This window comes from Argiope bruennichi, chromosome 8, assembly GCF_947563725.1.
Source record: "Argiope bruennichi chromosome 8, qqArgBrue1.1, whole genome shotgun sequence".
Taxonomy (NCBI): Eukaryota; Metazoa; Arthropoda; class Arachnida; order Araneae; family Araneidae; genus Argiope; species Argiope bruennichi.
In genome coordinates this window covers 127,735,328-127,796,212 of record NC_079158.1, presented here as the reverse complement: position 1 = coordinate 127,796,212, position 60,885 = coordinate 127,735,328, and the positions used below count along the sequence as shown (strand labels likewise).

Sequence of the window (60,885 nt, the reverse complement as noted above, 5' to 3'; positions counted from 1 at the left end):
TTGTTTTTGTCTGTATCAGTGTTCGCTGCTTACTTTTTTTTTTTTTTTTGACGCATGAAATTTGATTCTTTTTTTGTTTTAGTTGAATTATTTCTTTCTGCATTTTGATTTAATTAAGCGTTTACAAGTTGTTGTATCCTATATGAATAAGTTAACAATTGTATATATATACTTTATATTATAAGTCAATAATGTATTTGAAATAAAACATTTTCTATACCAATCATGGGGTTTATTTTGTTTTGACTCTTACTTAGGTTCTAAGAATTTCAAAAGCATGTTACAGCGGAATTTCTTTAATACACAGATCAAGATACTATTTAATTTTACAAAATCGAATAAAAATAATTTTACAAATCAAGTACCATCGAAATTTGTCTCAAAATATGATAAACTGCGTACTTTAGCCTTGCAATATGTTCTGAATACAATTTTTGCATGATTTCATAATTACTTTAATATTTTGTTATGCTTTTAAAGTCAATCGATATTAATTATCATTTTAGTAAATTATTATTACAGACAGAATCGTTTAATTTTAAAATGTATAATAGTTTTAAAAATTCTAAATACTAAATCATTGAAAGACATTTAATGATTATTAAAACACCAATTGCAACAAATTATAACTTTTATTATGACAATACTGCAAGCTGGATATTCATTAAATGTTCGAACCAACTTCCTCTCGGTGAACTACTTGCTAAAGAATGTTCATTAGTCTACTTCTATCCGTACATCCCCCGGTCTCACCTGCATTCAGTGATTGACCACTTAGTGGCTAGCGACCAATTGCCTCGAAAAGGATGTCAGTTTGGTGAATCGGTCAGTGTTATGGACGGACTTTGCTAAAGATAGCAGTCGGCCACAACAAATCCTGTCGATACTGCTACGTTCATTGGTGTCGGGGTGGTCGGCTGTATACAAGAAGTGCCACCTGTATCACTGAAGGTCCATTCAAATGGAAATGGACTGGAACCCACAAAGGAAACGGACTGACTGGATACCCAACAGAACAAACCGCCGAATCTGCAGCTACAAAATTCGGCACAAACATACAAAATCTCCGCAACAGACCGAAATCTTAATTAGATTTTTATAACCAATGCTTAATGATTTTAGCGCTTATTGTTCAGAAACCTTATTTTAAAACATTTTAAAATCGAAAAAAAAATATTTTTTTTCAGTGATGCCAAATTTATTTTTGTTTGATATTTTTCTCTTATATATAAAAATAAACTTTTAAAAATATTTGTAAATATATTTTACAAAAATATTTTTCATTGTTATAAGGAGATACAACTTGCTTTCATTGTAGCCAGAAATATTTCATCTTTGCCTTTCCTTCCTTGTTAGTAATTAAAATACGAAAATTTGGCTTTTTACAGCAGGCTAGGCAAATAAATTTGTCTTTTTAACTTTACGACATTACGATGATTCAGATAAGGTTTAACTTCAAAAAGTAGTAATGATGAATATTCTTTATTTCTTGTACATTTCTAAATATTACTGCTCTTGTTCAAAATGTAATTGGATGCATAAAATCGCTCTTTAAGTATAATTTTTGTTTATTATTATAGAGCACTAAAATTTTCGTTGGGTTAGTAAACAGGAATTATCTTAAGATATTACAAATATTGTGAAATATGCAAAAGACTCCCTTAGAAAAAGGATTTCAGTAAATATCTTTATGTTATACGTTTTGTTTCCAACTATATCCTGTTTTGATTCCACAGACATGTTACTGGATTTGTTGAAATTTAATCATTTCTTTTTTCATATTAATACTCAGATTGCAGGTAAAAAAAAAGCTCTATTATAGGTAGATTGTACTGGAAGAGAAATTTGAACAAGTGCATAGCATAATGCACAGAACAAGCGTAAATTTTTAAACTGGCATTAATAAAAATTAATGCCAGTCGATGTTTGAAATTTACAAATTCTTTACTTGGGATACAATTAAAACTGAATCACGATTAAAATATTTTTTTTGAAATATTTCTCATTCGATAATATCAGCAAATCAATTGGTGGCAAAAGGGTTGGTTTCTAACATGTAATATCTCACAAACAGTAATATCTAACATCTAAGGTATTAATATTGACATATTCACGGACAATTACAAAATGTGAGTCGAACTATAATAATATAGCAATTATAATATTGTTACAAACCTGTAATTTTGCTTCCCAGCACGAATAGTGTCATCATGAGAAATACCGTTTTACAGACATCTGTATTGGATGATGTCGGATACCGAGCCAGTGATCACAGAGATTGGCAACCATTTGGCGACAAAATGGATAATGTATTGTAATTGTATTTATGAATAGGATAAAATTGTATTTATGGACAGGATAAATAATTGACTACTCAAACCGTACTTCCATGAATGTGTTAATAAAAGAGAAAATTATATTATATAACTTTATTTTCATTGATTTCATTTCAGCAATTTTACATTTCATAGGGGCTATTTTTTTTAAATAAAAAGGAAAGTCAGTATATAAATGTATTAATCAGGAAAGATGTATTAAACTTACATTGAAGAAGTAAAAGCTTTTGTGTAAAAAAGGAAATGCTTCATCATTCGTAGTTGGAATAATGATTAAATTTAGAACGCCTAGTGTTTTGGGGGTTTTTTTTGTTGTTGTTGTTGTTTTTGTTTGTTTGAAATTTTGTTGTCATAATGGCATACATTAATTTTTCATGCGGGCAATTACATCTTTACTGGTTCCTCTCTAAGTGTTCGAGGTTGAAAATACAGGAAATAAATGGATAATAGTTTCTGATTCATATGATACCATTGGATATTTTGGTCTCCTGGCATACTTCTGGATAACTAACCGAACTGAAGGACGTTAAAGGTCAATTTTGAAAACATCATCCTATTTGCGATGTGTTTAACATGACTTTAATAGGGAATGCTGGTCTTCATGACTTGGATCGTGAGAAACCCCCGACGTTCAAATTAGAAACATCTCAATGCTTTTTTTTTCTTCCTAGTTTCCATAATGTTCCTTTTTCTCCCTGGCTTTCTTTAAATTCAGTTTGAATTTATTTTCCAGTCTCATTCTTTCTCTTTTATTCATCGTTATCTCTTATCAGTAAAACAAATAGACAGTAAGATTTCTCCGCAAATATTTTGATTGAATCTCTCTTTTTCTAAACCTGGGGAGTAGGAAAGTCACAGAGATGTACACTTTCACAATGGTAGCCCCTTGTATCGGACACCAGGCATTTTGGCAGTTCTGATATACCTAACTTCCATAAATGAGTAGTAACGATTTGAAGCCTTTTAATATATTTAACTTATGTATTTTGTAAATCAAAATTTTATAATTATACTTACATTACAAATATATTAAACTCTGGGATAATGAGAGACTGGTAACAGAATATTTCTAGACCCAATGACCCCAAAATCTGTTTTTGAAACAGATCAATGTGTAGATTATAAATTTACAGTCATCAAACTAATTTAAATTGGGTAGAGGTTCCCGAGTTGTGAGTGAAAAAAATCATGAATGTCTTCTTGTCTCATCTACTTTAATGCTTTGCTTTGAAGGGGTAATATATGAAGAATTGCTAATATGTAGGCTAAAAATGTTCTTTATCCTTATACTTTAAAAAAAAGTAACTTACAAAAACAAAACATGGCAACCTAATTACAAAAGGTTGCCAAGCCATCCCGCCTTACTACGTTCTGTTTGATTATGTTCGTGCTCATTTGGTGACTGTAATGAATGCGTCTGTAATCTATGCTTTATTTGAAAGACTCTTTTCGGCATTCATCATTCGGATATTTATTTCTCTATATCACACTGAAGTTTTCTTTTTCTCTAGATTGTTGAAGAGAAAAAAAAGTGGAATCAACCGTTTTATTTGAGATCCAAAATGATAAATCAACGTAATGAGAGTTACTACGTGAGCTTCTATTTGTGATACAGAAAATGCATTTTTTAGTTTTAATCAGGATGGGAATGGGAAAAGTGAGAACAAAACAAAATGACTATTGAATAAACAATGTGCTAAAGAAATTTCACTGAATTATACTTTTGTAATTAAGAGAAATATTTTTATCGCGCAAGTAGATATTATAGAATACTGTTTCAATATTTTTATAATATTATCACACATTGCGAATATTGAATATTATCCTAAAAATATTGCGTGGAATCTTTAATGACTACGTTTATGGTACATTTAAATATTCAACAAATAAGTATTAAAATGTATTAAATAATAGTATTGGATTGAAACTATTCAATGTAATGATAATAAGCTAATCAATTTAGTTCCATATTTCCATACAATTCTGAACAGACGTTGATGATTCATGTTAAATCTATTTTATTTATTTTCCTTAAAAATGCGAAAGCTTTTTTTTATTGACTATATTGCAAGGGATCCATTTTCGTACTCAATATTATAAAAGCATCTTACGGTGTAACTAAGTGAATGTAATGAAATACATAGGAACCTGATCAATTAACTTTGACAAATAGTTACTACTTACCTAACGTCTTATAATTCATAGAAATTGCATTATTTGGGAACTGAGCCAATAACATTTTTTAACATACCTGCCTGCAGCTCACCTCTGCCTAGGTGGCTACTTTGTTTGCCTAATCAGAAGTCCGCCACCGTAAGCAATGATTTCCATTCCGCCACTACTAAGCATTATTCCTTCTATTTCGCAAGATGTCTTCGCCTTCTGAGCTACGCTCATCACTATCTTGGCTTCAAAATGCACCTTCCATAACCGTCAGTAGAGTCCTCTATTCTAGATTCCCGTATGTTTAAACAATACAGTTCATTCCAGAGTATCCGGTCTAATGTGGTGGAAAGGCAGGCTAGATGACAAAAAAAGCCAGATAGGCCTGTGTTCTTTGAACTCATTTCTTTACCCACCAATACCAGAAAACAATTTTTTTATACAAAAACTCGCTGTTAAATTGCGTATTTTCTCATTGAGTACTAAGCCCACCATTTATCTCAAGCCACGCAGAATGTGAATTTACGAATACTGTACGAACTATATGCAGTTATAATCAGGAATATTGGCAAAAACTGTGGTCTGTTACACACTGACGAAACAATGAACAACGAGCAGAACGCTGCTCTTTTCCTATCTCAACTTGTATTGTTGAGCACGACATGTGGGAGAATCGAGCAGACGTTCGCTTCCAATGCTTTGGCAATGTTGCCAATGCAACGCTTTGCCTTTCTTATTTAATTACGATAAAAGAAAACTAGGCCGGATAGTATGGAAGCCGGATAGACGCGAACCGGATACTCGGGTGTGTACTGTATTATATATCTTGAAGACAGTTTACTAATACAGTAAAATATCTTGAATGCATTTTAGACCTTTGCCTGTTTACCAAAGGTATCTAAATGAATACGGATATACAATTTTTTATATACGAGTAAATGCTAAATTTTAAATCTCGCTTGTATTTTTCATTTTGCTCTTGACAAACAAATTCTTTGACGGATTTATTCCGAAATGAACACGCTCCTCCTGTTTGGGTGTAAATCTAATCTAAAATTCATCGACATAGTTCGTTGCAGTTCCGTATGCATACACCCATACACGAATAGACAAATCAATAGACAATCATTTCATTCAAAGGTTCATTTTCAAGTTTCAGATCTGCAATATAGAAAAGACAATTTTCTTGCAATGTCTAGTGAAATTTTAACTTCTATGGTATTTACAATGGAGCTGAGAGTATCCTTCTGGCGAATGGCTAGGTCAAAATAAATCCTTCCGAAGGGATTATTTTATTACTTCATGTTCCGAAAGACATTAGCCTCTTAACTGCTATCCAGCAAACACCATCGTTGTAATTTATGGGTGCATATGTGCGTCCGGCCCAGCGATCAGTTCAATGCTCAGCAATCGCCACTGCCGGCCGCTCATGCGAAGCGCTTTAAACTTAGAGCAATTAGCAATCAAAGGATAAAAGAGAAGTAAGCAAGTGATGTTTTTGTTGTTGTTGTTAATTGTATTTATGATTATCGATGAAGTACTTTTGGTTTCAGAATAGCGACACAAACATTTGGACAATTGTACTTCGACAAGGGGTGGTACGCAGAAAGATGAGCCATTATTATGTCTCCTAATTCCACTAAAATCTCCATTCGCCTTATTGGTAAATGTAAATATCTTGTTTTGTCTTTCCTCTCATCCCCCCTTTTTTTTATTTAATATACGCCTCCTGACATATGTGCAAGAGCACAGATGATTTACGAATCCAAGAATGAACATTATTCTGTTATTGATTGGTTGAGGGTGTTTTGTGGCAATCAAGCGAATGGACGTCCGCAACAAAACAAACGGAACAAAATGCTACATACAGATCTACAATTCTAATAATAAAATCTTTCATAGATTTTCATTTATCTTGCTTTCTGTATTTTTGAATTATCATATTTAAAAACATAATTTTTAAAAATTTTATTATTATTATTAAATGAAGTCTGAAAGTTGAAGATAATTCAAAATCTGCATTTGAAATTGTTCTGAATTTATATTACTTTCTTCTTGTATACCTACCTACAAGAAAAAAAATTAAAAATCGGTTACTCTAAATTATTTGATACTAGCAAAGAAATTTTCAGAAGTTTCCTTCTACAACAAAAAGGAGGTTTCTTTTTAAACTCTGTGCTTCTTTCAGTTGAAAGATTCTCGTTAAGAAACGTCATTCCAATTTGCTTCGTAAAATTTTTCTTATAATGAAAGTAAACCTGCCAATCTTCTGTTTCTACTGCATTGCAGGGCCGCGGTGGCCTTGTGGTAAAATCTCGGCGTCGGAACCGGAAGATTTCAAGTTAGAGACCCGATTTCACCGAAGAACCGGCATCTAAGCGAGTCTGGTGTACTTTAAATCCGTCGGGGCCAGACTTCCTCATTCTGGTATAGTGTGGAAGTTTAGGGTGGGAGATCTCAGCTCAATTGTCGTCCTTGTCATCTGACCGCGGTTCAAAATGACGAGGTTCATCCCAAAATGAACCTAGCGATGCTTTAAAACGGGACGTTAATATAACTAAACTAAATCTACTGCAATGTAGTAAAGTGAGTGATAGTAGAGTAATGGATCGTATCAATTTATCCTTAATTTTCGATTCATTGTGGCTATTGGAGAACGATGAGGGACGTAAAACTACCTGCAGTTGCATATTAAATGACATGCTCAATATAAAGCTCAACGTAACAAGTTTGACATGAAGCGAATAAACTTCACATTATTTTTTGAGATTTCTGAAATTCTTGAACCATGATAGAATTAAATCTTATTTTGCGATGTCATACGTGACATTTCTCGTAATTCGTAAAATGTGCTCTGGTAAAACTATTTTGGAAAACTACCATGTTATACGGGAATTATCTGTATTTCATATTTTGTTTCTAACCTTTTTTGTTGTATCATAATAAACTGATACAGAGTTTTTCAAAAATCCAGAAAATTATCTTCTCTTTTTGCTTATCAAAAAGATGAAAAAGAGATTCTTGTTTTTCACTATTTTTTGAAAGAAAAGGAACTCAACCAGAACAGGAATGCGTGGATGTGTCTTCAGTACCTTATCGTTTCTATAGAAATATCGATATAAAATAAAGAAGAAAATGACGGCTCTTAAATAAAGCCTGGAAAGTATTTGCTTTATCCGTGGACCCCGAACCGTTCATGATTTACGAGTTTAGTTGTTCTGAAAAATCTGTAATTTTTTTTTTTTTTTTTTTTTCTAAAAGCTTATTTTTAACAGTATCATTGAAGTGTTACGAATGTTGACACTTTAAAAAAGAAGTCCAATTGTTTTCACAGAGAAAACTGATGAAACCTTTTCTCAGGCGAAGTCGTCTTCATATAATAAACCAATTTACTTGCTACTACAAACAGGAGTATTTTTTTCACGACTTTTTCGTATAGTTTCACAAAATGGCATGTTTTGTGTTGGTCTTTCTCGTATATCGAAGAGCATCGAGTATTCAGTTTCGATCCGTGCACTTTCTCACTGATCGAGTTGATCTAAAATTTGAAACAAACCAGCAGTTTTGGCACCAAAACCACATACTAAATTTCACTCCTCTAACTTTTTTTACAATTTTTGTGAAGCATCGTGTTCGCATACATACAGACAGGCAATATATATATATTTCAAACATTTTATTGACAAATTTGGTCAAAATTTCAATACAAATCAACAAATTTGGTGTTATGATTACGTAAAAAATTCCATTCTTAAGTTACCGTGTTCATGTGAACAGGAACTGACTGACAAAATTTTAAAAACAGGATTTCCAAATTCAGAGAAGTATAAAAAGTAGAGATTCGAACGTACATTTCGATTTTTTTTTTTTTTTTTTTTTTTTTTGACAAATGTAGTACTTTGTGAAAATTCGAATGTAGGAAAGTAAGATATGTGTTTGGAAAGTCATATGTGGGTTTCTTGATATGACTGAAAGTGTTTTCACAGAAAAATACCGTTTTGAAAAGACGCATAATATAGTTCTCTACTGCAAATAAAGAGGATGAAATTCTTTCAGTCGCAACCAAAATCTGTAGCATAATTATTTCTTTGAACAAGAAAAAAAAAATCTTTTCTAACGAATATATTGAAAATTTTACAGTTTCTCAATGCAATCCTTAACATTGTGTGTAACCTGTGGACAAAAATGTGAAAGCCTGAGATTATTTGAGTCACCCATTCTGATGATGGTTAGAATACAGCGGTCTACGAGTTTAAAAATCCCTGCTACAATTGGATAGCAATTTCTATGAAGTAATTCCCTCAACTTTGAAATTAAATCATTCTGATATTTTGGTTAAGTGGCGTGATATCCAGAGAGATCCAATATTTCTCAACTACATCCAGCATTTCTTTTTTTCTCTTTTGAATGTTTAACATTGTTGTACTGTTTAGACTGCTGATTGCCTCACGACACTTTAATTGATATTATTAAACATTCTAAGATTTGGATGAGCACGCTTTATTGGTAGATTACGATTAGAACTAACATGCGGTATAAACTACACTTGCAGATTCCATTTTATGTCATGTCTGCAATTACGTTAACACTATTAAGTTTCCAGTCCTTTCACACAAAGTGATTTCGGTTTTCGTTGGAAAACAACAGTCTTTGCTAATGCAATGCTCAAGAATTAGGAGAAATCTCCAAACAGCAAAGAACGTAATAAACTATTTCAAAACCAGAAGACGGCTCAGAATATTTTTTTTCAGTGGGGATATAGTATTAGATATATTTATTAGAATTTTGAATTCAATTTATTCACAATAAAATGCGAAATTTTAAGTACATAAGTTTTAAATTTTGTAATTTTGTGCGTTTCGTCTGGATTGACCGAAATTGATAGAACGAATTTGGAAAAATTTACTTTTGCTAACTGTGAAATAATTTTTCCTTTATTTTTTTTACAAAAATATCTTCAAAAATTGCTATGCAGATGCCAGTCTGCACCTATTGACGAAAATTTGAACTTTTTTTCGATTTTTGAAGAGGGCTTTACTAGTATTACATGCTAGTGAAATTTTGCTTCGGTCGGAAACATCCTTTTGAATAGGCGAACTTTAACTATAACATCCCTGTATACAAAATAACTTACAACTTATTGTAGCAGTACAAAAATTCGACCTTAACATATTCATGAATCCCCACATTTAGGAACTGTCATTTCCGAAAAACAACTTTTTGAAAGTACGTCTATCTTTTTGCCTATGTGTATATGTATGCGACAACTTTACAATGACACAAGCTAAAGTGATGAAATATTGCATGCAGTTTCAACATCAAAATATTATATCTGATTCCAATTTTGAATAAAATCCGACAACATGAAGACCCATTTCTGTTTGTTCGTAGGCAAATACAATAACACAAAAAAAGTAATAACCAAGATTAATCCATTTTAACGTGCAGTCTTTACGTTAAAACTGTAGATATTCACCAAATTGTGGACAAATATCTAAAATTGCAGAGATGATTAGAGAGCTGATTATTTTATTTGTAATAACAAAGGAATCTGTCTACTTATGTATGGGAAATGACATTATTTCAAAAATAGTGCGATCTGCACGAGAAATTATATACTGAATCAATTTTAAACCACTTAGGTCTCTAGCAAGATGTTCTTTTCCAAAACACGTTAATCAATTCTCATCAAGGTAGAACGAAGCCAAAATGTTTTGCATAATCTTACATTCTTTGTGCTTCGATGAAGTTGATGTTTACTTTAGGTATAACCTTGTTAAATGATTGTTAGTTTCTGATTTAACGGTAATCTTTCTTCTGAAATATTAAAATGGCAGGAACCTTTTCATCGGCCAATCTGATAACACCCTATCAGTCACGTATGGAAGATAGTTGTATTTCCTTATTATGTAAAATTTGTCATCACGCTACTGGGAAACAAAAAGTGTTCCTTATCATCGGAAAAAATTATCCCGGCTGATAGCAATGTCCTTGTTTAGAAGATGGGCCATTGTTGTAAAGCATCGTATCTTTTACTTTTTTTTTTTTTTACATCTTTAAATGCATTTATCAACCAAATAGCACGGACGGTGGAAAACAAGGAAAGAAACAAATTTATAATAACAGTCTTTTAAAATGCATTTTTATTAATGAATTTAAAAAAAGAATTGTTAATTAATGAATAAAATTTTTTTATTTAATTTAAATTTAATAACTTAATTTTTACTTTAACTTTCCAAGTTATCATTTATTGATGAACGTAGAAATATAAATGCTGAAAAGCCTGTTAATTTCAATTTAATTACTTTCTAGTTTTTAATTAATAATTCATTAAAATAACTATCATGAGACCTTGATGTCAATGTTTGCTCTTATATGTTACCAGAAGATTCTACTTCTGTGGAATCACAATTTCACGAATCAGATCACTAAGAATTAAATTTTGAAAATATTAAAATAGTGTATTGCCATAGGTAACTTAATGCTCAAAATTGAAAAATCTAACAATTTTCATCAACAGATCAACATCAGGAAGTTAGTGTGAAATTGATTATAAAATTCAATTTATTTTTTACAAACAAAACACAAGTCAACTTATATAAAAAATATGTAATAACAAATGCATCTATAATTTTGATGTTCTCCAAGAACTGCCTGACTTTTACTGCACCACTCATTGACCTCTTTATGTTTGCGGCGAATGAATTATGCGCAGTTAGACCTCAACCACTGCAGAGAATTAAAAATTTTGAATCTTACACAGCCAACCCCCAAACCATGTCGATTTTTTTAATTTAAATTTACAGCGAAAGCTTCTTCTTTTCTTAGCATAGCAAGATTGAAACGGGAGGTAATAATAAAAAACGTCCCACATGCTTTTTTTTTTTGTACCTTTCTCTGACCCCATTGCGTTATCTTTGGAAGACAATTTCAGTTCATTAGAACTTCGGGATCCTTATCTTATTGTTTTACAATAAAAAAAAGAAAGCATGTTATACATTCAGTGATTTATCAGACCAGATCAAAATTTCTATGCTGTCTAAATGGATTATTTGCTTTCACTGAATAGAATAATTAAGCAGAAAAGCGTTGCTAAGCATTAGCAACAATCCATCCTCAATTTGAAAAATTAACTGTCTTGTGTTAATACTTGAACGCATCCGTATCTTTAACTGCAACATGGCTGTTACTTTGGTTTTAATCCCAAAACTTTTAATAGTCAAAAACAAATCTTTCCTTATCTTAAATCATTTTATAATAAACCTGGTGAAAACTGCTATTTCTCTCAGCCAGATCCTTGATTTTAGAAAGGCAGACTATAGCAATAAACGAAAAAGTTCCAAAACATATTTTGAATACAATTCAACGCATTTTGCTGCACTGCAAGAATTTCATTAATCGAAATTGTTCGAATTTTCATGTCGAACAAAATGAGATATATCAAAATAAAATTAATCTTAAATTAAATGATCTAAGAAGAGAAACTGAGAGAAAACAAAACCTTCCAACAATTGGCCAGCTAATAAATAGATTATTGCATTATAGCTGTTCACAAACGTCTGCTATTTTAAACTGCAAACGTTTTAAGCAAAGAAAGAGGTGAAAAGAAGAATCCCTTGTCGACAGTTCATTTTGCGATCCTTTGGTTCGTACACTTCGATTCTCTTAAGATATCTGTGAGTAATTGACATAACATATTTTGGTCTTCAAGTTAGTGTAAGCTCAACATAATGGAGAAACATCATATAACTTCGTTATCACTTGGCAGTCCGTGAAAGAACAGTACTTCATAAAATTTAAATACAGAATTCAAAGAAAGAAGCTACTGATTAACCTGTATATATGGTTTTCCAACAAAATAATTCCAACATGTTCTCTTGCAGCAAATAATAAAGGGAAAAAACTGGAAGCATTTACTCCCTGATTTTTCCCCTTATACTTCCAAGTAAGCATCTCATTCATAACGCCAGGCCAAAAATCGTTTTGCCTGTCATTCAGCCTTCGACTGACATCTTTGAAATTCCCATAAAAATGTTCATAGTCACCTTTCTCGTAAAGAAGGTTTGTCGCTATTGTTTTTTGATAATAATTTTTTTATGCTTTCTGGTGATAACAACTTACAAAATATTACCTGAAAATAAAAATTAAAAGATTCATGTGACTTTATAAAATTTAAAAATAAGTAGTTATTCAATGCTATCAATATAACTGACAAGCTAAAGTTCCTCTCATTTCCATTTTAGTATGAAGGTAAATGTATTCGATACTTAAAATTCCATGTTTCATTCGTTGCAGTTACTAAAAAAAATTTTTAACAAGACGTACTGCTGTGTCATCTATTATTTTGCTGTGAGGACTACATGCCAAATTTCATAGCTCACATTTTTCGCCTTCGAATTATTATATTCGCAAACACTGCGACAAACTGACAGACGCACAGGTTTTGGATGCATCATTTCAAAGACGATTTTCTTAGATTATAAATCCATCTTTTATCCGAGTTTCCAATTTTTCGACAGTTAGAATAGAATAAATTTTTAAATATATTTTTACTATAAAATAAACCAGTGGGAGTGTCCCCCAAAATAAAGATAAAAAATCCAGCATACTCTCTAATAAAGGTGTTATTCCAGAGAACGCCTTGCATGGCATTGGCGTACAATAATTACGAAACATGAACCGCTGGAATGAATATAGATTTTTACTGAATCTATCGATTGATCCTTGGCGATTCATCCCTGGCATCCATTGAATAGTATCCGAAAATCAAATGTGTGTTTTAGACATGTTTCTTCCAACAGATTGAAATAAAAGTTTAACACAAAACTTACTTGTAGTCACAAAATCCCATACCGAATTGGATATCTATAAGCCATTGCGTTTTTGAGTTATTCTGTTTACATGTTTCTGAAACTGCAGACCGACAGACGGTCAATCCCTCATTGGATTTGGTTCAAAATTTGGAAGATGTCTAGACTATAGATGTGATTTCTGTGAATCGAATTTTATCTATCTAGCTCTCTTCGTTTTGTATTTATCGTGTTACCTCATATTCGAACAACAAGGCGGATCTATTTCCTCTAAGCGGATTTTACTCAAAATTTGATACAAATCGACACATTTGGTATAAAGACCGTTTACTATATTTCATTCTTCCAGATCAGAGCGTTTTTGAATTATTTTTGTTCACAGTCAAACGGGCGGACATTTTCCAAAAATGTGTTTTTCGGGCTCCGGAAGGTCTGAAAGTGGAGATTCGTTAAAATCTCTCGTTCGAAATTTTTGACGATTTCTATACTTTCTCTATACTACATATACGATAAAGGGATATGGCAATATTATATTTAGGCGAAAAGATTATGCACCGAAAAAAGAACAGGCGTTTACTTAGTGAATCAACGATTTTGAAGAAAACTATTGCAGGACTATAATAAATGCACCTGGGAATTCGGAAACGTTTTTAAATGACTTCAGATAGACACATGCAATCCATAGTGTATAGGTGGGTATAGACTTCAAATAAATTAAATATTCTCATTTTTGCATTTAGTGGATGAGTTTCGTTATCACCAACTTTTTTTACTAGTCTTTTCAGATTCAAAGACATTCAAGTTCGCTGTTGTTACTCCACACACGATATCTGTCCCATTTCAAGCTAACATCCGAACTATTTCTTCTCTACACGTACATTTTTATTGTCTGTGCGGTCGACATTCAATCTTTTATTGCGTCATTGTTTCCTAAATTCTGCTACTCTTTGTATTCATTTTATTTACATCGTTGGTAAATGAAATAAATAAAAAAGCATCAAGGATTCATGAAAAGAAACCCCCAAAGCGTTCTTCATTCCATATTTTCGAAGTATCTAGGAAAAGTTTTTTATATTATTTTACACCAGCCGCCATTGATGGCCAGAGTGCTTATCTGCACAAATGCATGCTCTTCATTTCACTTCTGAAATTGCCACTCATTCTAAACTGAAAATGGATGAGTCATTTAATGAACTCGATCGTAACTGTTCCTCGTGTAGAAAATTATGATTTAGGTTTTTAAATTTAGAAATTTTGAACTTGGAATCATTTTCCAAATACATCATGGTGGCTCATATCAGGACTATCTTATTTTCAATTTTAACATGTTTTATGAAACACAAATAATATAAATAGCGTACAATAATTTGTATAGTTAATATATTCTGTATAGTTACAGTATATAGTTATATATATAAAATATAAAGTTATAATATTCTATAGTTAATTTCTTCTGTTTCTGATCCATGAAAAAGCTCAACAAACGCACTATAAGTTCGTGCGTAGCTCATAAAGGTCTGTAGTTAGCATTCCTTTTTTTAAAATCTGATCATGTTTAAAAGCAAATTTTAACATTTAATATTTTGGCAATTATTAATTTCAGGAAATTATTTTTCTTCTACTAATCTTTAACTGTCCGAATTGCATTTTGCCTTCAATTATTTTATTAAGAACTAAATCCAGTTTGGAAAAACGCGATTGAAATAGTTAACCATGAATCCTTTACTGTATATATGTGCAACTAAAACTTTTCATAATTGAAAATGTTGAATTAAATGAACATTTTTTAAAATTTTTATTTACCCTTTTCTCAAATAAGTTTGTTTTCAAATGCAGAATTTTTTTTGTAAACAGTGCAAAATGTGGAAGGAAATGAGATGATTAAATATTAAGAGAATCGTTAATATTACCTCCAAAGACAGCTTTCCTTCCATATTTTTTTTATGTATAATACATTCAAAATAATGAAAGATGTACAACAAATGTGAAAAATAAACAGTTTCCCTATTACAATTATCAGATGTTTAAAATGGGCACGGTGGCCTGGTGGTAAGGTCTTGGCCTTGGAACCGGTGGTTTTCAAATTTGATCCCCGTGTAAGCGGACCTGGCGCACGCCACTGGTGTGGTGTGGGAACTTGGAGAGGGGATTCCAGCTCAGGTATCACTCTCGTCATCTGACAGCGGTTCAAAATTGCGAAGTCCGTCCCAAAATAGCCCTAGTGTTCCTTTAAAGTGAGACGTTAATATATCTAAACTAAACTAAAAAAACAGACATTTAAAATATACTTTATAAATAACATTTTTATATTTATATTGAATTTCTTCACCGTTATTCATAAACAACGTTATCTCCTTCGATATTTATAAATGCTCTTATTTCGAAATCTTTCGCAAATCGCAGCTCTCCTCGTAACTCATTTATTTAGAAGTAGGATTTTTAAATAACCCCGCGATGCACCAGATTTTGAATGCACCTAAATGCAATTTCTTCGATCATATAAATTTAAAAATAAAAAATATTTTCAATTAAAATTTACAAAAATTATCAAATGAAATCAAAATCTTACAATCCCGTAAATTCGAAATCTGAAGACAAATGTTAATGAATTGCACTAAATGGATAAATTGAGAAATGTAAGTGAAGAAATGGGTTTGATTATTTCATTACAAAGATGGATTGTTACAAATTATGCTTTCAAATTAAATTTGAAAAAAATTTAAAAAATAAAGCATTATTGTAAAGGTAATTAGTTGAACTTCAAGCTAATATAAAAATCTTTTTGAGACAATTTGTTTTGAAATTACTATGGAAAAAGTCAAAACCTCAGTAATTGCTAACTAATTAACTTTTTAATTAATTTTTATACTGAAAAATTAACCATCTCTTTTTTTAAATAATGATTTCTCGAAGTTTTATTGTAATCGGTTCAGTAGTTTCGGAGGAGTTGTAAAATGTACCCATTATAGCTTTTATTCATATTAAGTTTACTAACAGCTATATCCTTTGAAAGTTTTTAATGCCATAAGATTTTGAAAACTGTACCATAGAAACGCATATGCATTTCACCACCATATGCCGTGTTCCATGCATTATATATATTTTTTGCATACATATTAGGGAAAAAAATGTATTGATTTTTAAATCGTACAGTATTCGAATTTGATATTCAAAACCTTAAGAGGTAATTAATTACAACACTACAGCTTTCGAATAAACGACACGCCATTTGCTGTATTTATGTACAGATTTCTTGGAGCTCTTACTCTATAACTTGGCAACGTATATTTAATCGTAGAAAAAACATGACATTTCTTTCTCCTGGAAACTTTAAATTTTAATTTAAGAAAATAACAAATTTATGAGAAGACAATCTAAAAGACTCTTTGCTATCAAATACTTGCTTGATTTAATACTTAATGTAATAACAAGCGTCATGAAAATTTGTGAGAATAGTGTCTGAATTTTGTGGTTATTGGTGTTCTATTTTTATTTCCAAAGAAATGCATACACGCATAAAAAATAACGATATTTTTTTTTAAAAATTTTGCGGTTGTTGAAATTTTTTTTTTTTTTTTTTTTTTTAATATATGGAATGAAAGGTTTTTTTTTTTTTTTCTTTCAGAATTTCATTGCCACACTCACATTCATACTATTTTAGGAGGTATAATATTCAAATTTTCTTTAATTTTTAAACAAATATTCAATATTCAGTTTTTTATCCTGAACTTTCATGATATGGCGATAAAAATTACCTGATGAAAAATACATTTATCTTTAAATGCTGCAAAGTTAAAAAAGAGGCCAAAATAAAAAATATAAAAAAGCTTTATATAAACAAAAAAGCAGACAGACAGACATTCATTTGTATATGTATAAAGAGAGGTGACAATAAATATTATGGAGTCTGAAAATCAAACTGTACTCAAATTTGTTATCATTTATAGCTTCCAAAGCAAATCTAAATTTAATTAAATTCATCGACTCACTTAGAATCAAGATTAAAAAATACTGAAATAGTACGAAGAAATCATTTTAATTTTCAAAGCTCTAGAAGATCAGGACGTGAATAATTGGTTAACTGCCCCATCATTACAAACGAGAAATAATCAAGCTAAATAAAAATATATAAATATATCGATTTTTATTTCACTATTTGATTAAGGCACAACAGAGTGGTCAATTAAATCAGATATAAGCCACCTTACCCGGCATATGTGCTTACCTTGCATTATGAACACGTGCTGAAAAATTGTTAAGCATCTTTATTTATTTTTACTGAAATTTTATGCAGAACAGCATCATTAGAATTCGGAACAATTAAAATTAAGAACTTACGTATCAGCATATTCGAATATAGAATAAGTCTAGGAAAAATAAATTGAAGTCATATATTTATAAGTATGTTATTTTGATATTTCTTCCTTCCTGTATATTCTTTATCATCTAACTTCATTCGCATTAAGTCGACACTTACAAACGATTCCATTTTCTAGATTACAGAAGCACGAAACTATCAAAAGACGCCACATTTCAGTTGCTAAATAAGGTTCTGCAAAGTTATTCACCCAATCAAAAAGATGAAATGGCTGCCTTTTAAAAGGCCCCAATAAAGATATTACTCACACACAAATAATATTCAAACAGTTTCGCTCACTCATCGTACTCGTAACCTATTAAGCGATCCAATTAAGCACCACGAGTTAGCTCGTTGAACTTGCTCCGCTAATAATAGCTTCATCAGAGACAATTGAGAAAAGACTTTCACCGCCTTTTTTAGACAATGCAAAACGATGGACAATACTGTTCGAGCACTGACACCTTTCGGATTGCCAGAATGGACCCTTTTTCGTTGGGATCATTAGTGGATTTCGAGCGTTCGAAACAGAAGATAAGAGTGCAACAATTAGCGCGAGTTGTTAATTGAAAGCAGCCGCCGTTCTATGCAAATAAGTGCGAAATAACGTTACCAGTTATCCCTCGCCATTCTTTCAAATTGGCTAAAGATAGTTACAATAATACATATATGACAGTATTGCAAACAGTGATAAAATTCTTCGTTGTTTGAGTGAGCGCTATCCAACTTAAAAAGACAATATGAGAAAAACTAAGTAAACCACCTCAATATACCGATTAGGGATTGCAATACCAGACCAAAATTTCAATACCGGTATTCGGTATTTTTTAGATCTTAAAACCGGGATACCGGTTTTAATACCGGTATTAGAAATTTTAGAACAAGAAAGAAAACACATGTGTTCTTTGTTTTATTTGCCAGTTTTATAAGCGAGTGTAAATATCACAAAAAATAATACGTAACTTATAAATTATAACAGTATATAATCACAAAAAAGTAAAGAAACCTCTTATTTATTTAAATCACAAAAAAAGTGTAAATATCACTATTCAATCTGTGCTACTATTACAAATTATTGAAATGTGATCTTACAAAACATAATGCATCAATCGTACTGTCATTAAGTTTGAAAAGTAATTTTGTGTAAAAATTACCAACTGTCGAAAACGCTCTTTCAGCATCTACGCCAGTTGGTGGTACTGTTAGCAATGCGCGATATACTTTTTCCAAGTATTTACCTCTAAATCCCTCATCTTGAAATAAATCAATTTCTCGTCGGATGGTTTGGGATATAGCTGATTTCTGTATTGTATTTCGGTTCGTTGAAATTTTTTTATTTATTGCTAATTCTAATTTTTGTTCAAGAGACAATTCCGTTTCACTATTGACAGTAGTGATATCATAATCTTCGATAATTGAACGGAATTCTTTTGAATGTGGATAGGTTTGTGGGTAAAAAATTTTAAGAAAATTTTCTCTAAACGTAATCAAATTTGAATTGTTTATTTTCTTTTCTTCTTTTCCATTTTCATTTTTAAAATCCTTATAATTATGTAAATACCATAAGACATTTTCTATTTCGGTATGACTTTCTTCTGTGCGATTTTTCAATGCAATAGATAATTCTTCAGATAGTGATGTGTGCTGTTCTTTCAGTGACTGCAACATGAAATTTATTGTTGCATTAGCTGTTAATAAATTAGAATCTCTCCGACATAATGCCTCAATAGTCAGTTTTATTGGAAGTAGAGCTGATATAGTTCTGGATATTAAGTCGAATTCACTATCTGAAAAATTAATTTACAGGTTTAAGCCGATTATTGCTTTTTGGATTGAATTTCTCAGTTTCAAAAAATCATTCCATCATTAAGATTCCAACGTGTTTTAGAATCTAATATTAGCATATATTCTGTTTTATTTTCAGTTAGTATATATTTTAGTAGTATATCCTTTTTATAGGGGAATGTTTAAATATCTTAACAATTTTTCAAACTTTATAAATTATAGGAAGCAAGTCTTAATAGGTTAATATTTCATCCTCATTAGCAATATCTTCTTCAACAATTATATTGTCATTATCTTCATTGTCAATATCACTCTCACTCTTTATCTTTTCAAAGTTGGAATCAGAAGTTTCTATATCCACACTATTTGGATTCTTCTGTTCTTTATTTGTTTGGTATAATACGTCTATTACTCCCAATTGAATTCCATGAGCATAGCACAATTGCTGATTTGCACCAATCAACTTTCCAACTTTTTTATAACTGTTGTTCCATCAGTCGTTATGCATACAATATCTTCTTTCAGGGATAATCCAGGTTTCGCTCATTTAGATTTAAGCAATTAATTAAGCCATTCATTAGCTAATTAATTTCGCCCGTTAGGAAGACATAAAAACAAAAACGTATACTATTTTGCTATGTCCACGATCCCTGAATATATAGTGGAGACAATTTTTAAAATTTCTAGTAGATACCGAAAAACCGGTATTTAAACCTGTGAATACCGGTATTACAAAATTGTACAAATGGCTCAAAATACCGGTATTCGGTATACTGGTATTGCAATCCCTAATACCGATTTAAACAATTCTAAATATTATTCACGAATATTTAAAATGAAATATATTTCCTCAGAAAGTAATTAGTAAATAATCCTTATCAATATTCTGAGACATTATATTCGATATTTGGAACGATGTGTATGTGTGTGCAAACATATTTTAGCAGTTGCGAGGCCTATTAGAAAAAACTTGAAATTTTAACTTCAATTTATTTCACGACGGAAGGCATAACTTACCTACAAAGAATAAGTGGTAAGAAATACGTCCGTCTACATCGCAACATAACAGCAAAAGAGACCAAAACTTTTCCTTTCAGTGGTTTTACTATAAGATTTTGATAGGGATTTCTTTGACAGGTGTAGTCTTGGGAAAGGGAAATGTAGGTATATTTTAAAGAATGTAGAATGAATATATTTTTAAACTTTAAGGATTTTTATCCCTTCAGCCGGAGCGTGAGAATAAGCAGATTTCAGCAGTTTTTACAGAGCGCATGTATAATTAATTAAATAAAAAAGTGGCCATTGGATCAGGAAATAAGAGATCATTTTAGAATGAAGTTAATATAAGTTAAATTATAATTAAAATTAGGAAATTAAGACTTAAACAGAATTTTAAAATATCATTATACACACACACACACATATATATATAGGGTATTCCAAAAAAATGGAATGAGCGTTTAATTCCTTTTTCCTTAACTATTGCAATTAGATATATACTTTCAATTGCACACGTATAGAAACCCTTCGGTTCTTGTAGAGGTTGAGAATAAAAAGTTTTAAAATTAAATTGTTCCATGGCGAAAAAATATCAACGAGTAAAATATTTTTCTTCCACTCCTTTATGACCACATAAAGTTTTATTTTTCTATCTATAAAATATGCTCAGATAATAAAAGGCAAATCAAATTTTAGGGTAACTCTAGTGCCCTTTTCCAGGGATAATAAACATATAAAAAATTATTAAAAGGACGGTGGTTTGGTGATAGATTTAGTAGAAACTGCACTTAATAAAATTTTCAATACAAGGATTATATGATACGCGCTCACGATAATAAGGGGGGGGGGATAGCACTTTAGCTTTCACAGTTACTGACACAGTGACAACAAAATATTAACATATTCAAATGGCAAATCTATTTTTTTTTTCCTTTCATAGAAACTTTATTCTCAGAACAAAAATCTTAAAATAAAATTGAAATGATAGTTTTAATGCGAAAAAATTATGGTGCTATAGAGAGAGAGAGAGAAAGAAAAAGAAAAAAACGTGGCGTTTATTAAACCACGAATTGCTTTTCTAATAGCTTCACTGTATCATCCGATCAGAATATAACGTACCTAACTCCTTCCAAAATCAGAAGATACAAAGGAAAGCGGTTTTCAGTTATGACACGCCACGGCTCACACCATTGCTCTAAGAGAGGAAAAAAAAAAAAAAAAAAAAAAAGGCACTGCGATTTTAGAATTTAGACACATTGCATATCTATAAATGTCTGTTCAAAGTTGGGCGTTATTTAACACGCACATTTGTAGAATAAAAAATTGGACATGTGATCAATTTCGTACTACTGTTCTTGTTCAAGCTGTTGAAGAATTGCACCAAACGATAGACGAAGATTGCTTGCAAACGCAAGCGGAGTTCAACACATACTGGGTGAACCCAGTCGACATATATTACCCTAAGTTCTTCGCTCCGTTCTTCACACATCTTTCTTTCCCTGTTGGTTTCAGCGTCTACAAATGGAGGATAATGAATTCCAAGTTTATCCCGGCTGATACTGATAACATAGTTGGTCTTTAAGTATTCTACAGACGGACGAACACCATTCCTCATTAATCGGTAATGTTAATTCTACGAAAGTCGTACACTATGCAATTCCGTAACACGAAGTTAAAGTGATTGTGAAATGCGGGAAAGAAAGAACTTTATCCTTGGCTCTTATATTTTCGAAGAGATTATTGCACAAAGTATATAAACATGCACGGATAAATCAGTTTTGAGCAATACATCATTCTCAATTTGGAACAGCGAAATTTTCTGTCCGATGTTGTAGGGGTGCAAGACGGAACTGCCCTATATGAAAGTTATTCTGCCAAAAATTTGTTAATACAACACTTTGGCGAAAAAATTATTTTCCGTGGATTTCATATGCCCAAGGGCATCTGATCCCGCTACAACTGCGAATCCTAACATTTAAACTTTCAAGCACCAAAATGTAAATGTATCAGATTTGATTTTAGTTATATGAATGTTCCGTTTTTAAAGCATCACTAGGGCTATTTTGGAACGAACCTCGTCATTTGGAATTGCGCTCAGATGACACCTAAGCTAGCACCCCATTCTCCAAACTTCCGTTTGGTACCGACGGATTTAACGTGCACCAGACCCGCTTACACGACGATTCTTCCGTGTAATCGGGTTTCGAACTTGAGACTTTAACAACTGGCCACCGCGACCCTTTTATTAGATTTGAAAGATATCGTCCAATGTGAATTAATAAATTTCTTTTAACATGATACACGTAAGTGTTACGCATACAAATCTTTTTTTTTTTTTTTTTTTTTTTTGCGAAGGCGAATATGTCAAAAATTTGTGAAGCAAAAAAATTTTGCTTTACTATAATTTTTTTTATTGTCTTTTCACTCCCCTAGCTTTAAATATCGTTCCAACTCCATTTTAAGGGGGGGGGTGATAATTATTTTACTGTGAGGACTACTCTATTAAAAAAAGATTTTTATTGTTAAAAGTAAATGCCGCCATTCGAAAATTAGTCGCTATTAACGTAATAGTGAGAGTTGAATCACTGTTTTTACATCACTCTTGAACGTATACCGATATTCAAAATTTCATCCCAAAATTTTATACATTTTAATACAAAACTTAAGAACTTTCCTTAAGGTCGACTTAATTATTTCGTCGATTCTAAGGCTGACTTAGTCGAGAACTTTCCTTAAGGCAGACTTAAATAATTCAGTCATATCGCTTTTTGCGAAATAATTTTTCTTCTCCAAGTACATTCTTGCAAAATAATTCAAATAGAAATGTCATAATCTTAAATTACTTGCTGTAACTTCACATTTATGAACCATCACTTTTACGAGTATGTTATGTTAAAAAAATTCATTGACCATTAATTAAAGAGTTCCTTTTTCCTTCCTTGAAATGAATATATTCTTAAAAGTGAATTAACTGAACTTGATATGATAGGACATTTAGTACTGAACAATACGTAAATATCTAAACCAGTAAACTGCAGAATTCATTTTTTTAAGTCCCTCAAATCCCCTTTTTTCCAAAATCAAGCGATGTCCCATATACGCATCGAACGAAATACAAATGGTTGCAAAGTAAATTTTGCAAAAAAAAAAAAAAAAAAAAGGATAATAATGCGAGTAAAGTTTTATTTTTATTAGACAAAAAAAAAAAAAAAATTATACATCCACTGTGCCAAAATGAAGATTTGGATTGCTGTATATACACGTCGAACATAACATTAAAATAATCTGGTAGAAAATGAAATCCTTTTCTTTTTTTTAAAAAGAAATCAAGAACTTTATGAGTAAAATAACTATAAGTCAAGCTACAGCAGATCATATCTATAAAGCATTCCAGATTACTAAGCTTTCATGTACATTAAGGTCTTGAAAAGTAAAAAAAAAAAAAAAGAAAAAAGTCATAACTCCATACTAGGAAGATTAGGAATTAATATTGGCTATGATTAAAGCATTTCTAAAAGCAGAATAAAAAGGAATCATTTAATTTTCAAATCGTTTTTAACACTCTCTCAAAATTCGACATAAAAAAATTCAGATTTTTTTTTATCATCCGATACCTGAAATCACAAAACAAAATGATATTATTCGCTTTTTCTATGCAAGAGACTGCAGTTTCATCATCCCAAATATACTTATTTGCATCTAGCTGTATGTATTTTTTTTACATAAGAAAAATAGTTCATTCAATTATACTTTCAAGTCAAACATTCCTATATAGCACATTATGATTCAATACTGCTATCTACAAAGCATATAGCAATAGCATCAATATGTTATAGTAACACAATTTAATTTTATTAAAAAGTTTAATAAATTGTCATTAAAAAATGGTTAATAAAATATGAGCTGAATAAAGTTATGCAACAGTATATAAATTAACACAGTAATGACTGCATAAAAAGAATTAAAAAATATTATCTGTTTTTATTTATTTATTAAAATTAAATTTTTCACAGAAATTTAATTTTATGAAGTATGGAAACAGAAATCGATAGATCAAATTAATTTTACCTAACTGGTTAATAATATGTCAATAATTATTAATTTATTCTGTACAATTGCACTTTTTCAAAACTATTTAATTAGAAAACAAAAGTTTCCCAAAATTGTGAAGTGCAGTTTTAAAGTAGAAGTTCACCATAATATAATTTTAAATATGAATTCAATCTTGGAACAGACAATAATAAGTAGCGATTCTCTTTAATTTTCATTTACTTGATAAATTTTTAATAAGAGCTAGTTTAATAAAAGTTTAAAAACTTTACTCTCAAATCATCAATGATATATTTACATTTTTTTATAAATTTTTTTAACCCTTTCAAGGACCATGGGAAATATGCTTCCCACCAAATTTATCAATCTTCGAATGAAGTTATAGAGATTGAGATAAGTTCTGATGCATTTTTCAAAAAGACAGAAACTTAGATACTTCAGTTCCTTATCACACACAAAATGTCATGTTTTCATTTGTTACTTAATTATTAATTAACCAAATTAACTAATCAAATTAAATTTATCTAATAAATTAGATGAATCTCTTTTCTTAAGCCAATCTCAATTCTAAAAATATTTTAATATACCACAACTAGAAAAAAAAAAAAAAGGCTTTTAATGGGGTTAAGCAACAAAACATGAAAGACTAATGCTTGATATTGAGAATCAAAATACAGCCAATTGAGAGAAATACAGGCAATGGTAGAATTATATTTTTAAATTTCTTTGTAAAAAGTCTTTTGCAAAAGAGAAATTCCTAAATCTGCAGCTTTTTCTAATGTCAGTTTCTTATTGAAATAAATGCATCTAGCTAGTACAAGTGTTCATTTACCTGTATTATAAAATAGCTTCTAATTTTTCTCTGTCATGCATCTTATATTTTTATGAATATGGTATCTCAAAGATAGAGAATGTATTTTTAGTAAAAGTATTTATGTACTTCAACAAATTTGGGTTCCATTTGCAACACACACACAATAAAATTAAACTCTTACTAAACAAAAACATAACAGGATTTTATTCAATAGTATGTATAAATTTCCACAGAGTTTAAATAAAAAAATTCTACAGGAACAGACACTCTCAGTGTTCGATTCACATGAGGGTCTGATGAAGCAAAGGCAAGCTACAAACAACTGTAAAATTGAGCTGTTAATAAAGTGCTACACTATTTATTTGTAAGTTAGAGGAAGCAACACATTATTGGGCGTTTGGCTATTTATCTATAAAGACTTGGACCTTCTGGATGATATTTGAAACTTCTAAAAAGTAGGAAACGTAACAATAAAGCAGGTGAAAAAAGGCCTGTAACCGGATGCGTTTAGGTGAAAGTAAGACCTGCTTCTCTGTAAGTAGCATATATTTTCTCAATAGAATTCACATATGCAGCAGTTCTGAGATCCAAGCCTAGATTATACTTCATGGCCGTTCGCATTATAGCCTAGGAAGAAAAAATTTTATTACTCCAAAAATGTATATCAAGATGCATGAAAATGTATATTAATAGATTAGTTCAAAATAAAATTTATAAACTAAAACCACTTTCATAAAAAGCACAAATTAATTCTAAGCACTCATGCCATTATTTTTCCAATAATTCACAAACTACCTTTATCTAAACCAAGTGGTACTACATAAATTTGATGACCCTTTTCACAATATTAAAAAGTAAAAAGTTTAAAAATGAAGATTATTGTAATTTACGTCATAAAAATTTGTCCTTTCAGATAGTTCACTATCCATTCTAATTTAGAGCTTTATTCAAATTACTACTTAGCACAAATTTCAAAATTTTATTGGAGGTTTTAAAAGAACAATGACAGTAAATCTATCCTGCAGACCACTTCTCTGATCTGTATGTATATGAATTTATGTTATCTTTTCTTGTTAAATTGAACTGCAGGTTAATTTATAGTAAACTTTAGATTTAGTTCATAATACTTTAAATAATGTATCATGTAATCCCCTTCCTACATGAATGGAGGGCAGGGACTTGCAACACATATTTTTTTCCTTAAAATTCTTATATTAATCACATTAATTAATAATTATATTAATCACATTAAGTACAATGCTCTAAAATTTTAAAGCTATATTTTCCAAAAAGGCAAATTTCTTCTCTGAGAAATAACTAATATTTTAATCCACTAAAATAATTCCATTCAAGCATATAAAATATGCTTTTTAATGTGCAAATGAATATCTAAAATCTGAAGAATTTTCATCTATTAGATAAATTTCAAAATATGTGGACATGAACCTCCCTATGGTTCTATGGAGTTCCTCCCTATGGAGTTTAATATGGATTTAAAGTAAAATTCTATGAATCACTTCATATGATAACATAAATTTCCCTAAATGCATTCATATTTCTACAAAATTAGTAAAATTTTGCTTATTAATCAGTTCTTGGAATTAGGTAATCTGTTCTATAGTATTTTTTGACAAAATTTTTAGTAACTATAAATATTATGTTTCCAAATGTTACATTAAAAATTAGAAAGCTTATTCATCATTGTTTTAAATCAGGAATTATGGAGTTTATTCATAAGTAGAATTACATATAGGAATTTAAGGGGCAACAAATATTACTAATAAACACTTCTGATATTCTTATAACAGATAAAAATAAGTTTCACTCTAAATTTGGGATATTTCATCAAAATATTACATTTAGCATTACATTTAGCTTACATATAGCATTTAACAGAATGTTTATAACTAAAGATTCATTCTCCTGCTTTAGTTTTACATTTGAATAAGGATCAGAAACACAAAAATGTTTTAAAAGATTAAATATCACTTAATGATAATAGGTTTAAGAACAGAATGATTTCAAAACAGAAGCATCTAGTCTAATGACAAAGACATAAAAAATTTAAGAAACCTCCCACTTCTTTTCAACTTTAGCACCTATAATAAATGATTAATATGTTTCAAAAGTCTGAAACATTCTCTCATCAAAAATTAGAGAACAGCCAAAATAAAAAGCATTTATGATAATAAATTTACTTTTTGTAATATAAAAAACAAAATTTCGAACTTCACATAATAGGCTGAATTCCTAACTAATAATCATTTAAAAAACCGAAACTTTTTCTAAATAAAAAAAATATGCATTTTGGATTTGCAATATTTTAAAAAACATTTATTCTAAATACTCCAAGAAATAAAATGCTTACTCTAGCAGAGCGTTCCATTGTATAGTCCAAACCAGAATGAACAATGTCCTTTTCAGAGGCACCCTGAAAGAGACAACAGTATCTAGTATCATATGATATTGCATACAATACTTAATTTCAAGTAATTACTAGTTTACAAGCACAATTTTAAAATCAATGGAAAAATAGAAATAATTCTCACTAGAAAGCACAAACGTTTACAAGAATAAAAGCAGTTATAAATTTACCGAAATCTAGAAAAATTTTAATTGATTAGCGAAAGAAAGAAAACTGCCACTTGCGCTTATTTGTTTTATGTGCATATAAGAAAAATTAAGACATATACTTTCATTTTGTACAGAATTTGAATTCTTATTTTGAACTCTTAAAAAGATTTTATGACTTTGATCATCAGGTGTATAAATTTAATGATAATGGTAACTTTCTACATTATAATTATACCTTACTTTGATACTCATGTACTTATTAACAATTTTAAGAAGATAAAACATAAAAGACTACTGGGTATCAGATCCCTAACACCTCATTATTTGGGTAATAATACAGTGCGCGAAAAAAGTATAAGGACAACATGTAATTGCATGAAAATATGCTTTATTTCCATTTCACCTAAATGAACTTTTTATATTCCTTACTTCTGCTGCATAACTTTGTGATAACACTTATACCACATAAAAAACAATTTAGCTTCAAAATATTGATTTTACAAAATTTAACATTAAAGGAAATACGGAAAAAATTATAAGGACATGTTGTAAAATACTTAAAAAATGTTTCAATAATCAAGAAAACTACCTTTTTTTTCAATCACTTGAATAATCCGAGAGGTCATAGATCCTGAAAGATCTTTTAAAATGCCCACAGATATTTTTTTCCAAGCGTCTTTGATAGCGATGACAAGATCTTGTGTACATTGATACTGTGTGCCGTTTTTATAAACTTCTCGGGCTAGAAGTCCCCAAAGGTTTTCGATTGGATTAAGATCGGGACTTCTCGCCGGCCAATCAAGTAAATTTACAGAATTAGCTTCAAACCAGAGTTTTGCACTCGCAGAAACGTGTTTCGAAGCATTATCCTGCTGAAAAATATAGTCCCCTGAAGTAATTAGTGGCGCTTCAGGTAACAAACTTTCTCCTAACATATCAACATACCTGTCCGAATTCATTTTACGGTTGATAAATACAATTGAAGTGGTTCCATTTGCCACAAAAGTGCCCCATACCATAACCAAGCCACCACCATATTGACGCCTGGAAAACACTTCCTTGGTCTTTCGCAGATCATACCAAAAATAACGAAAACCATCAGGTCCATCAAGATTGTACTTTTTTTCGTCCGAAAAAATTACATCAGCCCACTTTTGACCAAGAGAAATGTATTTTTTGGCAAAGTAAACTCTTCTTCTCTTATGATGATTTGTAAGAGGGGGGGGGGGTGACACTAATTTCCCATAAGAAACTTGAGGATGTTTACTCAAAACATTTTGAACAGTCCTTGTTGAGCATGGTAAACTCAAATTTTGTTTAACTTCATTTCCTCTCCTTACAATCATTCTTTTTTGTCGACGAGTGAGAATTTCCGGTCTCCCAGTTCGCTTTTTCATACCATACATCCCAGGATTTTTTTAAAAATTATAAACCACCGTTTTAGATCTCTTGATTCATTTTGAAATTTCCTATCCACTTAATCCACATTCTCGAAAAGCAACAATTTTTCCTTTTTCAGAGTCAGAAAGTTGAGTTCACACAGAAAGTCGCTGAATGGGAAATTATTTTTTCAATTGAATCTTTTAACTCGGAATTGTCATTTTATGCTTTCAAATATACAAATTTTTAAATAATTACTGGAGAAAAAAGCAATGTCCTTATACTTTTTTCTGTTTTCATTTAGGTTTAAAAATTAAAATTAAAATTTTAGTAGATTTAAAATTGAAAATTTTAATTACTTTACGCATAAAATATTTTAATTTTACTTCTATTTTTGCTGCAAAAATTTGCATACGATTCTGTAAACAAGGCTTCTAGATTTGGCGATTTTTCGCATGTCCTTATAATTTTTTCGGGCATTGTAGACATAGATGACTATATATAAACTATTATTAAAAAATTCAGCAACTGCAAAATTCAGAAAATGCTCAAATAAATTTTCATGGGAAAAGTTGTTAAGTGCACTCAAGGGAATACCAACATGGAAGGAAATCATTATTTTTTAAATATGTTTTTGATGCTAAATATTTTCTCTTTCAAAATATTTTTGTTTTATACAGTTTTTTTTTTAATTCACATTCATTTCATTAGGAGCTGCAATATTTAAATTACTTTTAATGTTTCCAAATTTATTGTTTGAATTCTGATTCCTGCTGAAATAAAAATTTAAAAAATTGTCAAACAGTCAAAAATGTGCAGCTTATCAAAGCTCAAAGAAAATCTATGACACACTTTCAAAAGTATGACTTAAAATTCAGTGCAATAAAATATAATTCAATAAAAGAGATAAATTTATAAAATGAAATAAAATTTTATTTGATGTGCTCAATCTAAAAAGCAGTTATGTAAAAAGCCATGATATATCAACTGAGAGGCTTAAAAATTTTAAAATGCCGAGGCAAAAATCAATAAAACATTGAAATTACAGCAATTTTAAAAGGCTGTAAATTATTGTACTCCCATATTTATAGTACAAATAAAAAAAAAAGTGAAAATATCCAAAACATGAATATTGGCAAAAGAACTATGATTAAGCAATAAAATAGATTTAATATTTTAATAACAGTCTTGAAATGAGTACAGTGTTTAATTTTGAGAAATTGATTAAAATTAGAGAAATAATTATTCTAAAATAGAATAAGTATCAATCAAAGGTGATTTTTTTTTTTTTTTATTTAAGATGGTATGAAAATTTTTGTACAATGATGTATTTTAAACCTATGGCAGAAAAATGTAAAGGACACATAACATTATAATTAGATAGTTAATCATTCTAAGTACTATGGAACATGCAAGCCAAAACTTGTTCAAATCTATAAAGGGATAAGGAATTGTACAAAATTGGAATAAACAGACAGGCATTCAACTTTAACAAATTTATAAAATGTTTTAGTAACCAGAAAAGTTTAAAATCACAACTGCTTCTATAAGAACTTAAATAAATAAAAACATGATTCCAGCATTAAATTTAAACATATATAATTATTTCTTTAGAAAAGCAGTCAAAGACCAACTATATTTAAAATCAACTACATCATTCCTTGATCTTAACAATGCATATGAACTTTAAAAATATATAAATGATACTGGAAAAATGTTATAAAACGGGAAAAACAGTAACAAAAAAAATATCAAATATTAAATTTTCAATATGGAAGTTATTGTAATGATTTGAAACTAACATCTCATGTTCACTATATAACCACCATTTTTGCTTAACTTTTATTCTCCACTTTCACTTATCTTTCAATACTTTTTTTACCTTATTGTATAATTACATTTTTTATCTCATTATATAACTAATACTTAATTTCACATATCATTGTTTTGTAAAAAACAATAATAATAAAAAATAAAATATGATATAAAAATTTATGATTTGTTTTTTTACTTCACTTAAATGGGCATCTGATGATAGCTAATTTATATGGTAAAAGTTTAGACCTTAAATAGGATTAGAAAAAATAAATTAGTCCTTATAGTTTTATTTTTATTAAATAAAAATTTAATTAAATTTTATAAAATTAGTAATAAAAAATAAGGTTATTTATTATATTTAGGAATATTATATTCTATACCCACAATAAACCCTCCAAAACTTTTACAGCTTCAAATACATTTGTAACTTCTAAAGAATATACAGGAAGCCAGATTTTTTTTATATGTTCTCCAGCAACTAGCTATAGATAGGTATCAATTTCAGAATTCATTTTTTAAATATATTCTTTTGTTCTATTCCATATTTAACTTACATGACATAATTATTTAACATACAAAAAAAAAAAAGGAATCTAAAAACTATTGGTGTTGACAAAAAAAAATGGTATTGAAATTTATCCATATCACTGAGAAGTAAAAACAGAAAAGTTGTATAATCATAGAAAGTTATTAAAAATAGGTTTCTGATTTATCTATAAATAGCATTAGTAACTTATATTGAAGAACTTTTCTGAAATTCAAAATTAATCATAAAACAATAATAAACAGTCATTTTCTTTTACAATCAGTTGACAAAATAGTCTGAAAAGACAAAACTTAAATGTACCAGTTTAAGTTTTATGGCAGCCATTTTAATAAATTACTTCTTAATTATATGTTTTAACATATATAAGAAGGATTACAAGATGCACTTCATTAAAAAGAAAAAAAAAAAAAAAAAGGACCTGATGTCCACAGTTATTTAAAAAGAAAAAAAAATCAACAAGCCTTGCATTGAAATGGCAAGATTTGGTGAGATTGATTTCTACTAAACTTCTAGGATACTAAATGAAACAACTGATGCAAATAAATAACTGCATTCAGCAATAGAATTGTACCAGTTTTTTGAAGCATACATTTACTTAAATCTATTTAAATGTACTTTAATCTGCTCTGCATGCAATTATTTTTATAAATTTCAATCAATTAATCTATATAAAAAAATACCAATAACACGAAGCAAACAGTTTTTTCACACTATAACTCATTTAATATAATACAATATTTTAAAATTTCAATAAACTTCCTCATCAAACAAAATGTAAATCAATTTTGATGTTTCAAGAAATAAAAATTTCCTTTCTCTTCCTGTACCATTTTAAACTCAAATCTTTTATAAATTTTATTTGTGGTAACAAAATAGAAATTTAGCTTTAGAAAGCAGCTAAAATTTAATGGAAAAGTTTTCTGATCTACAAAAACAAGAGATTAACTTGAAAAATAATTCTCAATCTACCAAAAAAGTCAATTACAAAATTCCGAGTTCTTCAAAGAAGTTACAAAATTCTAAACATTTCTGACAGCAATCAATTGGGGGGGGGGGGGGAATAGCAGTAAAAGCACTCACTTCATAAGAACATGGTTTACTTACCGATATCTTCTTCTGAAAAGCTTCACTGGGAACAATCGGAATACGGCCACCAGCCTTGCCAAATCTCCTTTCTAATGATTCCTGAACACTCTCTGCAACACAATGCTATAATTAGTTTCAAACTGAAATGGTTATATATTTCTTTGCAACTTACATTTCTTTATTTTAAAATAAAGGAAAAAATGTATTGAGAGAATTATTCAAATGAAGTTTACCTTTCTTTCACATAAATAATTATTAGCGAAAGGTATTTTTTTATTAAATATCTAATAGCTGCTAAACTATTTAATCTGCCGTTTAAAAAAATATTCTATTCTATTGAAATCATAGAAGTATATTCCATTAGCAATAAAGAAAAACATAAGACTGAGTACTTTAAATAATATACAAAATATACGTATATTGTAAATAATTTAGTAATTTGATTTATAGAGGAATTCATAGTAAGATTATGAAACGATTTTTTAAAAATTCTCTTGATGCTCTGACATTGCATCATGGCATATGCATTTAAATTATTAATATAATAATGTTTTTTGAAAACATTATAAATCTAGCCAGGTAATTTCCTTAAGCATTTGTGAAATGCTTTCAATAAATAATAACATTTGAAAGTTGAAAGTAAGAATTGAGAATATATGCATCAAATTCTACAATTTAGCATTTTTTCTCTTTCTAAAATGAATGATAAAAGAAACCTAAGCTGCAGTTTTCCTTTTAATTTTGAGAAATCAAAATGCATGGTAACTTGTAAAATACACTGAAATGCACATAATGTTTAAAATCACCCCTTTTGATATCACTAAGGGAAATAGAAATCAGCATACAAATTTCATTAAATATTCTGCATTGTTTTATAAACAAATGAATCTTATAACTCTAGAAGATGATTTTAAGGATTTAAATAATAGGATTGTAATAATCCCCATACCATCATTTCTATGATGCATTCTTTAAAAAAAAATTAATAACAATGAAAAATGTTACCTAGCAAATGATAGTTTGAGTCCCGCTCATACTTGAACAACAGTCTGCCATAACTGACATGATTTAAATTTTTCAACCATTCAAAATAAGAAACTGTCACCCCTCCAGCATTAATATAAAGATCAGGAACAACCAAAATGTTTCGAGACATCAAAATCTTATCAGCAGCTGGAGTTATGGGTCCATTGGCAGCTTCACCAATAATCTGAAACAAAACGATTTGAGAAGCAAATAAATAAAAATAATAAATTAATGTGGGAGACATAAGGCATTTTCATAAAAATGAATGCATATATAGGACAAATACCAAGTTTCTCTTTCATAATAGAGTCATACATACGAAAAATAACTTCTACTAACCTGAGTATTTCAATATTTAGTGCCAATAAATGTTAGTAAAAAATTAAATGGCTTAAAAGAAAAGTTCTTTATGATTTTAATTATTATATTATTGTAAATATTATACTCAATTCAGAGAAAACACAAATCGCCCTTTTTCTCATACAGGTATTAAAGACACTTTTACAAAATGATGAATTTGCAACTGTTCATATACTAAATTACATGAGTAACAATACATTATGTTTAATATGTACAGTTTAGTGTAGATAAATAATTAAATTATTTACCTATTTTATTAGAGTAAAATTTCTAAGCCTTTTGAACAGGATGAAAATTAACAACATCACTGAATAATAACTTGCTTATTTGAAGAAAAAAAATAGATGTGTTTAGGCATTTCAAAATACTCTTAATTTATTAGGTGCACGAATAAGAAATTTAAATTCATATGCAGAAATTAGTCAGACATTTTAATGTACTAATTAAAATTATTAAATTAAAAGAATTTTATACAAAGAAAATATTTCATATTTTATTTTCTTAATGGGCATAAAAAGAAAATTACAAGCTAAAAAACAGTTTTTTTAATATACTATTAATTGTTCAGAAAGAAGACAACTCAAAAGAATGCCAACCTCAGAAATGTGCCATCTTTAATAACCCATTCCTTACGTTTCTGAATGTTTACCACCAGATTATTAATTAGGAATGATAAAAGTTCTAATTATATATAATATTAAAACAAAACAACTAAATGATAGAAAAAATATTTTGTAACTAGTTTAAATTCCTAACCCCCCCCTAAATTCAGTGTTACACCTGAAACATAACTAATTTTATCAAACAATAAAGGAGAATATCACAATTTCTTAAATGTATCTTATAGGCAAGAATTAAGGAATATGAATCAAAATACAATACATATTAAAAATTTGCTAACTAAATGAATAAAAGGAAGTTTTATAATTAAAACATATAAAATATATATTTCATAAAATATTACCTTGCACTGCACTTTCTCTGCATTACTCTTTGTAATCACCTTCTCTGTAGCAGCTGGTATCAAAATTTCACATGGCTCATACAAGAGACATTCTCCTGTATAAGGTTCAGCTCCAGGAAATCCATTGATGGTACCATTTGCCTAAGACAATTCAAGAATATTTAAGTTTATTAAACGAACAAAAATTAGTTAAAAATAGTAAAATGAAGGTGTGTTTTTTTCTCCCAATTTTTTCACTAGTTATTTTTTTCAGGTCCAAACATTTTTACAATCCCATTCTCATCAGAAAAATACTACTCTTGACAAACAATATTAGAAAATAAAAGTTAAGGATAAAAGACAATTGACTAATAAATTTTAATTAAATTTTTCTAGTCAAAATGACCATCTTAATTATCATTATTAACAAATATTCAAGAATATAAAGCAAGATACAATTTTTCAATTTTTCTAGATTTAATATTTTTTCTCTAATCTGATATGGTTTATATCTAGTGTAATGACAAAAAATTAGAAAAAAAAAAAAAAAAAACATTCAGATTTAGTATCAGTTTCTTTAGAAGCATTGGCTTCTATAAGTCACTATAAGTAGTAGGTACTTTCAAATTTGCTGTTACAGCAATACCATCAAATAACTAGATAGCAATTTATTACAGAATTCATAAAGAACCAAAAATAATAATAAAAAATACACTTTTTGCTTATCAAAATTGAGAGGTAATTTTGTAAGTAAGCATCTTTAAAAAAAAATAATAATAATAATTCCCTCAATTTTAGAACAAATATTTACATTATAAAATAAAAAGAGACTTTAATATAAAATGTCAAAAAATAATACGAATTTTGAGTAATAGGAAACTTTGTAAGAACCATATTTACATACATTAAGTATGATTAGAAATGTCTACCAGCAGCAAATGGATGAGAAAGGCATAACAGGAACACAAGTGCAACTGAAAACAACTATATAGGAAGAGCTGGTGAAAGTTTATTGCAAGAATTAGTATCACTGTCCAAAAATCTGAAAATTTTCAACTATTTATCTCTGTGCACCTTTTACATCACAAGGAAAGGTCCAAACTTTCAAAACTTCTTTTAAATCCAAATTTTTATCTGGCATTTATGGCACACTAAGTTTTATATATTGAAGAATAACCCAGAATTCCAATATAATGTTCATTTAAATCAATTCAACATCTCTATCTGTGCTCTTTTTTTTTTTTTAATGAATGTTATCTTTCATTTCCTGTTGATTTCATTTATCTGCACCCAAATAAATATAATCTTATTTATCTGTCTCTCTTTGAAGCTTCCACACACCTTAGAGTCAGCATAATTTGCAATAATCAATTGTTCATACAGTATCAATCTCATTCTAAGCTTCACGTTAATGAAATCATAAGAAATTTTCTTATTATAATCTAGTAATAAGCATATTCCTCACTGTAATTATACAATCTGTTTCATATTCCTATAAATATTAATTCAGACATTAAAAGCATATTATATATATAAAATTTCCTCTATTTTTAATTTTTTTTTAACTTAACATGAAAAAATCTGAAGTTTTGAAATGGCTTTCTGAAATCACTAAGTCAAAAATACTGAAAAGAATTTCTAAAAACTAGGAGACATAGAACACTTTAATCAGTTTTCATGCAATAAAACAATTTTAGAGATTATGATTATACATATAAATTGATTGAAAACTGATAAAAGTCATTTATGCAAAAATTTACAAAAAAAAAATCTACAGAAAAAATATGTCATACTGATTATAACTGTGAATACTGATTATAACTCCACAAAAAACAAAGGAGCACTTAAGGGGATAGAATGTCAAGAAAATTTCTATAAATCCTTTACCTTTCATTTTGGTATCTATAAAAATTACAAAAAAAAAAAAATCTTTTTTAAAAAAAATGTGAAAATTCTGTTAAAGAAGTTCTGTGTGATAACAATTTATCATTATTAATTCGCCAGTTTTTGGATTGCACCCCCATAAAATGTTTTGGTGAAAATGGATGAGCGAAATAGCCTTTTTTCCTAAAGGAACTCTAATAAAATAAGAAAAAAGTTCAGTTAAAAGTAGAATAAAAAAAAAAAATGTTCTATAACAGTTGTAATAAATACATGAAATATTAACCTCTTGCACTCTAATAACATTATGTACATTGTTTTTCATATTCCTGCTAATTTACAATGTAATTTGCTACAGTTGAAACCAGTAACAAAATTGTTGCATAGTACTTATATTTATTCAATACAAATAAATTCATGTAATATTTCAAGAATTTTTCTCTCAGTGTCACAATCTTATTATTGCAAAAAGGGAAAGCATTCACTCAGATATAATTAAAATTTCTACTTCAATCTTCATGAAAATATTGAATTTAGTATTAAATGCACTGGCATATTTTTAACAGAAAAAAAAACCAAATAAAAAATTCTAATTGAATATTCTTTATCAGTCACAAATCTCTTTACCATTCAAATTATTCATTAAAACATTTTAAAGTTTTCCTTACTTAAAAAGTTTCTGAGAAACTATAAATTCTATAGTCCATCACTTAATTAAGAACACAAATTAGAGCTAATATTATGCAGCAATAGCAAAAAAACACTTGCAAAAGATGCACACATATTATTTGCATGATTATAAAAATCTTTAATTTAACAAGAAAAATTACCAATTTCCAATCTTCTAATTCCCTAGGATCAATTCCATTTGGATTATAAATGCTTCCATCTACTTCCATGACACCAATACATCGACCTCCAGCTCGGTGGAGGTAGCGCATTACATGGAGACCTACATTTCCAAGACCCTGTCATAAAATTGCTCATTAAAAAATTACAGTAAATTTTTTTTTAAATCAAACAAGTTTTTGGGAAGCCTTGTATTATTTATTTTACCTGAACAATGAAAGTTTTTCCACCCCAGCCTGGTGTAGTGCCTATCATACTCATGTAACTGGCTTCATTCACAAAATTGTCCAAACCGTGATACACACCCTGAAAGTGGAAACATTAAAATAATTAAAATGTCTCAATTCACTGCTTTCAAATTATTTTCCTAAACTTAAAAACATAGAATACAGGAACACACATACCCTACAACATTGGTTACTCAGTCCCCTAATACTTCTAACAGATATATTACATATAAAGAATATCCACAAATTATTGAAGAACTGATATTTCTAAAGAATTTCAATTAATTAAAACATTACTCAAAATTATTTAAAAGATATTTATTATTAACTAAATAAATAAGTGAAATAATGGTATTAAAAAAATCACACTATTTTTATTCACCACTATTTTTGTGGATCAAACAAATTATTTTTCAGGCATATACAATTTTTTTTTATTAAACACTTGTACTTTTTTTAGAATTATTTTTGTTCAGTTTAATGTCATAAGAAATTCCCACACATATTTTCAAATGAGAAGCAACCCCAGTATCTTTGTATTTATGCTGAACAAAATTCCATATTTTTAAAACCCAATTAAAGTAAAACCTTCACTAATTACCAGCATTGTTGCGAGCGACAAATCGGGAAGTGGGCATTTTAGGCATTTTTTGTAGTTTTTCCTTATATATCCATAACTCAGTAGTTTTTCACTTAATTTCCGTAGTTACTGGATAATATGCACCCACCATACATAATCAATATTATCACAGAATACATCAAGCTTGCTCCAGCATGGCCAACAATTAAATCTGCATTAACTTAAAATGTACTTCAAGAGCAATTGAATATGATTAGCTATTTCATCATAGTTCATTCAACTGCACAAGTTAAAAAGCCTCACCCTTCCAGTAGCTGATACTCTTCCATGGATTCCACCTTGATTGATTGGTTTGCCAGTCACACAGGCATGAGAGTTCATATCAGTATGTCCTGAAAAGGAAAGAATCAAATTCCAAAATAAAATTTCTATTTTCAATCTTAATACATCTAAACCCAGAATAGTAGCAACTAAAATGAAAGAATCTAAACAACATTAAGCAGAACTTCAGTATAAGTAGTTTCAAATTTTAGAAGATTAATGTGTGTCACACTTTTTAAGTTTAAATAGCATTCATAGAGCAAATGAATTGAAAACTTTCACATATAAAATAGGTAAAAAAAATATTACCAAATCCTTAAAAAACAACAACTTTAAAGCAGTAAATTAAAAAATATGAAAATACAAGAACATTTTATGAAGCTTGTTTCATTCAAAGATTATCATAGAGTTCATACTTCCTCCAATTTTATAAATTATCTCAAAATTTTAAAGAAATTCTATTCTTTTGGCTAAAACTACAATAATATCAAATTCTTTTTCTCAATAAAAATTCTGAGGCAAAAGCTTTTATTTTTTAAGAAATAAAATTATTAAAATACTTCAAAGAAATCCATGCACTTTATACATTATTTTTCCCAAATTTCAGAATAATGTCACTGAATATAGTTATATAACAAGGAACCATTCACCACTTTCCAGATTTTGGATTCATTATCATTACCCAAGAAAGTAGTTAAAACTTAAAGTAGTGGATCGCAAAAATAATTGCAATCCATCACATCTTGCAATGTAGAATGATTGATTTTAGAAATATGCAGCATTAGTTTTCTACAGAATGTCATGGAAGATTAACTTTATTTCTACAAATTCATTTTTTAGTATCTAATTTTTAATTCTTGAAAAATGTTAATAAAAATAAACTAAACTCTTAGTTATGACTAAAAAATATTTTTAGTTTCATTAATATATGACAAGAGAATTAATAAATAAATAAATGAAATGCAAGCATAAATAAATTAATTAAATATTTACCAATAGTTTGTGCATAAGTATCAGCAATCCAACTCATTTCCCTTTCACCAGTTCCCATATCTGGAGCTGGTACATCCAATCCAGGTCCTGCATAAAATAAGGGGAGAAATGTAAAGTAGAAATTAATAAATCTATTTGAAACAAAAAGGAGTGCAATAAAGATATTTCTAATTAATAACTATATTAAATAATTAAATAAAGAAAGAAGAGATTCAATATCAGATTGATTCTACTAGTAAAGATTAGATAGTAAAGTAAACAGAAATTTATACCCCAATACAGATTCTTGAGTGGTTAATATACAATTTAAAAGCCAAATATATATATATATATTTAAACATATAAACTTTGAATCCAACATTCTTCATGTAAAACTTTTCCCAAGGAGGAAAAAATAAAACCTATGAATAAATTCATTTAATGAAATAAATAATCTGAAATTTTTTGACATCATTCATCAACATCATTAATTATAGAAATTTAAGAAATAAATACTTTTTCTATTTTTTTACCACATGAAAATATCAAAACATCATACATGTAAGAATAGCTACAACAGAATCTCATGTAAAACATAAGATCCTGCAAATATAACCAATTTAATAAAATAGGAATATCTAAAACCAACTTATATTATTCAGAGGGATTAAAATCCAAATAATGGCACATGCTTCCTTCAACAAATAGGTTTAAAAAAAATGATACAATATATTGTTTTGGTTAGTTTAATTTTATATGGCAATATTTAGCTATAATCTACTAAATAATACTTTCAACTTTCATAAGAAAAATCTTAAACAAGTTGAAAAAAGCTTACTTATATCACTTTGAAGTTTAAAAAAAAGATATAATACCAGTATGTTTCTGGGAAAACAGAATTTTTAAATCCTTTCAATATTATAATTTTACAAAATTATATTTTTAGATGTGTTAATAATCATTAATACAGGATACGGTTGCAAACTGAACTTGATTTAGATCTAAAATTAATGAAAATAAAACCTAAATTATTGAAATTGCTAAAACGATGCTTATTAATGACAGTGCATTCTTGTATAGATACAAGAATGAAAAAAGTTACAACAAATTTATTCCTAGAAAATTCAAAGTTTAATGTCATAAATTTATCCTTAAATATTGACATGATGAAATAATTCATTTAAAAAACTGCAATCTGAAAAATCCTTTGGTGTATTAGAATTATTTGAAAATATATGAATGAGCACAGATAAATGGTACAAAAACATACTGTACAATATTGTAAAGTACAGTGTGATATGCACAAGGTACTGTATAATAATTGTATTGCACACAGTACTGTATAATAGCAAAAATGTAGAATTAATAGCATATATATAGAAAAAAATTAGTCATTTAAATAGATCAAAAACATTGCATTACAAAAAAGTATTGCATTTCTTAACATTTAAATGGTGAGGACATTTATTTTCACAATTCTTGATTAAATGTTTCTTAAGATTATAATGGATTATTAAAGAATTATACAATATTTTGCAGTTGAATTTTTAACTTATACATTTAGATTAGAAGACTGTCTTCTATCATTCCACTGTATTCAAAATTTAAACAAAAAGGTCATTCTGCCAATTGAACTATTTATAATAAAAATTTTAATAATCTGGTGGGATTGTTATTTACTGATATTTTCTACTATTTACCGGTAGATTGCTATAGAAATATGCCAACAAATAGTAGAAAAAAATTTATCATTAAATAACAATCCCATTATATTATTGAATTTCTCTTTATTAATCAAAAAAGCAAAACACCACAAATCTTTCATTTTAAATTTACAACTAAAAATCCAACACTGTTATTATAAATGATTCTTCCACTGTAAGCAAATGCATATACAGGTAAGTGCAGAAACGAAAGCTAACCGCTGCCTTGTTAATTTATTGTTTTTTATAACAAATGAGTGAATAAATTACACATACTTCAATGATTTTAAAACTTTTTGTATTAATATCAATATCCGACGAAATATAACAGTTCTATTTACCTAAAAATCCTTTCTTAGCCAACTGAAGAGCAAAATTGCGAGTTATCTTCTCTAACTCGAATTCACTATACTCCTTTGGGTTGATTTTCAGACCAGCTTTAGCACCACCAAAAGGGACATCCACAACAGCACATTTAAAAGTCATCAAAGCCGAAAGGGCCTTTACTTCATCCAGGCTTACATCCAAACTAAATCGGATACCTGGACATAAAGTTCACTAGCTGAGAGAATATGTATAAATGATGAAACAAAGATCCGAGATATTTATATAACTAAATATATACTTAAAAACAATCAAATTAAAAAGCTATAATTAGAATTAAAATACAACACTGAATTCCTTATGCCATTCAAAAACAATTTACTCTATCCTAGTAAAAAACAAATATAATAAAAATAATCTAGTGTTTATTGCTACATAAAAAATACCAATTGTTATTATGAATACTTTCATTAAAATAAAAGGCACTTTAAATAACTAATGTTGATTAATGAGAAATGTATTTAAGATTAGTTTCACAAATCATTAACTATTTCATGTCATAATTTTTTTTCTTAATTTCTATCTGCATATTAGAAAATTAAAATCTGAGCAATTTATACAAGAATCCAAAAAAACACCTCAGACTAATACTCTGCCGTTCCATTTAATTTCTACTTAGGAATATTTTGATTTATGAATTCTTGCACGAAATCCATATTTACTGCAACTCAAAATTTCATCTACAAATGCAGCGTTATTAAAGAATAATGAAAATCGCATTCGAAATTTAAATTAGCAAGCAGAAGTTATGAAAACTTTTGTTTTGAAAAAGTTAAAATACACTTAAACTTCCTGTGATGATGATTTAGTTCATAGTAACAAATTTCATTAATGACGGTATCGTGTCACCACTTATTAAAATAAAAAAAGACAAAATTGCAAATAAAAATGTATTTTTATCGCATAAACTTTTTTTTTTTTTTTTTTTTGCTATCTGTTGGAAAAACTAAAGCACAAAAGACTTACCTCCTTTGCAAGGAGTCCTATGATGACTGTGCTGCGCTCTCCATCCGTTTATCATCACATATTTGCCACTGTCCCTTTTTAAAGGGAAACAAACTTCCAAAACAGAATGGCATGGTCCTAAAATTCCTAAATAACCTCTTACTTTTTCCCGTTTTTCTTCCATACTTAACTTTCCTTTGAATTCTTCAACAAGTTTGTCTTCCACCATCTGCCATCCCTTATGGTAAAAATACTCGACCATGTGAAAAAAAGACGGATTTTCTGCATCTTCAACATATTGCAGATTTTCGGGTATCACATGTGAACTATAATATCTTGACAGTAAAAAACTGGAAGCCCTCAAGACATTCGACCTTGCTTTATTTAGGCCTAGGTCTATTTTATTCCATCTAACCTTTCTAAGACCTATCTGGCGAAAATTGGATAAAATTGTGGCCGTCTGACCGAGCATAATGAAGGATTATTATAAAAACGTATTATTGAGCACACAAATCAAATCTAATGATGGAAATATTGTAAGCTGGATGAATTTATTGCCGATTTATAAACCTGAGTAAATTTTCACTGCACATTTTCATACACCTTGCCTTCGCGCTCACTTACCCCCCTTTCACCAAATACGAAAATCACAACAAAACTTAGCTCTCAGTTTAATGAAAGGTAATTTCCCTACCGCGCGATGTAAAATTCCCTACATTAATCGGATTCTCTGCTATTTTTTATTCGTCGTAAATTTTCAAAGCCAAGTGAACTAGTTCAAAGATTATAGGTTTAGTAAGAATTATATTGCGAAAATAAATCTGTCAGCACTCAGCAGCTAATAAAAATGTAATTTAGTTATTTTAATTTTCTTTAAGGAAAAGAATTTTTTTTCAACCATTCTAGAGCTACTTTTGTATTACTATATTAACCCTAGATAATGTCTTTGGAGCCTTTATTAGAAATTTTCATTTATGTTTCTTTAAAACGAATGTTTGTTTGAATATATGTGAATCAATATTGAAAGAAGAATTCACAAAATAAGCAGCTAACATGTTTATTTTATTCATAATCTAGTAATTTAGAGTGATTTGATTTAATTTATCGATGTAATGCTTAAATTTGCTGATACAGTGGGCTAGTAAGATAAGATGTAGGGATAAGTATTCTAATTTTAAAACATATTCAGATCATGTGAATTTATTACAAGGGGTGCTCAAATGAAAAGGTACGAAACGACTTTGTGGATATAAATGAAGACTTTATTCAAAGTATACACCATAGGCCTGAGCACAAGGATCCCATTGATTAACGAGCCGATGGATTCTTTCTTCCCAGAATTTCTGTGGCCGTGACGAGACCCAATCCTTCACAGTGTCCTTAGATTCGTCCATTAGAACAGCAGCGCTGCAGCACCTCTTGAAATAATTTTTGAAAATTACATTTCCGTGTATTATAGTCCCCCTCCCCATTCTAATTCGATGCTTTTGCCTATTTTATTACTCTGAGAGTCTGATAATCAGCACAATATAAAAAAGCAATGAAAAGGTAAAAATAAGACAGAAAATGAATCAATAAGGAAAAAATGATTGGGGGCTATTTGTCCTGCAACCATGAAAGCGTATTGCGTACACAACTGACTATTTGATTTGAAGATCAATGTTATCCTCTCACCCATTGAGTTTAGAGGAATGAGAACTACAGAAAGAAATAGAGATGCTTCAAATGTGATCAACTTTATCAACTTTTTTTTTTTTTTTTTTTGTTATTTCCAAATATCGCTTTAATTCTCCTCCCCCTTTTTTTTCATGAGTTGTGGCTACGCTTTTTTGTTACTTCTACATACACATCTCTTTCACAGTTTATTCATTTTTCTTTCGTTTGAGATTGCTCTTTTAAAATGTTATTCAGATGAAAATTTTTATGATGAACCATTTAGTATCTATTTTTACACGTGAAAACGATAATCTTTACAGATCAATTATTACATGTTATTTGATATTCCATTTTGAGTGTACATTATTGAACTGATTTTTTGAAGATGTGTGTGGAAGGGAGGTTGTGATTATTTTATCTGCTATATTACCACATTAATATTCAAATAATTTTCTTTTGATAAAACTACAAAAAATTATATGTTTGAAATGCAAAGGATTTCATATGTGACTAAAATTAAAAATGTTTGTTCCTTATAAATTTTTTTTAAAAATGGCAATATGTTGATAAATATTTTGTGTAACACTGCTAATTCCTGATCTGATGAGTCATCAATGTTTTAATAACTTTGTGAGAATGCATTTATTTAATTATATATTATGACACATGACTCAGCACCATCCATATTTGTTCAGAATATTATTTAAATAAATCCAGATTTACTTAAATTGGGAAACATTTATGAAAGTATTTCAAATACAATTTGCTGGTCTTGGAAAAATTAATTATTCAAGACGTTTTAAATAGTTTATAAGTCACCTTCTAATGAAACATAGATCACTTATCTAATTATTCCCATTGATTTATTTATAAATTTTCTAATTTTTAAAGAATTAATTAATTAATTTGAATTAATTTAAAATGTCATTAAATTCAAAAGAGGTAAATATGCTTACCATTGCCCGTTCACGATGTTAAGTGTTTTTGTAGCGACATTAAGTTCTAGCTTTTGTCATTAAATTTTAATTCATGAAAAAGTTTTCAGAAGTGCAACACCACTCTATTGCGTTCCTTATGTCTAAGATATTCTTATATTAAATTATCATTATTTGTTATTTAATTTTTTAATTTAAATTCAACATTCATTTATAAAAATAAGCAAAAACTGTTGATTCAGTAGGAATTTCTTAGAATTCGGAATCTTCCAGTTAAGGATTTTATGAATATTTTGACTCCATTTTTGATGTATTGATTATTTGAATAATGTAGTTTACGTTAGTTTAGTTTATTTCTTAAAGCAAAACTTGGCTAAGATGTTATTAATAAAATTACATCAGATTGCAACAGTTTTATATCTATGCAATGTTACAATCCGCCCAGCCAGCGTAATAAATACAAAATAAATTTCAAACTTTAATGCAAGTCATTGCTGAATTTGAACTCTATGATTTCTTGTTAAAAACAACTGCATAAAATTGTTTTAAAATACCTAAAATTGAGTAATAAGTATGTTTACCAATGAAAATTTTTATGATATTTTTACCCTTAACGCTCAATGTTAAGTTTCACTGAACGATCGCTATTAAGTATATTTACCACCCTTTGTTTCATAAATTAAATCACAAATCAACAAACTTTTGATGCTTTAGTATTTACATCATCAATTCATCATGATATAAACCTAAAAGTTTTTATTTGCCAAGTCCCCAGAATTATGCCCTATAAAAGGTTAATATAATGCAGCCGACAATTTATTAATTTAAACATTTTTTCGAAAATTTCAATTTAGAAGGCAATAAACAATAAAACATCGCGTAAAATTTTAATGTCTTTTTTACTACAATGACCTCTTTTTTTCAAGTATGCATGCCCCATTAAATCTAATCTTATCATCTAAGTGAATTTAAACACAAGATTTAACAATCAAATTTATCAAAAGTTACGAACTCATAATTTTTTTAAAAAATCTAGCTAGCAGATATCTCTATCAAGTCTCAAGTGCAGCTTTCTTTAGACCCCCCCCCCTCAGAGTCCTTTTTTTTTTTTTTTTTTTTTTTTTTATGCATTAGAAAAAGAATATGTAAATTTAAAATTTTAAATTGTTTTTTTTAACCTGAAACTGTTTTAGCTTTAAAAAGCTACAGAAAATGTTTCTTAAAAAAAAATAAGTATTTTTCGTTTAATTCTTATTAATTTTTTTTATTATTATTATTATTGATGAAGTTTTGAGAAATTCAAAATGTACGTATTTTATTATTCAATCTAAATAAAAATAAAAATCTAATGATGGGGAAATTAAAATGATTGTTAGCTTTGAAGTAATAACACTGAACCATTTTGACTTCTCTTTCCATTCGATATGTGATCTTACCATTTCTAGAACAAAGGAGGCATTCTTCTGACTATCTTACCTACAGATTCAGAGATAGCTGAGAGCCAGATGCCATCTGTGTACTCTCTACCATCTCCAGTTTGGCAAGAGATTTATAAAACTCTTTGTATCAAATTCAAACCACCTTTGCAATAGAAGACTTACTGCAAATCTGACGGCGTTTCCATTCAACATTATGTAAAAGCAATAAGATTGTCTCATTTTCTCTATCTTCTAATCTTTGAAATCTTGGGTATCCCTGCAATTACAGATATATAGTTGGTTGAACAACTTTTTTTTAAATGATAAGAGTGTAACTTATATAGGAAGTTTAAATTCTTTGTGAGATAAAATATCAAAAAAGAAAATACGAGATCTGTACAATCAGAATAATTGTTATATTCTTTGGCTGGACAGAGTAACGATTAAATTCATATAAACTTTTTAGTAAACAATTTTTACAATTGATTTTCTTTAGTAATTTTTTAATAAATATCTTTTTTGTAGAAACTTTCATATTTTATATTCGCTACTATTTTCTCTGAAGCCAGCACTTCTTAAAAAACATAACATTAAGTTTCACTTTAAAAAAAGAGAAAAGGGTTCCCTTATAAATTTTAGGAATTAAATTTTAAATATTTTTATGATTATAATTTCATCAATTTATTTATATAATAATGTATTATTGCATTTACATCCGTACCATAATACCATTATATTATGCTATAATGCTTTAGCAAGTAACATTTTCTGTAATATTCATGAGTATTAACTTCTACAATAAAAAAAAACCCAAAGAAATCCAATCTTTGAATTTGGAACATTCGAGCAGAATGGAAATTAATAAGTGAAAATTTGCTTATAAGTCAATAATAGATTTCATTTTTAGATTTCATTTTAAACGCATTTATTGTCTGTTTACTGTTGTTTAAAAGCTGCTTGTTCATCATGACTGTTTCTAATTTAATGCTTACTGATTTAAAACGTCATTCCTTGCACACTTCTATTTTTAAAAAATTACAATGCATAATACACACTCATATTTGTATAAGAACATGCGATTCAGGCAGCATATATTTCTATTTTATATAACGAAAATTCTTGTTTAATTAAATGTTTCAACGATTAAAATTAACTAATCCTTTATTCCATGTTATCGGTGAGGATTTGCATGGTTAACATTAACATTCCACGGTTAATTAAAAATTGTCTACATCAGAAAGTATGCTGAAAAATTTTGCTGTGGTTATTTATTTAATTTAGATACAAAAAAAAGCAAACTTTTTGTCTTTGGGAATTTGTCGAGAAGTAAGAATGTTTTGTGAGAAAAATTTGACAAGTAGTAAATTTTTCATTGTGGCATAAATCATTAATATTTTCATTTAAAAATTCTTTACATTTTGATTTCAATCATTCCTGTCAGTTTTTAATTTAATTTTCTGTATATAACTTTTTTTTCTCTAAAAGGTTTAATAATTAATCACCTAAACTTAAAAAAAAAAGTTTTAACAAGGAAATATTTTCGGACGAATGACAGCTCATTGGGGCTGCAGGTCCTCTATCTTTAAATCTTGACATGTGAAGCTTAATTATGGAATTGAAACATATTAATTAACTGAATGCACGAACGAAAAATGAAGTTTAAACAATAAACTAGTTTACATTAGAAAAATGAATTGTGAATGAGTAGGAATTATCACTCGAAAGGTTTTTTAGTATTATTATTATTGGTTAAAATCAGCCTTCACATCGATTTTTTGATTATAAGCAAATTTATACAATCTCCATGTTTCCAGGCAGCTGTTATCAATCAAAAATCCTTGAATGAATGCGTCCCGGACCGTCCTTCATCGGCTTACGACACAAAGAGCGATAACTTTCGAAACCTGTGTATTATTTTGCCACTATTTTATCAGCATGTTATTAAATCATTACGCTGTGTAAAGAATTTCATAGTTACTTAATACCTAAAAGATATTTCTTGATGCAATTACTTGTTGACAAGAATGAGAAAAATAAACTCTCCCCCCCCCACAATAATCCCACATTTTTTTTTTTTTTTTTTTTTTTTTGATATTTTTCACTGCCACCTTTAACTAGAGCTTAAGATATCCAAAGATATATTAAAATTTCGCTTTTGTACTTTTCATGAATTATTATTATCATTGTTGCACCCAGATGTTGATTTCCAACAACTCAGCCGCCAAGGGTCGCCAGCAGATGGTGTAAAAGACTGATTTTCTTAGTTCCCAAGTAAATGTGTTGTAAACCCAGCGGGAATGTTCTCCCCAAAACTTTATCGCATATTCTCCAATAAAAGTATTATCCAGAAAATAAGTTGTGTGGAATTGGCATACAATAGATGCGAAATATTAGCCTTTGGCGTGAATTTAGCATTCTTATTGAATCTGTGGAATGATTCTTGGCGAGTTTTTTTGCGATTTATCCCTAGCATGCGGTTAATAGTATCCGAAAATTAAATGTGTGTTTCAGACGCGTCACTTACATTCAAACAGATCAAACTTCCTCAGAATTGATTTTACACAAAATTTGTTTTTGAGAAATGAACAAAATTGATATAAAGATCGTATATCAAATTTCATCTGTCTCACTCAAATCACTTTTGAGTTATCATTATTACAGACAGATAGACGGGCATTTTGCAAAATTTTGATTTTCGAATTCAGAGAGGTCTAAAACTTGGAGATTCGTCAAAATCTCGAATTGGAATCTTTTGACGATTACTATATTTACTCTGTACTACGTATAAGAGAAAGTAAAAAATGCACTTTCTGTATATAATAAAATATTAGGATAATATTAATATTAATATTTGTCTGGCTCCTATGTATACAATTATGTTTTCATAATTATTAGAATATATATGAAACAGAGCATCTCAATAAAGCTGCTTACAAATGTGATACCAGGTACCTGTAAAGTCATAATAGGTAAATAAGAATTAAGTTAATAAAATAAGGAAAATGAACGTAAAATAAAGCATAAACATTAAAAATGTATTAAAATGTGAAAATAAATTGATTATCTTAGAAAGGTCTCATAATGTACACTGTCTAGAGCTTCAAAACACTTAAAAAAATGATTTGTAGTGATGCCATTCCGCTTTCCGATATTTAAAAAAAAAATCTTCCTGGCAAGCACTTTTAGATGAATCGATTTAATTTTTTAATTATATTGATTATTAGTCGACATTTTGCTACCTTGAAGTGGATCGATTTATGTGACAACATAGAGCATCAAAACATTATCGCATTTGCCATCTATCGGTTTCATGTCATGTTTTTTGTAGTTAATTTATATTCACGTCAAATGGGTCGCGCCATCTTGGTTAAAGAATCCATTATATTGCTTGCCAAAAGAGAGGTGCAAGACAAAGTGCAGTTAAATGATATACTCACATTTGTCTTATGACAGTGACGTTACATGGAATGATTCCATTTAGTTTTGGTATTCATTGGCAGTCTTGCAGGTGAAAATCAAGAATGATGCCATTATGACAAAAATGTTGTCAAATATAAGTTAAAAAGTGCAGGTAGTTGACCATGACATCATATGAATTAATCCTCATATAAAAAAAGCAATTCCAAAGAGAATTATTAAAATACATTGAAAAAAATCCTGCAAAAATTTAAATGTTTTGTCAAATATAACGAAAGTCAAATTTCTGATAATAATTTGTTTGAGGAGATTTGCTTAGTTTGTTTTCAGATAAGATACCGAATAGATAAGTTTCCCGTCTTCAAACGCAAGTGTAAAAAATTGGAGTATTTGCTATTATTTCGTTCTCTTCAGTCGTAAAAATCTGAGACAGACTTTATAAAAGAGCCCTTGACATTAATGGTATTTTTCAACCAGCTGAACTGGATGAAAGCGCTTTTCGTAGAATTTGCAACGGTGACGCAAGAGCAAGGAATCGAATACCTCGACTCGCATTTTAACTCACACAAGCTTTTTTTTGTTTTTGTTTGAATAATGGGTGCTTCCAGGAAATGATAAAGGTTTTAAAAATGATTGTGCAAGAAAATAAATGCTTAACATTCCCAAATGTTGCACTTTTGGTAAAATGAAAAAGAGCAAGCGGATATAAAACCAGAGGGTCCCTGATTATTTTCTATATTTTCTTAAAATTAAACAGTTTATATCAAAGTAGATTAACTAATTAAAACTAATTAGATCAGCAAAACAGATTAACGAATATTTTGAAAGTAAAGTATTAATGAATTCCTCAGACCAACCTTTATTGTGCACAGAATATGGTCACTTTGATATAAGAAAAAAACCAATGGCAGTGTATTGTTTGTCAATGGATTCTAATACCCTCCGCGCTTTTGCGCATGCGTTAGGGTGGATTTAATTCGGCAAAATAGGGGTGAGAGGAAAGAGGTAAGGAGGAGATGTTTACATTTAACAATAAAGTAAATTCCGGAAATGGCCACATCCTTCCATGTGTCACGCCTTAGTGAGCTAGAACCGACGAAAAGTGGCCGTCTCAGAATACTGGAACGAACAATAGTATACACATTGACAGTAAAATAAATAAATAAATAAATTCCTTGTTTCATTTATGAAATGTTTTATTTCACATACAATGTTGACTTATAACATGAAGTAAATGCAGTGGCTCCCAAAAATGTTCGTACACTTACGAATTGTAATTTAAAAATTAATAAATATTTCAGAATTAGGACTATTTTGAAATAATAAATCGGACACAGAAAAAAAATGCGAATAAAGATCACTGTTAAGCAATTTTTTAAATATTATCTAAATGCAATTTTTTTTAAAAAAAAAAGTGGCAAATAATTTTAATTATGGATTTATTAGAAAAATTTTCAATGTGTGATCACTTTTCTGATGCATTTTATCTTTACCATCTAATATTTTCGTTTATATAGATATAGATATAATAAAAAATAATGTAATTTATCTTTTTTTTTCAGTATCTCTTAGAGATTAAATGAAAAGAAAAAAGACTCGATTTCAAATTCAAATTCGATATGGAATATTCGTACTGTACAGGTACTTTTAAGAGCCACTGTGTACAGAATTAGAAACATATTGAAGTATAATTTAATAACTTACAAACAGTCAATTAAAATAAAAGCTAGCAAGAAATAATTAAATTTTTGCTGAAGTACAATCCATTTTATGAGTTTAAAAAGTAAACAGAAAACAATGACAACAAATATAGGATGAAAAAATAGCAAGTTTACTTTTCTTTGGATTTTGTCGCTACCTTTAATCATTTAGACATAGATGCTGTTTTTTTTTGTTTTTTTTCAGTGCCGGTAAGATTTTTTTTTTTTTTATCATTCTTCCATAATAGCTTTTTTTTTCCTTTCAATTCTTTCTTATTCTAATGGTTCTTTGAAGTATTTTGTTATCAATACACAGCCGAAAATGTTCATGGGTAAGGCTGGAAACTACAGATGATCCAAAATTTTAGGTGCAAGATACGAAAAATCATTCATTTATTTTTCATGTGAATTTCTGATCCTTGTTATGTTGGAAGATCCAACATCATGAGAATCTCACTTTTTCAGTTGGTGGGTTTTTTTTTTTTGTTTTTTTTTTTTTCTCCCTCCAAGATATTTAGATAGACCATTTTGCTCATTGAAAACTCGATGGATACAAAATTGCCGACCTCTGTTGCCACCATTCAGAGAGTAAAATTCAATAATGAAATCATATTTATATTTGAATTCACACTTTTTGTTAAATTCATTCCGCGATATCCATCTTTTTGCATACTTTGAGACAATGATTTGATTTTTTACGAGATATGTTATTTTAACAATTCCAATCCTTGTTAAGACACTTTCTGACAAGTTACAGATCTTTGTTCTGCTTTACCTCAGAGTCACTTGATTGGTTTCTTAATAAAAATTCTGACATTTACTCAGTTTCATTAAGAGTCCTTTCTGTGATATTCACATTTGCTGTTTTCTCTCATGCTTGTAAAATGTTTAGACCTTGCAACTGGCTTTGCTTTGAACCTTCTTACCATACTTCTCACTTACTCATACTTTCTTCAAATATCAGTAAGTGATATTTATCTCCCTGTTTTCTGAAAATTTTGTATCCCTTTTACTTAATGTATTTGTTAATGATTATCTCAATCATAGAAAGTTCCTTTGAACAATTCAACTTATTTTCAGATTTTTTTTTAAATGGCTGCATCTTTAAAATTGAAAACTGTCAATGTTTTTATTACAATTTTTAAGCGAAAAAATTTAATATAATTTTGATTAAATGAATCATTTCCTCACATATTTACGGTTTGTTTAATATTTTTAAGATGTTAAACTCTTTAGCAATTACTACTTAATCATGTAATGTTACTTTATACTACAGATCAATATTGTAATTGAAATTAATATTTCATACGTGAAAACAAATAATGTTTATTTTATATATAACTTCAAATTAACCTCCTCGGATCACAGTGCACTTCAGCTTTTTCCGGTTCTCAAGATTTTCTTTAAGTGGCACTCGTCAAATCCTTTCAAGGTTCGTTGCCAATTTCCCTTCATTGCAATAATAGGCTCAAAATTATACTCAAGATGAGGCTGTTTCAATCGTGGGCGAAAAAATCAAACGATGGTGATCTGATAAATTTGGGTTTTTGAAGCCGTATTTATTCAGTTTTTAAAATTAATAGTGAAAAGCCACATAGCCATTGAATTATATCGAAATTATTCAGATCTCTTTCGATAACAGGAATATAATTAATAATATCACTAACAGTTAAATGACCTCTAAGCGCCAGTTCTGAGGATCTCATCGATTATTTGGTAATTAAAAGAAGTTGATATTTCACTAGAGCGTGATCCATTTATGATGGGTATACTGAACAGACGCGTGCCAAAGAAATCCCTAAAGAAATCTGTCAGTAAATGAACACACTTTTCTTTTGTGTTCTGGTGCGAACAGACGTGTGTTACACCTTTCTTTCCCACGTACAAACCCTGCCCTCCCATGGAAAAATAAATTGAAGTTTATTCCAAATTTGTCTTCTTTTTGACCATGCACCGGCAAAATCATGTTACATATTTTTAAAAGAGAGCTTTTTATTTAGGTACCCATTGACTTTCCGTCGAGTGCTGATATTAAATACAGTATTTTTTCTTTTCACACTAATTTTACTTACTTTCTTTTATATGACGTTAAATATCGAGTCACATACTATTTTTTTTACCTGAAATGCATTACGGGTGGAAAGGCGAATAATCCTGGTGCCAAAGGAGGGGCGAAGTAAATCATAGATTCTCTGCTCCGACCTGCCAGAAGGCACACGGAAAAACTTGAATGACCGGACTGCAGCGACAGGAACACTGGCGGGAGAGCAACACTGCTTGAGTTCTAAGGACCATCACCGGCCACGGTACAACCCATCGTCATCGATAGGAGGAGTCAAGAACCCCATCCTTTCGTGTACCCACAAGGTAGACTAGAACCGACCACCGTGCCGGAAGCTTCTTATCCTCAATTAAGAGGTGTCTCCCCCCTCCCGTGGGTCAGGATCGAAATAAAGTATAAAATTCTGGTAATTGAATACCTACGACTCTCTTTGATAATATTAGCAAGAAGTTTAAGGAAGTAAAAATTAATTGAAACGCAAATTAAATTAAACGCAAGGGCTTTATTTTTATTAATGTTTTGCAAATCAAAACTGCATATATGAAAAGTGGAATAGAATGAAACTTCCAAAACTTTTAATTCTGAGTTAGACCTATCATGATAATGAGATCCATGCATTTCCTCGCCTCCATTTTCGGTACTTCTCGACTGGGATAATTCTATTAAGGAATTTTTTATGAGTTTAAAAAAAAACCATGATTTTCTGAACAGAATAAAATGGAAAACGTTTTGATATTCAACAGTTCTTTTTTAATTAGTATTGTAGACAACTTCCATTTCTCAGCTGTCCAAATGGACTTTACTATCGAAAAAATTTGTTCAGCTTGAGTAGAAGTACCAGGAAAACAGATAGAAGATTCTATTGCTTTAAAAATATTAGAAAAGGAAACATTGATTCCACAACACATTAATTCCTTCACTTCATTGATCTTAAATCACATTTTTTCACATGAAATTCCATTTTGGTTTCAATTTTTTTTTTTAATCGGATAGGTGAGTGACGAGTGCTCATCAAAGGATTCAATAAAATTAACAAAGCTTGGAACTGCACTAAAAACTGTTAAATTTGCTATTTCTCCCCATGAGAGTTAATTTTCAGTGTCAACCACTTGTCAAAACTGCTTTCCACACTTTTTTGATTAACATATAAAGTGGAACTTCGTTTAACGAGCATAATTTGTACCCAAATCATACTCGTAATGCGAAACATTCGTTAAGCGAACAATTTTTTTTATAGGGATTGGTGTAAAATTGGATAATGCATTCCATTCAGAAAAAATATTCAAAAAACTAATTATAATGTAATATATTATTTGTAATGCATGTTTTTTTTTTTTACAAGAATAACTGTTTAGGGACATTTTTTTTTTTTCGTTTTTTGCTACGTTTCCCAATTTAACGAAAATGGGTCACATCATCATCTTTAAAGGAATTAGTAGAGCATAGCTACCGCTTTATCAGGTCGACGCTTCTCAACGCAAGATTCAATAATTTCTGATGCCTTCAGCACCTCCTTATTTCTTTGGCTTTTCTGCTTCAATTATTTCATCTTTTCCTAACCGAATACTTTCTATAGCTTTTTGCTGGGGAATAGAATGCTCCATAAGATCTTCGGTAGTTTTGGCTATATTTTTCTATCAGTTCAACAATATTGTTACTATCCACATCCAGCCACTTAATCTGGGCCAGAGACAAAATCTTGCTGATTAAGGCTCCATTGGAGTTGATAGTCCTCTTCGGAGCCACCTTGACAACGCTATCCGGTCAAAACTTCTTTTATTTAAATATAAGGGATTTTTTTTTTTCAAACAAGCTCTCAATACAGACTGATACAAGCCAATCAAAATGTCTTTTCGCCGCTCGTTTTGCGAAGCATCGTTTGCTATGCGAGTCACTTTTTAGACTGCATTTCCTACATAGAGCACTGTTCGATAAAGGACTTTTGTTGTTCTTACATCACGGCAGGCTTCCTTCTCTTCAGGAGGTAGTAAAACCAATAAAGTACACTCAAAGCAGTGGTGAGAGGATGGTCATTTCTTTTGAAACCATTCCTTGATAATACTGCTCAATTTCTAACTTGTAAGTTGACTGCCATCACTTAGATAACTCAGATCAGACGTTCTGCTAATGAAGGACCGCGAAGAGTTTTTCAGGGATCCATTTCGTAGATTTTATTCAAAAATATTTATTCAGAATGATCTTCAAAAATTACTATTTTTTTCTATAAAAGTGAAAAATTTCCTCACACTATTTTCATAGCTTTAATTTTATTTTATAGACTTGGATACTTAATATTACGGAAGCATCCATTTCCTTTAAAAATATAGGAATAAATTATTTGAACTTCTCAATATACGTTGTTGTTGTTTTATTAAACGATAAAATAATTTTGCTTGTTTTAAGTGTTTTTAAATTTAAAGATTCATTTGTTTAGATAGGGATCTACATTGTGAATATGGGGCAATATCCAAAATTCGCTCTTCAAAAGTTTAATAAGTATTGAATTAAAATATTTATTGCCATAACATATTGAATTTATGAAACAAACAATAGCATTCATACTATCTATCCGGAAAACATCTCTTCTCATTTTTAGCTTTAAAACTTTAATTCAAAAATTATTGTTGACCCATATTTCATAGCATTAAACATTCGCTTTTAGTTATTTTTGAGACGAATTGGCTGTAAAATGAATTTTTATCTTTTTAGTTAACATCAATAAAGATAAAAGATGGTTGCAAATGTTGTTGTTTTTTCAATTACTAAAATATATCTTTTATGGAAATTGATACAATTCTGCCACAGTTGTAGAATTTTTCACAGAAATTTTTTCTTTTAGTAATTTTTACTGAGCCTATAATGAAAACTATATAATATGATAGATATGGAAAAGCAATGCATTTCATGATTTTTGGTATAAGAAGACAGATACTGGCACAAGAAAAATGAGTCAAGCAATTCTTTTCAAGTGCTTGCAACACGTTTCCACAGGAGTCATAATGCATTTTTTCATTTCAATTTATTCAAGCAATTGTTTAGCTACGGAAACGAATAAAAGTATTTACATTCCTGTCTTCAAATTTAGTCTGCGTAAGTTAGTTACAACGTAACCAATACAATCACACCACTGTTATTTAACCCTCCAAAGAAGTGAGAACCTGTTTACTAATGGAATAATTTCTCATACCCCTATTTAAGGTATCCCCGCACACTTAATACAGAAGCATAACCACAATAAACCATAAACAAATTACTCCGACCCGCCAGAAGACACACCGAAAAATCTGAATGAAAGGATCGCCGCAACAGCAACATTGGCGGGAACTGTGGTCGAGTCTTAAGGGCCATCACCGGCCACAGTATAACCCTTCCTTTGGGAAGTACCTCCCGCCATTGATGAGAGGAGCCAAACCCCCGCCTTTTTTGTGTACCCACCAAGTTGGCAAGAACCAACCACCATGCCCACTCATCCTCAATTGCGAGGTGCTCCCCGTGTGACATACAGAAGCATAAGGAAGATTTTAGTAAGAGCTTCGTAACAATGAATTAAAGAGTTAATATTTTATTAAGAAAACATATGAAAATATTTTCACTTCGTCCAAAGTCAGGTATATTAACATGGAAAATGATGAATTGTATATTTAACCACTTGGAATATTCCGATTGTGAATAAAGTCGATGTTTTTTGTTTACTCGCCTTATATATATATATATATATATATATATATATATATATATATATATATATATATATATATATATATATATATATATATATATATATATATATATATATATATATGATAAACAATTTTCTCGGAGAGGAAGGATGATTCATACTTTGATATCCTGAAAACACAGAGTTCCTGATCTTTATCGACTCCGAGAAATAATGCTGATAATTTTCTGAAATTAAAGGAAGGAAAATAAAGTTTTAATATTTTTTTTTCTTTTGTACTTATATTAATGTATTATAAGTATGACTATTTTGATACGAGTAAATATTGCATATGTTCTTTTCGTATATTAAAAACTAATTAAAATGTATTGTTAAAAAAATTTATTTTAAATATAGGCAATTACAGTTTACCATTATTTTAAATTTTTTTTGTGTGAGCTTGGGAATACATGAAATAAATTCAGCAGATTTCTAAACTTAAAAATTTTTCTGATCTACGCATAAAATAGTTCCGTGAAGAACCAGAAACGGATGAAGTCAGCGGTGTATAATTAGTTTCTTCTTATAGTAAAGTGATTGATTCAATTTCATATTTCAGTGCGTTCTCAAATTTATGAAAATAGTAATCATTTATAAACTATTATTATTTTCAAATAAAACTATTTATTATTTTTATATTAGCTGCTTTAACTAAAAAATTATTTTAATTTTTATTTTATTAACTTTGTTGATAAGGTTTTAATACAATGAGTGTGACGTAACGTAACCAAAAGTGGCTTTTGCACTAACAAAGCCTGAAAAAACCCAACATTTTAATATGTATACTTTTGTATTTATCATGACTTATGTATCCCACTATTTAACTTTCTATGCATTTTTTTTATTTAAGCAGACATTCGAAGTTCACTATAATAGTAACTGAGCTCGTAAGTTTTCTATAATAAATATTGTAATAATTAAGGTAATTCTGACCAATTATAATTGAGAAGGTATGCATTTTATCATAATATTTTATAGGTCATGCATTTTTATTTTTCATAAATTCATTTGGTACCTAAATAATATTGTAAAATTTATCTACTTACGGGGTCTCCTTAGCACCAGCGACTTTTGGCAGCTGCCTTGTCAGAAATCTGCTCTTGCTTCTAGCTAAAGAGCATGTCCCTAGTTGATCGATTTTAGGAAAGCTACTAGAATCTAAAAAGTGTATTATTTAGAAGCTGTTTTTAAATTAAGGCTTTCACGGGGTTCTTTCTATTAACTTTTAAATATTAACTATTTATTCATAACGAAGCAAAACGGGACAAATCGCTTCATTTGATTAGAAACTGAAGCAAATCTTAAGCATGGTAAACTGGAACAAAAAAATAATAAACCGACTTGTTCTCAACTAATCCGAAGCATTAAGTATTGTTACGAATCTGTAATGCTGCTTCCCAGCATAGTTGGTTCCATCATCAGAAAGACTGTTTTACAGTCATCGGTATTGGACGGAGTCCGGGTGTCGCGTCGGAGGTCCCAGGGATTGGCGACTTGGCGACGAATTTGGCGACTTTTGAGCCAAAATAGATTATACCCGAAACATCGAGAATTTTCCCGATCCGTCCAGTAGGAACCGAGATACGCCTCGAAAGTTCCTGATTGGTTGAAAGGCCTCTAGCCCCGCCTCCTGAATCCTATAATAGGAGGCAGTCTGCAGCTGCCGGAGTAGTCGGAATCGACGGTGAAGAACGAGTTTTCCAGAGATAGCAGTGCAGCGACAGAGTCAAGCTAGTGCTAAACTAAGCTGTGCGCTACTGTCTGCAGTAGAGTCTTGTTGTGTGCACGTCTCGGCTGAAGATAATTGTCTTCTCTATGCTGTATATAGTTGTCGTCCTTGTGCTGTCCTGTGTGTCTTCGTGTAAATAAACGTCGTTGATTTATTTTCTACTGCCGCCTGCTGATTGAGCATTCTCCACACCATATAACTTCCACTATCCAAACGAACCCGGAAATTTCGTAACAGTATTCTTGGAAAAACAGATTTATTCAGAGGTATTAAATTACCATTTAAGCGAAATGAAATCCTATCGAAGTTAGAATTACTTTGTTAAATAAATGAATTCTTCAAATAATTCTGCTGTACTTAACTATCAATGAAAGTGACTTGTCAAAGTTAGAATTCATATTGAAAATATTTTAGATTCCCCTAAACTGTTTTTTATATATCTAAAAAGCCTAACTAAAATTGAAGAAAAAAATTGCACCACTCAAATTTGCACTATTATATCTAAAGGGGATTTTATTTTATTTTTTAAATATCTAATTAGGTTTTTAAAGTTAATTTATAAATGGAGCTATTCCATTTAAGTTTAATCGAAAATCTTTGCCTCGCTCCCCGACCTCAACCCGATGAATTTATTCCTTTTGTATGCATGAAATCCATGGTGTATGATGCTCTAAAACCATCGGTCATCGAACTGATCGTAGAAGTTCTACATTACTACATCTGTCCATTTTGAGTAGCTTTTAATTTTGTTAAACAAATGTTAACATTGTGATGGATGGAAGGAATCTTGAACGTCAATGGTGTAGTAATGACTTTTGAACTTCTGTAACTGCATTTGTTTTCATTAATAATGTTACGAATCTGTAATGTTACTTCCCGGTACAAGTGGTTCCATCGTAGGAAAGATCGTTTTACAATCAGCTCTATTGGGTGCTGATAAGGTGCCTGATCAGTGACCCCCGGGCTTGGCGACAAAATAGATGATATTGGAATCTTCAAGAATTTTGGCGATAGAGCCAATAGAAGCTGAAATATGCTTGATTATTCAAGAATCTTCTCTGCAGTGTCTCGGGAATTCTAAAAGGCCGTGAGATCAAGCTGGAGGCAATCTCAACTCGTTCAATTAATTAATAGTTGAACTTTTTTTTTCCCTGACAGCTTCGAGCTGCTTATCATTGTTGTGCTGCTGGCGCTCTGCTGTTTGCTAGAAGTGCTACTACTATTGCTTGTGTTCGCCTCTACTGTGTTTTGTCGTCTGTGTGCCGTCTGTCTACTGCGTAAAAACAGCGTTAATTGTTATCGAGGCCTGCTGACTGTGTTACACCATACACCTGTAGCGA

At 29.6% G+C, this 60,885-nt stretch overlaps 1 protein-coding gene across 1 annotated transcript; it reads right to left on the bottom strand.

Annotated features, from left to right (window-relative positions):
- Window positions 1–25,495: 25,495 nt before the first annotated feature.
- LOC129981040 (glutamate dehydrogenase, mitochondrial-like) lies at window positions 25,496–43,565 on the bottom strand. The gene is made up of 11 exons (XM_056091644.1): window positions 42,932–43,565; window positions 41,923–42,123; window positions 39,900–39,986; window positions 38,889–38,977; window positions 37,986–38,084; window positions 37,760–37,897; window positions 35,070–35,210; window positions 33,725–33,929; window positions 32,738–32,829; window positions 27,683–27,745; window positions 25,496–25,941 (listed from the first exon to the last, which is right to left on the bottom strand). Exons 1-11 carry the CDS (start codon window positions 43,380–43,382, stop codon window positions 25,822–25,824), a joined length of 1,686 nt encoding a protein of 561 aa, XP_055947619.1. The 5' UTR covers window positions 43,383–43,565; the 3' UTR covers window positions 25,496–25,821.
- Between the last annotated feature and the right edge of the window lie 17,320 nt (window positions 43,566–60,885).

Bases quoted from the DNA above. Each gene is read 5' to 3' on its own strand.
- LOC129981040 (XM_056091644.1), bottom strand. From the start codon at position 43,382: ATGCTCGGTCAGACGGCCACAATTTTATCCAATTTTCGCCAGATAGGT. The intron at 37,898-37,985 runs GTAAAATAAATA...ATTTTATGACAG, and splicing joins GAAAAACTTTCATTGTTCAG to GGTCTTGGAAATGTAGGTCT. The intron at 33,930-35,069 runs GTAATATTTTAT...GTTTTGTTTCAG, and splicing joins CAGAGAAAGTGCAGTGCAAG to ATTATTGGTGAAGCTGCCAA.